The 72,089-nt window shown below is 44.3% G+C and overlaps 1 protein-coding gene across 1 annotated transcript; it reads left to right on the forward strand.

Moving 5' to 3' along the window:
- The first annotated feature begins 5,390 nt into the window (after positions 1-5,390).
- LOC130112065 (synaptotagmin-4) lies at positions 5,391-38,019 on the forward strand. The gene is made up of 5 exons (XM_056279367.1): positions 5,391-5,550; positions 15,090-16,075; positions 33,616-33,787; positions 36,854-37,020; positions 37,864-38,019. Exons 1-5 carry the CDS (start codon positions 5,391-5,393, stop codon positions 38,017-38,019), a joined length of 1,641 nt encoding a protein of 546 aa, XP_056135342.1.
- The last annotated feature ends 34,070 nt before the right edge of the window (positions 38,020-72,089 follow it).

Here is a 72,089-nt window from a genome sequence, read left to right on the forward strand (position 1 = left end):
CCTATACAGGCCCGATCCCAACGTCCACCCTACCTCACGATGTCACCCGGTAAGTGGCTGAGTACGAGAGGTAACAAGGGGTCGAAATGGTATAAATAGGAATGTGACAGCACTTTGCAACATATCACGCTCCCTTGACGATGCAAAAACATGTTTCGCACTATTGTAGGTTTTGGACTTTTTGTCTTGATGTTTTTTTTTGTTTTTGTTTTTTCTTCACGGCTGAGGTTAACGTTTCCTGGCTTCCCTTGATAACCCTGCGTTTAACGTCACAGCGCAATGACCTGTAGGTAATTTCCTCAGGCAAAGTTACGGAGTGTGCACATAAATCTGTTAATAGTATTGGCAAACAATTTTATTCACAAAAGCAAATTCACAAAAAAAAATTTTTTTGTTGTTTTCTTGAAAGAAATTGAACAATATGTAAAACTAATTTCTTCTTCTGCGAACAAAAAGGCTGTCAAAACTTTTAATTGATGTATGTCTTTTAATATCTTTGTGTAATGTACCCCTGGTTCCTTTGTTATGTATGTTCGTTTTGTATACCGTCCTCTGTATACTAAATCCGTTGCTTTAACAAAGATTTGTTAAAAAAAGAAGTGTAACCGGTTAATTTTTCACCCGGTGCGGGATTCAATACGGGAGTATTGCACCACCACCAAGGCAACATCAGTAACCGCTCGGCTAAAGGGTCGGGGCCGTTAGCTAGGGGCTAACGTGTCTCATTAGTAGTTTACAAAAGTGTGCTCAAAATGTATGCGGGAGAGTCCTCATGCACGTGACGATTTGACAGTGGGACAGAGTAACCGGTGTGTGGACATTGGGATAGGGCCATTGACTCTCTTGTTTCAGCTTCTCTTCTACCATTTCCTCTTCCTCAGCTTTCCCCATACTTATCAGCAGATGGGAGTAGAGGTTTAAGTATGGCCAGCCGCGGTACAGACCAGTGTAAGACGACAACTAACGTTCATTCCCACCTTAAAGACCTAACGAGGTCTAGTATATAGATCTATTCTTTCTTGGTTGTTGATCTGATGTACGTGAACACGTGAGTGCAATTTGTGGAGATCAATTAATATATCAAGGAATCGTGTAGAAAGAACCAAATCTTCTTTTTTTTTTACTGAAATACAGAATCAAGAATTGCAAAGGTTCTTGCAAACTGGTGTTCAAACCACCTCATTTGGAGCATGAATATGACACTTCGCCTGAACATAACCTCCACGGTCTTCAAATACAAATGCATAGAACACAATACATCCACACACAAACATGGTCTTTGGATGGAGATATTTGAAAAGAACACTTGTCTTCTTAAAGTTTATTTAATGAGGGTTTTTTTGTATATCAGGTATACCTTCTCTATGGGAGAATGCAAAATTAATCAACCAAATAAATGTATATCGTCAGCAAAATTAAAACACACCCATTATAATTCATGCTTTCATATATAAAATACATAAAGGCTGGGTGGCCTAGTATTTAAGTCAGAATCTCCGGTAACCCTGATGGTTAGGGGTTGAATAACCACAATATTCAAAATTTCCCTTGTAAAAGAATCAAAGTCAAGACACCAAGCCTTTCTTGATGGTGTAGCATTTTGGATTTGAGTGGTGGCTAAATTCTTTAAAAAATATATACCATAAAAAGCATTCAGATAATAGAGAACCACAATCTTTAAATACAGCCCAAAACTCTACATCGAGTATCGCAGAGTGGAGACAGAAGGGTTCGTTTTGTAAACCTGCAGGGGAAGAGGTTACTAATGAAAGTGACAGCTTGCAGGTCCCACAGAGTAAAGAACAGAGTGGATTCTGCTGATAGAAGGCTAGCGATAGTGTGTGTGTGTGTGTGTGTGTGTGTGTGTGTGTGTGTGTGTGTGTGTGTGTGTGTGTGTGTGTTTATGCACGTACGTCTGTTTGTATGCACATGCTCACCTACAGTTGTATGTACATGTGTGCCTCTGTGCATGTGTTTGTGTGCGCATATGATTGCATGTACCTGTGTGTGTGTGTGTGTGTGCGTGTGTGTATGCGGCTAGAAGCTGGAACCATACTGCAGTTGCGAGTGGAACGTTGCCAACTATACAGTAAAAGCTGCAGCAGACCAGATGATAAAGCCCCATTTCAGTTAACACTCAGTGTAGGCTGGAAGTAGCCACCTGTGTTCTTCAAACACGTCCACCGCACATGATGAAGGATGGCAACACAGCGGACAACAGATGTAGCATACTCTAAAAGGAGACGTGTTATTCACCCTGATGGGATCACTCTGGAGCAACCAGCGATATCCCAGCACACAAAAACCGTCCCCAGCACGTCCCCTAAAGGTCCTCTCCGAACGTCCGGTAAATGGCATTATGTAGGGTTTTCATTACGTCACGGGGACCTTATTGCGGGACATCCCTATAACGTCCCGAGGACATTACAGGGACGTTAGGGGGAAGTCCTCTAGACATCACCGTGACGTTAGGACATTACAGGGACATTACGGGAAAGTCCTGTAGATGTCCCCATGACGTCCCCGGGACGTTATTGCGGAACGGACGTTAGGAGGAAGTCCTGTAGACGTCACTGTGACGTTATTGCGGGACTCAAAGAACGTTCGAAGAATGTCCCGAGGATATTACAGGGACGTTAGAGGAAAGTCTTCTAGACGTCCCCGGGACATCACGGGGATGTTGTGGGACGTCTCACAATAACGTTCCCGTGACGTAACGAAAACCCTACGCATTGACATTTACCAGATGTTCGGAGAGGACCTTTAGGGGACATGCTGGCAGGGGCGGATCTACAGGGTGGCAGCTGCCACCTCTGGGACACAGTCTTGCCACCCCTGTTGCCACCCCATTTATAAATCAGATAATATGTTTTTAAAGTATATTTTATGTACATGCATGGTGAAGGTCAATGAGACCCGCACCAAACTCATCTCAAACAGAAGTCGCCGATTTAGAATCCCCCTCCCCCTCACAGGCGCGGATCTACAGGGTGGCAAGGGGTGGCAGCTGCCACCTCTGGGACACAGTCTTGCCACCCCTTTGCCACCTCAGGAAAAAATCTCTAGATCCACCACTGTATGCTGGGGACGTTTTTTTTTTGTTTTCTAAGATGCTGCCAGGGACGCCAAATGTGAGGATGGTATCAAATCAGCACAAGCACATGAACTAGCTTCGGGCATTCCCTGCTCCAAAAATGGTGTGTACAGACCTAGGGACGGGCTCTAGCATAGGTTTTGCAGACCAAGGACCTCATCGGAGAAGTTAAGACAAGGTATCTTTGCTGTTTCACGAAATCTACGAGCTTTCCTGGTGTATAATGAATCTACTAAAGCCCCTGGCTGAACTATCTGGTTTCTTGTCTCTTCTGGCTTTGCCTCTACCTGACCTTGGCTCAAGGATAAGACCCCCAGGGGGAGTTACTTCCCTCTCCCCACGCTGGACTGTCTGGGTTCTTTCCAAAGGCACTTTCTCCACACTGGAGATTGGAGGCCCTGCAGTGCTACCATTTCTTCCTCTCTAAGTGGAAGCCATGAGTGGAGTGTGGACCAATGGGACATATGGTGCGTCAGGTTGGGGGCAGTCCATATCACTGACATTCTGACATTCTTGACAGATTTCACCAAGTTTTTCCAGTATCCTCATAAGTTGAAATTCTGATTTCCAACAGAAGAACCCTTTTTTTCTATTGTCTCTTCTTTTTCTTCTTTTCTTGTTTCCTATTTTCCTTTTCTTTTCTTTTTTCTTTTTTATCGCATTGACCTAATTGCATCCTGTGCAGATCAGTTGTGCTGGATGGATGGCAGCATCCATCTCTTGTCTGCCATCCAGCAAAATATGTGAGGAGTGCAGAAGATTTATTGTTCATCGTTTACAACGAACACAAGGGAACACTGAAATCGTCAGACCTTTTGGATTAGAAACACAGCATCTAAGAATATTATATGGACATGTTTTGTGTTGTTGTTTTGGAGGGGCAGGTCAGTTAACCATGGGGCTGAGAGATCACTGTGTATGTCGTTGCTGTCAGTTGGCTGAAAGGCAGTGGCTGGAGAGGAACAGAATTTCGGACAAAGGATGCTGACGTGTCAGCTCTCAGTAAAAACAGAGAATCTAAAATTAAAATTCCGACCACCACAAAGGTCTTGTTGGTCCATTGATGGAGTCCAGAGAATGACAAGGAGTTTCTTCTTAATGGTATTATTGATAAATCCCATAAAGTTGAATCAGTTCATCTGGACACAACGTTTAGTGGGAGAAACATTTCATCACTCATCAGTCTCAACTGACTGCAGGTATCCCCAACCTTATAAACAATACAGTGGCATGATGACCGAAACCAGCGATTGGTTTCATATGCAAATTGCCATGACCATTAACTAGAGTTACAATGGTCATGTGTACAATTCAAAGAGGACTGAGGAATAGCTGCAATCACAGCATTGTAAGATGGCAACATATGTTATCTTAGATGGTCATTCCCTCTTCACAGAGATGGCTTCTTTGATGCCCCGTTCAAACTAGCATTCCTCCCTACCAAGGATGTGCACATCCTCATCCCTAAAAGAGTGGCCACTGGCCTGTAGGTGTAGACCGCGGAGTCCTGGCCTGACGAGGTAGCTCTTCTCAACTACCTTGTCAGGCCACGATCACAATGCTGTGATTGCAACTATTCCCCAATCCTCTGTGAATAGTACAAATGGCCATTGTAACTCTAGTTAATGGTCATGGCAGTTCGGATATGAAACCGATCGTTGGTTTCTGTCATTATGCCACTGTTCTGTTTATAAGGTTGGGGAATACCTGCAGTCACTTGAGACTGATGAAGTCACTTAGATGAGTGTTGAAACACTTCTCCCATTAAACGTGTCCAGATGAGCTGATTCAACTTTCTGGGATTTCCTTACCTGGATTATTGAGCAAGCATGAAGAATAATCATCGGTAAACTTTCTTTGGTTTTCATGATTTAATACAAAAAATATTCACAAAATACAATTATATGAAAGAAAAACAATAACAAAAGATTTAAGGCACTATCTCCGGTCAGTTTTTGTATCTCACAGCTGACCACCTACATCATGTTGACCCTCGGTTCTCTGTGTAAATAACATTTAACATTACAAACATTAAGTTGATGTTACTATCCAGAGCAACTTATAATAAAGGCAACCATTGAACAAGCTGAATCCTTGGTCATGAAAAACAGCAGCTAACTGTAAATGGAGTCAACAGTATGCAGAGGCAACAAATACTTTTGTGTCTAAAAGAATGACCAAAAAAAATGCAAGTTGAAAAAACAAGATACAGTTTTAGGAATATGTTTTTGAAACTTCATCTCAAATGTTTGGCTGCTCTTTGACAAATTCACTAGTTTGACTTCAGTCTGTCACGATGCCTTACCTGGAGGAGGGAAAGGAGGAGAAGGAGGAATCCAGTCAGCCTGTGTGGCAGTCTGTCATCTCCTTCTTCTGCAAGGGCGTGATTGAGGGTGTCATACTGCTGCTCTTCCTTTGGCCCCTCATCCAGATTATACTCACCAAAAACCTAGAAGGTACCGAATAAGTCCCAGTCTCTCTCTCTCACTCGCGCACTCGGTCTCTCGCTCTGTCTCTCTCTCCCTCTTTTGTATCACCACTCACTCATTGACCAAGAACCCATAAAGTGTGTTTTTATAATGCGTGTTTGTGTTGAGTGTGTGTTTTTGTGTTAATGGATGTGAGCTGGTTTATTTCCCAAGGCAGATTTCTTTAGAGAACATACATAGACAAAGCTCCCGGCAACAGACAGCCTGGTGAGCCACTGTTGAAACAATCAGTGTCTATGCAAGAATGTAGTCGAACATTTGATTTAGGCAATGATACGCTGAAACCTCTCCATAAGTACTGCTGCTAAAAGGGAATTCTCAAAACTTGGCCTATGTTGTCTTATAACTGAATCCTTTAATATGCCCCACTAATATAGCCTACTTTTAACCTTATAAAACCAATTCCATAGCAACTATGCCATACTACCTGCCATACTACCTCATCTCATTATTCACTGCACCTGAAAATGGTGTGAATTTATTCATACTCGTGGTTATGTAGCCGGGTGGGGATTGATTTCTAAAGTAAAAAACCACCAGAGAGCGCTGTGCCTTGTGGAGCCCCCCCCAGCGCGAGCTAGAACAGCGGAGATTAAACCGGAAGTTCCGATTTTTCGTTCCCTTCCTCAAGTACGCTGGAGTGATCGGCTGTGTTTCTTAGAGCTTGTAAAAGAGTTAACGTTCTATGTTAAAATGGTATCTAATGCAGAAAGTATTGAAAGATGAATGTTAATAATGCTGTGTTAGATGTAATATGTGAGATCTGTTGCCGATTGTAATGTTATACTGTGTGATGTTCGCAGATTTATTGTTGGAGCGTTTCCATGTGTAAAGGATAGCCAAGCAGAGTTAGGCATCCATCACACCATGTGGGGGAGGACCATGTAAAACTCTATACTTGTGAGTGTTGGCTAGGCTAATCACATTTATTAGCTAAAGATGTTGTGTTTGGTGGCAACTAATTTTGTGCTTTTCATTTAAAAAAAATTTTTTCGTGTAACAGGGAGGACCCTGCAGTTGTTTATTGTGCAGTTATTTTATTTGGTTATTTTCTTTCATTTGATTAGGCACTTGTATGCTAGGTAGTTTCCACCTGCTAGCTGCACAAGAGATTAGGCATTTTATAGGCTAAGAGCCTGAGATTTATGTTGAGCAGTATCACTGTTGAAACTCTAAATTTATTAATGTCATTTTTCTAAATCATAAAATTAATCGGAATAAAGAACCCTGTTTTTTATGTTGTCTTGGGATATTTAATTTTACCAGGCTGCAGTTATTTCAGCCACCAGAAACTTGGTCATGCATTTTTGTATTCTATTCAAGTATTGTGTTTCACCATTAAGCCTCTAGTCATTGCTTACAATATATAATGTTAATTGTGATGTTGTCTTGGTCATGTTCGGATCATAGGGTCAACTTGTTAATCATGACTACATTTATTTTGAATACATAATACACACCTCCCTAACTTCTAAAGACAAATGTACTTGAGGATTAGTACAAAAACTTCAAAGCCGTCTTCATGTCATAAATGTTGAGACAAATGGTAAGCAGAGTTTTTGGTTGTTATTGCATAAAATCACACTTTGCTGGTTTCTCGAGTAGAAAGATTTACTGCCCGTCTCTCAATTCCAATAACAGACCATCACTATGATGAACCTGCATCACAATTGCCAAGATAAATGTAATTTTTCTCCAACTCGAGAGTGAGCTGGTGAACATAAATAATAGATGAAAATTGATGAGGTCAGATGAATGCTGGCTATATAAGGTGTGCTTGCTTGTTCACTTCCTTTGGTTCATGGACATTATTAGAAAATGAATCATTCATAACAATTCAGTCTATACATGGTCCTATACTTACAATACAATGCTGCAAATGAGCCTACAAATAGGGGTGGGCCTTTTTTTTCCCCCAAACGTTGGACCTTTTTCTTTTTTTTTCTGAGCACAGGATACAATATGTAAGCTGGCCTTATTTGACCTATGTGTGGATCAGAATCAGAATACTTTATTCACCCTGAGGGGAAATTGTATTCTAATACTCATGCTCTCGTAAGAACAAACGAAAAACTAACAAGATACAAGATAACAAGAAAACAGAAACAAATAGAAATAAAGGATAAAATAACAACTAGAAATAAGAACAAAATTTATCAACAAACATGGTGCACATAACACCCTATCTATACTGCACTAACGCAGCACACAACAAGCAGCTCAAACAAAACCCTCCAGGGTAAAACAAGTCGAAGGGCCAGTCCAATGACCATTAACTCTGAGTGTCTGACACTTTGGGGGAGGAGTTGTAAAGTTTGATGGCCACAGGCAGGAATGACCTCCTGTGGTGCTCTGTAGTGCATTTTGGCAGAATGAGTCTATTACTAAAAGTACTCCTGTGCCCAACCAGCACGTCATGAAGTGGGTGGGAGACATTGTCCATGATGGTACATAATTTCAACAGCGTCCTCTTCTTAGAAACCACCACCAGAGAATCCATTTCCACCCCCACAATGTCGCTGGCCTTGCGGATCAGTTTATTGAGCCTGTTTGCATCCGCTACTCTCAATCTGCTGCCCCAACACACAACAGCAAATAGGAGAGCAATGGCCACCACAGACTTGTACCACATCCTGAGCACTGGCAGATTTTGAAAGACCTCAGCCTCCTCAAAAAGTAGAGATAGCTCTGTCCCTTCTTGCAGAGGGCATCGGTGTTCTTAGCCCAGTCCAGTTTATTGTCTATATACACCCCCATGTACTTGGAGTATTCCAAAGTGTCCACACTGACCCCCTGGATGGAGACAGGGGTCACTGGTGTCATGTCCCTCCTCAGATCAACAACCAGCTCCTTTGTCTTAGTCACGTTCAGCTGCAGATGGTTCTGCTTACACCATGTGACAAAGTTCCCCACCACAGCCCTGTACTCAGCCTCCTCGCCTTACTGATGCATCCAGCTATAGCAGGGTCATCAGAGAACTTCTAAGATGGCAGGACTCTGTGTGGTAGTTGAAGCCTGTGATGTAAAGGGTGAAAAGGAAGGGAGACAGGACTGTCCCCTGCGGTGCCCCAGTGTTGCTGACCACTCTGTCTGATGCAGTGTTGCAAGTGCACATACTGTGGTCTACCAGTATGGTATTAAACAATCCAGGACACAAGGGGGGCATCTACCTGCATTGCTGTCAGCTTCTCACCCAGTAGAGCTGGCCGGATGGTGTTGAGGGCACTAGAAAAGTCAAAGAACATGACCCTCACAATGCTTGCTGGCTTATCCAGGTGGGCGTAGGCACGGTTAAGCAGGAAAATGATGGCATCCTCAACTCCCAGTTGCGGTTGGTAGATGAACTGCAGGGGGTCTAAGTGTGGCTTGATCGTGGGCTGAAGCTGCTCCAGGATGAGTCTTTCCAGAGTCTTCATAATGTGTGAGGTCAATGCTACCGGTATGTAGTCCTTGGAGCCCCTGGGATCCATCATTTTAGGCACAGGAACGAGGCAGGATGTCTTCCACAGCACGGGGACCCTTTGAAGTCTAAGGCTCATGTTGAAGACATGGTGAAGCACTCCACATAACTGGCGGGCACAGGCTTTGAGCACCCTGGGCCTAACACCATCCGGGCCTGCTGCCTTGCTTGCGTGAAGTCTTATCAAGTATAGTGTACACATACACTATACTTTGTAACATACTATTTGAAGGATCACCAAATAATGGATTTTTTTTGTAGATCCCCCTCCTCTTTTACTCCCAATGGTACTTGGCCAATTACCCTACTCTTCCGAGCCATCCCCCCCGCCCCCCCCCCCCCGCCTATGCGGGGAGGGCTGTAGACATGCCTTGTCCGATACATGTGGAGTCACCAGCCACTTCTTTTCACCTGACAGTGAGGAGTTTCACCAGAGCGATGCAGCGTGTGGAAGGATCATGCTATTCCCCCCAGTTCCCCCTCCCCCCCAAACAGGTGCCCTGACTGACCAGAGGAGGCGCTAGTGCAGTGACCAGAACATACCCACATCCGGCTTCCCACCCGCAGACACGGCCAATTGACCTTTCGCAAAGTCCCGCACCCCTTAGTTACTGTTGCTATGCCCTTCGAGCATTTCAGAACCATCCAGGAAGTAGCCGGAAAACACCAAAACATGAAGGAAGAAATCAGCGCGTTCATCCTTAATATCATCCCGTGAAAGGCAGAAGGGGCTATAGTATGCGGTGGCGGGATACATTCAGAATATTAAAAGTAAAACTGACTTGCGTGGACTCCGGGCTGCGGGGTGCGACTGTAATTGAGAGTAAAGCTTACCGGTCACAATCAAAGAATGAGAAACCCCATCAACTAATTCTGAAACACATTGTGGACCAATTGTGCTCTTGCACTGTAGGGTAAGTTGCATATTTAGCTATTATTGGTATAGTTTTGATAATCCATTGTCAACAACACCATATTGTCGTGTTGATTTTGGCCAAGGTTCCCCATAGCGTTCTTTTATCCAGGCTTTTTCGGGGGTACTGTATGGGCTCCTGGGGGTCGCAGGGCGGCCAGGGACATGCCCCGGGGCCGGGGGAACCGCCCCATGATTTTTTTTTAACCTTCGGGCCAGAACCGGTATTTTCAACAAAATAGGGCAAACGAGATGCCCCCGCGGGCGGGATTACTTTTCCGAACGGCCGGTCCCCACCTGGAGCTCACAGAGGGGGAGAAAAGTTTAAAATAGGCCGGATATGAGGAGGTCAGACTGGCCAGAGACCATCCCAGCCGACCCTCCCCGCGGGTCTTTATGCTCTGAAATGAAAGGTGGAACCTGGCTAACCTGTGACTAGCATAACAAAGTTATGTTAGTGGGCTAGCTATTATTAGCTATCATTAAATTAGGTATCTCTGGACACAGACTAAGCTGGTTACGTTCATCAGGTATATTAATAATGTTATTTTGTTAATCAGTAATACGCTGATATGTTGATAATGGTAATAATAATTGTGTGGGTAAAAGTAACAGTAATAATACGTTAGCTGTATTAGCTATCAATAATAGCTAGTAGCCAGCTTAGCTTGGAGCAGGCAGGTATTTTTGTTGATTTTGGATGGATTAAGCTGGCCATGGGGTCTGCTATACTGCGAAATCTATTGCCGACATTTCGCTTCTTGCATTCTGGGTTCCGGGAAGGGAAAGAAAATTACACCCCCTCCAAACTTTTCAGATAGCTAGTATCCGATTTGCAGATCCCATAGGCACACCGTTTCAGCATTTTGCTGTGTGTGAAAGCTTGACGGACCTCCCTCACATAGAAACCGTTGCTAAGGTAGGATTGGACAAGCACCGTTCTGGGGCGGTACTTTGCGAAAGGTCAATTGTGTTTTTAGGAACGCCCAACCAAGCCGGACGTAACACGGGGGATTCGAAGCGGTGATCCCTGTGTTCGTAGGCAATGGAATAGACCGCTACACCACCCAGACGCCCGAAATAATGGATATTTGAGGCTACAAAACATCATATTGTAGTGACTAGTTCATTTTGTTCTTAAGGTAACTGCTCCTTGGTTTCACTGAGTACACTTTAGTTGGGACTTTTTTTTTGGACCTTTTTCGTTTGTTTGTTTTTGGCTCCTCCTTGGCTACACCCATGCAATATGATTAAATGGCTTTTTTGTCACAAAAAATGAGCATGCATGATGACATTTCCTTTGGCTCGCCCGCTGGCCCCGTGAGTTTCAAATCCAAAGTCCACAGTGCATCTTTTCTTAGACTGTTTTTTCATCAGACTGTTAAACTCATGGGCAGGCAGTAAACACATATCTAACATTCATTCAGATGGCAACCTATTCTTCTGTACGAGTCCCCCCGTGCTTTTGGAGAAGGAAAAATAAAATCCGTCATGTGTTTTGATGTGGAGCGATGTAGCGCCTCCTCTACAAGCCCCTTTCACCCACAGGGGGTCCTATTTATGGCACAACAATGCACATGCCTCATATTGATGAGTCAGTGTGATGTATTTTCCCCTACAGGCGTGTGAATCCAGCCCAGCTCTAGCTAAATTAACGATTTTTTTAATGCCTTGTTGAGCGTTAAAGAGCAAAAATAGGGTGTGTAATTAAAAAGCCATCCTCTAATTAAATCAGACCCCACATATGCAATTAGCTAGTTCAGTTTAGCCTATTTTGGCTTGGCCTTAGACCAAGGGTTAAGAAGTCCAATTTGCACTTGTTTGCATGTTTCTCACAGGAACTGCTGGTGGAAGCACACTTGCACAGACGTATTAGGCCATTTAGACTGTCTATCTGTTTAGCGTGTCTATTTGTTCATCCTCCTATCAATCATCGGGTTTATGTGTAGCCAAAATAATCTACTCGCCTTATCTTTAGTCACCAATTTTCGCGGTAATTCTTATCAAAATTTTCATAATTTAACCAGGTAGACATCCTGTAATTATAGCATAAAATATAAGTTAAGATAAACTTTAAAGAAAAAAAGTTCATCTTGATTTGTTATGTGCGCGGATGGCAGAACCAGCTTTGTTCTCTCATGGGTTTGATCACAGTCCTCTGGGCTATTGTGTGGGGTTTGCACCTCCATGTGTTTCCCCTCCAGTCCCAACCGAGTCTGAGACTCGGTTGCCAGTCCATGTATATCAAAGTGAATGGGAGACCTTAGGTATGAAACGTTGTGTATGTGTCCTGTGATTTACCCACGAACACCTATCGGAATAGGTGCAGGATGGATCTGGAGTCTGGACTACCAATTTCAAGAATGAATGAGTCTGAGGAATAGGCTGCAAGAGGTGATGTAAAAAAAATTCGTAAAATGTAACGTGTCAATTAAGGTAAGAGACAAAATGAAGATACGAGGTAAGGAAACAAATACTTTCAGGATGGATCTCACCTTTGTTGTCAGTTCTCGATAACAAAAAAAAACTGAAACATATCGCTCCAGTTATTTCTGCTGGTTTTTTGCACAGTGTGTGTATATATATGTGTATATATATATGTATAGTGTTTTCTCTCAACTAATGAGGAGCGGAATATCAACACTGCAATGCATTAAAACTTTTTTTCCTGTATGTGTTAATAAATATATATATATATATATATATATATATATATATATATATATATATATATATATATATATATATATATATATATATATATATATATAATCAATAAGATGACAAACGGCTGTTGGTAGAACTGGCCCCTGTGGTTGTAAAGAGGGGGGCAACAGATACTTTTGCCTCCCACGCACAATTAGTGCGATTGAGATAAAAGCTTAGTCACCCCAAGTTGTGATTGGCTGGAAGGCAGCAGGTCTCTGCAGGCGCCGCAGTCTCCAGCGACGCACTCTGCCGCGCTGGCTTAATGGGAATGGACCTCTCTCCACAGCGACAGCGAACGGCACAGAAACATGTCGCAGTACATTATAGGAGGTAAGAGCCCCTACTTTTTTTTTTTTTTAGTTTCAATCTTATGCATGTATAAAGTTGTTGTAACGGGCCGTCTGAAGCACGATTGTTCTATTGATTAAATTTACGGATTTTGTTATTGTTATTTTAAATCAAGTATGAGATAGTCTACTTATTTTTGAGACAAAAAAATAAAACACAGATACCAAAAGGCTGCAGACAGGAAAAAAAAGAAGCTTGTCGTCCCCAGCATACATTTCATTTGTTGAAGTGTGAAAAGAAATAGGTGCCAGGGTCTTTCCCTCAAAGTAAGGATAGGCGCACGTGCGTTATATCCATGTGTCATAGAGGGTAACCGTTAACAGACAGCCTACTAAGAAAGACAAATACACCACTTTCGATATAAACTAGACAACAATTTAAAAAAAATCACCGTTGTGTGTGGTAGACTGCAGTATTTGGCTGGCCAGTCGAATAGCATAGGATTTACATTTCGACCGTCGCTGTCGCTTATCCCATCAAACCCTCTTTAATGAAACCAGTCGTCTCCAGAGTCCGCACCGGAAACCTCCCGCAGCCCTCTTCCTGTTTCGGTGCAGCGAGGCTAGGTTGATGCTGTGGAAACGGAGTAACATGACCTTGGATCACCGTCAGAAAGTTGCTGGACTCCAGTTTGAAGTTCGAGTCGTTGTTTTTGCATTTATTTGTGTTTCGGGGGAGCAAGACGAAGCAACAGCACATTTGAATACTGGGACATGTGCGATTCGACTTTAGATACTTTATTTGCTGAACAAACGAACACTTCGTGTGAGGTGGGCTCCGATGGTCTAAATGAGGTTGCACTATCCGGTTTCTCTTATTTAGATCATAAAAACAATAGCGCTAGACACGAGGATTTCACATTGCACGTGTGTAGATTTGGAGTGACAAGGTCGTTTTTGTGTAAAGTCTGAGACCACGTGATCCTGTAAGACTGCAATTGGTAGCAACAGCTTGCTAACTTGCCCACCGGAAGTCCACCGCCAACACACACTTTCTGGGGGGGGGGGGTGATCAAACAGTTATTGAATTGCTGTTACTTTGTAGATCATCCACAATTGCCCTTAATACGTTTTAACTTTCTAATTGTTCAGTGTTCACTTGCCAAGGGTGCTGGTAGTGGTGTTGAGTCTTGTACGTTTCAAAGTTGCAGAGTTTTAAAGTTTTATCGAAATGTTTTTGAGTGCAGGTTAGAATGTCGATAAATATAATCACTTCTACATCATAACAACCTCTGGTTTTGTCCATAAATGCAGATATAGCCTCAGATAGGAGGGACCTCTGCACACTCCACACAGGGCGGAGCGCTTTTGATGGTCCCTTAAGAGCCATATTCTTTAATGTTCATCCCTCCTGGTAATCAGCAATCATCATTTTTCCAATGCCTGAGTCATCTCAACATACAAATGATGGCTGTCGATGTGAAATGAGCGAAAGGGTTTCAGGGTTAAAATCACACTGCTCTTGAAATTGCAGTCAGAGGCACTCCCACATGGAGCACATGCACGATTTAGTGGGCAGGAAATTGGTGTGTGGTATTGCCCTGCTTTGGTTCAAAGCAGCTACCATGCCAATGCCAGTTATTGGAGGGAATAATAAAAATAAACCCCCCAAGACATTTCCTGTTTAATTGCATTAAGGATGAAGAGCACAGACACAACAAGATTAGTGTTGTTATTGTTACAGATATCATCGTTGTTTTTGCAATGAATTGGCCCTCTCTTAAACTTTAGTCTGATTTATTTATCTTTTTGTGCATCTGTTTCTCTCTCTCCTGATCAGTTTTATCTAATCTGATCATTTTAACACACTACCAATGACCTGGATTGCTGAGAAACAACAAATACATTATGAAGTCTAGCTCCAAAGCAAAAAAGAGGCTCTGAGAGATTAGTCTCGTTTTCTCTCTTCCCCATCACCTCTCCCCTTTCATCTCTCTCTCTCTCTCTCTCTCTCTCTCTCTCTCTCTCTCTCTCTCTCTCTCTCTCTCTCATTTTCTCATATTCACAATTAGTGCTGCTTTTATTAACACCATTCATTGACCACTGGTTTGGTGTCCGTCCGTCTTTTTCTTTCTAGTTCACCTGCAGATCTTGCTGGCAGTGGGTCTGGCTGTGTTCTGTTACTGTCTGGTGCTGGGCTGCATCCTGTGCTGGCGCAGAAGGAAGAGCGTTTCATCTGAGGACAAAGAGGCTGTGCTGCTGTCCCCCTGCAGTGGTCCTGCTGAGCAAGTAACTGTGACTCTGAAGCCTGCCCCTTGCACCCTACCTGTCAAGCAGCAGTATGAGGAGCTGGAGGGAGATGTGCTGGAGTTTCCCTCCCCTAAAAGCAGTCCCTCTCCCTCTGAGGATGACCTCACTGCCCTGCCCTTTGATCCCACTTTTCCGAGGTCGGCTGAGCCAAAGGAGTCCCCGAGGTCTCGTTTTCCCATGCGGCGCCTCAGTACTTCAGCTGTACCCTGCTGTCCCAGCAAACCTGCCAATCATGGCCGCGCCTCTCTGCCCTCCATCCCTAAGATGAGCCTGGCATCCAAAACCCGGCGAGCCCTAGACCGCCGCAGCACTGTGACAGGGGACACCTTCCTGCTCAGTGAGAGTAGTCATCTGACAGCTGCTCCGTCTCAGCTTCAGTATGGCTCCAGCTCCAGTGCCCTGTCCATCCCTTCCAAGCCAGCGCCTCTCCTCCACTTCTCCCTGCTCTTCTCTTCCACCTGTGGTAGCCTGGCTGTCAGCATCTTACGGCTGTCAGGAGCCACGCGGAGGCGCAATGGATTGTTTGTCAAAGCGAGCCTTCCTCCGCTCTGCCCTTCTCCTCAGCAGGTAGCAACGCGACGCCGAAGCCTCAGCCCCGACCTCCAAGACCAGAATTTTGTGCTGCAGGTGGGCTCTGTAGAGGAGCTCCGCGTCTGCACTTTGAGACTGGCCGTCTACAGCAGGGACTTCTCTGGCCTGAGAGAGGCTGCTCTGGGGGTGGTGGAGATGCCCTGTGGGGAAATGGAGTGGGAACCTGATGCCATCACTACCTACACTAGGGAGCTAAGGCCCACTAAGAATAAGCTAAAAAAGGTACTCATTGATTTAAGGTTTGATAAGTCATTTATTTCAGCGTTGTTTAAGCCACAGTTCTGATGATTGTCATTTGATAGCCATGGTTTGCAGTGGTTCCTAAGTTTAAGGAATCCCTGGACCCCCCCCCCACACACACACAGATATGTAGCAAGACCTATAGCACCAAGTTGAGCTTTCTCATGGTAGCATCATCAAATTATGATGGAATATTGTGTGTGTGTGCGTGTGTGTGTGAATGACACACGGGGGGGGGGGTATCAATATTTGTGACTAAACACTCACCTGATACATTGTAAGCCCTTATAGAACTAAGACTTAACCTTATACACAGACTTTCAGAAAGATTGACATTATGAAGCAACACTGTACTTTCGTTAGCTGTTATGCTTATAGATTTAGCTTATGCTGCCACTGATTCCATTATTTTCCAGTCTTCCCACTGGCCAATGGTTACTGTAAGCTATGGAGAAAAAACTCTCTTCATTAGAAGAAAAAATAGTTGTGCTTTTAATGAAGTTTCTGTTTTCACCTGATTTAACAGATAGCTCAGCTATGCATGCAGGAGCTATGAATAGCCCATATCATATTTTATCCATGAAGGAGTGTAGCGTCTAATCAGCACCCCCCCCCACCCCCACCATTAGTTGTTTTTCCACTGTTGTTAGACTTGGTGACACTGTTGTTAATGACTGCAGAGCAAACACGTGGAGTGCAGTGAGCTGGCAGTGCGCCCACGCCTTGCCCTCTGCTGTGTGGCAGCCCTGCCAGAGGGCATTAATAACAGGTTGCTGAAGGGAGGTAGGGGGTCTGCACACAGCGGCTGCTGGACGCGATGTCTGAATGGACATTGCTCTCATCACCCTGGCCCTCAAAGAGGAGATGTGCTGTATAATTGAAGTGGAAGCAAGCCTCATTGCTCCCAGCTTTAGTTTACAAGCATGCACCAGACCAAGCATGACAGCATCAGACTCAGAATCAAATTTAAGCATCAGGTCTCTCTCTCTCTCTCTCTCTCTCTCTCTCTCTCTCTCTCTATATATATATATATATATACTATATTTAAATCCCTCTGTCTGTCTGTCTGTCTGTCTGTCTGTCTGTCTGTCTATCTATCTATCTATCTATCTATCTATCTATCTATCTCAAGTACAGTACAGTATGTACAGTATGTAGTAAAGACTTAAACATGTATATCACAAAGGATGTGACAAGAAACAAGTTGAATTACAATAATTTACACAATATTCACAAAATAAATCATGCACAATATCCACATTTAACCAGTTCATTATGGCACAGGTCTCCTTGCCCTGTGCAAATGTTAAATTGTTTTGACAAGTGGCCTTTTTAACTGGAAAGTTGTTGGATCGAACCGGAAGTTCGGGGAAGTGGAAGTAGACTAAGGAGTCCCCACTTCCCTCATGAATGGCATGTGTGAATGTATGTAACCTTTGTGCGTACGTGTGTGTGTGTGTTCTCCCCAAATGTATTATGTAGCATTGAGTTTTAAGTTAATAATGTAAGCTTGCATTCTTCCCTGATGCTATTTGTCAGATCGACAGGCCTATTCTCACATTGTTTGGGAATGTGAGGTTTGACATGGTGGCAGTTAGATGATTAAATCATACTGGCATGTTTTAACACCGATGGAGCAGGTAGACAGGTATCGGCAAAGGTAAGAAAAGTATTTGAGTTTCAAAGTTAGTTATCCTCCACTCACACTGATAAAGAGCACATTGCTGAATGGTTATGTATTTCCCTTTATCTTCCCAGAGGTTTTTTGCTGAGTATGCATGTACACACATTTATCAGTTTTACATTCATGTTCAGTAACTATACACGTTCATACCTGGGAACTGCTCAGTGCAACCGCAGTTTTCTACCTTTGGCAGCTGAGCAGAATAATAATTGTAATTACCATGTTTATCACGTGTAGCTCATTTCATAACAAAAATTATAAACTGCTACTTTGTAGAGTTAAGGATTATGCAAGCGCTCTGCTATGGGGCATTATCACAAAGCTGAGGCATTGGGACTCTCAGACCTTTATGTATGATACTGCAACATATGGACACTTAATATGCTGCATAGGCTTCACAGGTCTGCATTAACAATCCTTTGGTCAAAATAGTAAAGTGCATACTTTTGCTCCAAAACAATGTGATGAATCAATTTCAAGATGAAATTCAGACATTTCAGAAGGCAAATTTTGAAAACATTTTGTGATCTGTCCTCGGTAATACTGAAGTGCATGGGGCGCCCGGGTGGCATGGCGGTCTATTCTGTTGCCTACCAAGACAGGGATCGCCGGTTTGAATGCCTGTGTTACCTCCAGTTTGGTCGGGCATCCCTACACACACAATTGGCTGTGTCTGCGGGTAGGAAGCCGGATGTGGGTATGTGCCCTGGTCGCTGCACTAGCGCCTCCTTTGGTCAGTCGGGGAGCCTGTTCGGTGGTGGGGAAACTTGGGGGAATGGCGTGATCCTCCTACGCGCTACGTCCCCCCGGTGAAACTCCTCACTGTCAGGTGAAAAGAAGCGGCTGGCGATCCCACATGTATCGGAGGAGGCATGTGATATTCTGCAGCCCTACCCAGATTGACAGAGGGGGTACAGCAGAGATCGAGACGGTTCGGAAGAGTGGGATGATTGGCTGGATACAATTGGGGAGAAAATACAGAAATGCATGCAATATTATATTGGCGTCAGCATATATTAAGATTTTCCATGTTCTTCACATTTATTTCAAAATAAGAAATAGGGAAACATAACAAGTGGCAATAAAACTGAAATACGTTGTTGGCATGAAAATCAACCTTTTCTTACAAAATAAGGAGACTTTTGAGACTATAATTATGGTGAGTTTATAGGGAGCAATCACTTTTTCAAAATGGATGTATGATATTTTGGAGTTCGAACTCTTCATAATGTTTTGTGATTTGGTGGCATCGACCATGAGGCCAGAGGAGACAAGTTGGGAAAATCTGAGTGTAAGATGAATGAGGAATGCCATTCCCCCTTTCAACAGCCATTGCTGCCTTACCCTGCAGAAATCACTTGTTTGCCAATCAGACAGTCATGCAGCTTCCGCTCTGACTTACTGTAGTTGTAAAGGCACACTCCCACTTTTTGTGTGGGAAGTGATGCAGACCGACGGTGAAAAAAGCTCTAAGTGCCCAATCTATCATGCCTGAATGAATGAGGGTTGAAAAAATAAGTGGAGAATACAAATCACATAGGCAAGTGTGTCATTACTATATTATTGATTTTTTTCTACCTACCTAGTTTACCATGCCAGGGTCCATGGATTGGTGGCTTTTGTCTTGGCTGATTACTTCACTCTGAGCCAAGTTCAGTTATATAACCTTTAAAATCCACATTGAATTCAATCACTTAATAACAAGCTATTATGTAGGCATCCCAAAACTAATAGCTTAAAGCCTTTTGCATGCTGACATAACAGCACTGAGCCATACAGACGTGCTGGCTCTGATCCATGCCTTTATCTGTTAGCCTCCAATTTGCCTCGACTTCTATCCCTTCAGCATAGCTAAACCCAAATATCATGTTGGTAGTTAATGAGTTTGTCTCTTGTAGGAAGAAAAAGACTGCAGTGACAATAGACTCCTATGCAATTCATTTAATGACATTATGAGGACCAGGCAGGACAGCCGAGTGCATCTCATCCCAACCGGTGGAATCACTGCAACAACATAACAGTTTCATAGATCTTACAGACCAGGACATGGATGATGGGAATAACACAACACATGAGCAGTCTTGAAACCTAATTGGAGAGTACTCTCCACAAGGAAATCATACTGCATATGTGCATATTGAAATGCTATATTTTGCTGTCTTAATGTGCTGTGAAATCAGAAAAGTTTGAATATTGCAACTTTAGAGAAGTTCTTTGAGTTCATTAATTTTCAAAGCAAAGTCTTTGGAATGCATGCTTTTCATTGGCTTCAATGTAAGAAAACTCCTTGAGGCCCTGACTAATGCATGACCCTAATCCACCACAGTAGGTTAGTAGTAAATTCTATTATAAATTGTAGAATCTGATTTTATTTACTGCTGTTGAGATAAATAAATCAAAACTGAACAAAATTATATTCAAAATTGAAAGCATGCCATGACCTCCCTTCTTTTCTGGCAGAAACATCCACATTTCTATTTTCCCCAGTAAAGCAATATCTGGCAAGAATTAAATACTAGCTTTGAAATGTATCTATTCTGTTTGGCTGTTTGTGAAGAGGAATATTTTTTCCCTGAAAAGGCTGTGTTGGTATGAGTGATGGTCTCTGGAGCGAACAGCTAGTGACAGACAGAGGCAGTGAACCAGAACTAACTTGATGAATGAAATTGCCTCTGCACTCCACTGTCCTGGCCTCAGGAAGACACTGGTGGGTTCACATTCAGTCAGCTGTCAGCACGCTCTGCATCACTGGGACCCAAAAACAGCAGCTAATGAGATTTGTTATGTGTCCCCTGAGCTGAATCTTGTGGAAATTATCATCATAGTATCATATCTGTGGTTGGTTGACATCTTTATTTGAAAGTAGCACCGGTGGGATTCATACTATGCTTCCTTCTGGTTACAGATCCCTTAACCTTTGCACTGCTAGTGCCATGCTCTACCCATCAGCAACACAGGCTCATTGGAAATCTAAGTGAGAGCTATAAAAAGGAATGACTGAGAGGGATGAGTTTCCAGTTTTTTTTCCAGATTTTTTCTCTTCACTTTTTGCTCCTAGCTTTGAGTCTCTTCTTATTCCCACCCTAACAAGGGAACATCTGTAACTTGTCTCCATTAACTAAATCGTTATTTTATCTGTCCGGACCATGGAGTCAAGTTATATAATGCTAACTGGAATCTTTACCATGGCTGTAGATACTCTCCAGTCTCTGACATACTGCTGTTGATTTTTTTTTTGATCAGGTCATAACCGCTGGTTCAGCAACAAGTGTGTCTATGTTCCCTCAACCCTATTTCACTGAATTTACCTAAACTTTGCCTAACTTACCTTAACCTGACATAACCTCACCCTCTACCTAACCCAACACTTACCTTAACCGATAGCTAAGCTATTCGATAGCTAACCCACAGGGCTGAGGGAGCATAGGGCTAACCCTGTTGGACACAACTCCAGCGGGGGGAACACTGAAATGTGATGCCTTAGTGACCATGCTTCTGTTGCACAGACGATGAACAGAACTGTAGAACAATGTGTGGGGGCGTGCCAAGATGGCGGAGTGAACGGTCGAACTTTATGCATGCTGTGAGACCTAATTCCTATAAACACCTTTACATCGTCTAAAACCTACTGTCACTCCCTCCAGGAATTAGACCAGACCACGAGTTCTCTGCCACAGATGGATTTATTTGTCTACACCGCTTTTCGTCCTTAAATCCACCATCAAACTTTAAACATACAAAATGCACAGAACAACAGCATATTACTATCGCATAGTACAAGCGTAAAACATAAATATAAATATGCACAATGACGAAAAAAATACAAATAAACATACCTCGCTGGCTGCACCAACCTCAAGGGAATGAGTCCACTTAAGTATAAATAAATAAAATCTTCGAAGAAATGAACACTTAAATAAAAACTCGCGACTTTAAACGGAGTACAAAACCTCTTACACCTGCCGACTTCTTAGAGGAGCGCTGTGCCACGTGGAAAACATCACGTGCAACAACAAAATATGTCCCCTGTGCAACACAAACTGCACACCCAGTCTCGTGCAACTCCAATACAAACAAAATCAAAATTCACGAAAATAAATCATATAAATAATGTGAGTAAACAAAATATATCCAATACTGACATAAATAATATTTATGGCAGTTAAACCTACAGTAAAACGATAAAAAAACAAATACAGTTGCCATCGTGCACTAAATCCTTGCATCAAGTTGGACCATTTCAACTTATCTTAAATTACTAAAATGAACGATGTGGCTAGAGCCAGCAAAGGTCACGGCTACTCGTTAGCCGTTCTTCAGCAAGCGTGTGACGATGAGGAGATCGCTCTGACGGAAAAAGAAGAGACACAACTTGATCATCGACGACATACCCCGGTGAAAAGCCCGAAACCGAAACTGAAACCGAAGAAAACGAGGAAATCTTCTGTTCAGGAGGAAGAAATCTCAAAGTCTCATTTTCAACGCCATTCAGAGCCTCACTCGTAAATTCCACAACCACTCGTAAATTGGACAAGTGACCATATCCAAACCTTTGAGCGGCAGTTGAAGGAGAATACTGTAACGTGCATTAATAAGTAGACACGTTCGTCGCTGGCTGACGGGTCTGACTCTTTAGTCGAGCGGTCAGCGATGTCTCCAGCGGTGCGGGATACGGGTTCGCGTCCCGGCCGCGGCAGTTCATGTGGTCCCCCCCCCCCCCCCCCGAATTCGCTACAATACTGAAGCAGTCATCAAAATCAAAGAATCTGTTGACGCGAATACGACAACTCTGAAAGTTATAATTGAAGACGTGGACAAGCTGGAGACACAGGTGGTTACCCTTCAGAAAGACAATGCAGCACTACGAATCGTGTGTGGAGCATGCAAGGTACAAGCGGAGATGGTCGTTACGGCTGAACGGCGTCCCGCGAGAGAGAGGGGGCGGGGCATCAGAGAAGTGATTAGGATCCTGACCCAGGTCGCCCCCCTCTGAGCCGAGCAACTGCATAACACGGTGGATACTGTGCACAGACTGGGACAGAAGATGAAAACCGACAGGCTCAGGCAGATCATCATTCAGTTTTCCACGAGGACTGTCCACGATCAAGTTTGGAAAATGTGTGATCGGAGGACCGAAGTTCATCCTGTTTTTCTCTCCTTGTCACCCACTGTTGAAGGTATGCTGTGACTTGAATAAATAGTGTAGCTTATGTTGCTAAGCTTACATGACAAGACGATATTTCTTTTTTGCAAGGAGCAACCATGGGTTAATTGTTTTTTTCCTACAAGAAACGCACTCTACTGGTACTGATATCAATTTTTGGAAATCCCAATGGGGCTGTGGTGTCATATTTCTCTCCCACTGTATTTCACATTCAGCAGGTGGGGCAATTTTGCTGAATCGTCGGGATGGCAATGTTGTTCATAAGAGTGTGTGTGCGTGTGTGTGTGTGTGTGCGTGTGTGTGTGTGTGTGTGTGTGTGTGTGTGTGTGTGTGTGTGTGTGTGTGTGTGTGTGTGTGTGTGTGTGTGTGTGTGTAAAATCTACTACTACTTTCGGCTGCTCCCGTTAGGGGTCGCCACGGCGGATCATCCGTTTCCATTTCTTCCTGTCTTCTGCATCTTCCTCTGTCACACCAGCCACCTGGCATTTCTTCGCTCACTACATCCATAAACCTCCTCTTTGGCTTTCCTCTTCTCCTCTTCCCTGGCAGCTCCATATTCAGCATCCTTCTCCCAATATACCCAGCATCTCTCCTCCACACATGTCCAAGCCATCTCAATCTTGTCTCTCTTGTTTTGTCTCCAAACCATCCAACTTGAGCAGCCCTTCTAATATAACCGTTCCTAATCCTGTCCTTGGTCACTTCCATTGAAAATCTTAGCATCTTCAACAACTCTGCCACCTCCAGCTCCGCCTCCTGTCTTTTCATCAGTACAACTGTCAGTGCCACACACACACACACCTATATATATATATATATATATATATATATATATATATATATATATATATATATATAGGTGTGTGTGTATATATATATGGTTTTAATAGTCGGGCCAAAAATAAGAGGTTGATTTATAATTTAGGTACCATGATTGATGATTGGAAGAATGTATGCTCAACAGACAAAGCTATTTTCACAGGTGACTTTTTTTTTCTTTTAAATTTATTTCTGATTTTTCCCCTTTTTCTCCCAATTTAGTGGCCAATCGATCCCTATTTTAATTCAAACACCCACCCTCGTACAGCATGCGTTCGCCAACTGCATCTCTCCGGCCGGCAGTCTCGAAGGAGACCGCCTCCCCACTTTCGTGACAAGGCGACTCCAGGCCGAACCACTGTTTTTTCCGACACACACAGAGACGCATTCACGTGACGAACACAAGCCGACTCCGCCCCCCTCCCGAAGACAGCGTTGCCAATGATTGCTGCTTCATCGAGTCCGGCCATAGTAGGATCTGACGAGACCGGGGCGCGAACCCCAGTCGGCAACTGCATCGACACAAAGCCGATGCTTAGACCGCTACACCACCGCGGACCCCAGTCCCAGGTGACTTTAATGTGGTCCCAGGCGAATGGCAAGAGTGCCTACTCAATTCAGCACTCACTCTTTTAATCCCTTGATATCTGATTTTTCCAAATCACTTGATCTTGTTGATATATGGCACAAATTTGATTCAGAAAAAAGCAATACACATGGAGTAACAATACAGGACGGACTCAACGCTCTAGATTAGATTTTTGGTAAATAACAAGCAAGTTAGTCAAACTCTCCTCTGACTGTGATATCTGTCCTTCTCCCCTTACTGACAATTGTGTTGTCAGTCTCTCTATTTCAACCAATGACATTTCACCACAACCTAGGATGTTCCACTGGAAATTCAACAGCAATTCATTGAAAAACAATTCTTTTTGTATCAAGAGCTTATCCTTGATCAGTGAGGTCAGATTACAGGGTGACATCCCCCATGAATAAATGGGAGTGGTTCAAATACAATGTTCAGAGAGCTGGTATTCAAGAAGGTAAAAAATTGGCCTATTTAAAAGAAAACACCTGTGTAGCGTAACTTGTCTGAATGATGAGAATAATCTCGAACTCCTTCAATTTCAGTCGAAATTAGATTACCTTTACACAGAAAAGGCAAACGGTGTATTCATCTGCTCAAGAGCAAGATGGATCGAGGATGGCAAAAATAATTCATCATATTTTTTTAATAAGGAAAAAAATAGACGGGCCAAAAAAAGTTATAAACAAACTCTATGTTAATATTTATTTGAGTGAAGATCAGGATATGATTCATGATCACATATTTAAATTTTATAAGAATCTTAAAAGTTCTAAGTAGTCTAAACGAGAGGCTCTTCTTTTTTCCCCCCTGGGTTTGCTAAAAGACTGGATTCCAAAAATAGATGAGGATTTTAAAGCTCTAACAGAAGCTGAAACTTCTATAACAGAGTTGGACACTGCCAATTCACAGATGACTATTTGAAAGTCTCCGGGCCCAGATAGCCTCACAACAGAACTTTACCAACACTTTTGGTCTGAAATTAGAGACCTGATTTATGAAGTTTTCAAAGAGTATAGAAAATTGTGTTTTGTCACCAACTATGAAACAAGGTATAATCATGCTTATACCAAAACCAAACAAAGACAGGTTATCTTTGGACAATTGGAGGCCTATTACACTTTTTTGTGGAGATTACAAGTTTTTAGCCCATGTTTACGCCAACAGACTTAAGAAAGGTCTAAGTAAGCTAATTGATGAAATACCGCATTTATCAAATGTAGACATATTAGATTCGTTTTAGATTTGCTTGATCACAAGTCATTGATCCCATATGATAGTTTAATTTTAGTCTTGGATTTTTTTTTAAAGCTTTTAATACTGTGGAACACCCCTTCTTGTTTAAAGCATTGGAAACGTTTGGTTTTGGTACTAACTTTTGTAATGCTATTCAGATACTTAAAAATGACATAAACAGTAGTGTATCTATCTCTCAGCCATGGTTTTTCAATGAGGTTCCCTGTTAAATGGGGAATTGGACAGGGGTGTCCGATTAGTCCCTTATTATTTATTTTAGCTGCAGAATTGATTGTGATACACTTTACAAAAAAACCCTCAGACATGCAAGGTATTGAAATACTGGGGAAATAATTCATAATTAGTCAATTTGCGGATGATACAGCACTGTTTCTAAAAACAAAGCTATGGTTTCAAAAGCAGTTGATAAGTCTTCTCTCTAAAGCATCTGTTCTGACCTTAAACCTTAAGAAATTTGAACTTTTGGCTGTTCACAGCTGTGATCTAAGTGCTATAGCCAATATCCCAGTTAAAGATGAGGTTATAATACCTTGGTTTAGTAACAACAAAAAACTTGCAGAACAGATAAGTGTTGAATGTTATTCCCAGAGTGAAAGCCATTCTAAAATATTTAAATCATTGGCTCACATGAGACTTATCTATATTGGGTCGAATCATTCTGTCCAAAACAGAAGGTTTTTAAGGCTTATCTACCCATGCCACTCTTTTTACACTTCTTCAAAATTAATTACATCACCTAACTGCATAATATTTAAGTTCATATGGTAGAGCAACACTCATTATTTGCGTAAATCACAATTAGTCAGGTTAATGGTGGTTTAAGAGCCGTTGATCTGGAATCTGTTATTGTGGCTTTTAGAGTCAAGTGGTTAAAATAATATATTTCTCGATCTCATTCTATGTGGTACCATATTCCTAACAAATTATTTAACAAGGTCGCAGGGATTGACTTCTTAATGAAATGTGATTTTGAGGTGTCTAAAATTTCTGTAAAGCTGTCCAACTTCCACAAACAAGCACTACTTTTTGGGAAAATTTTATTTACCTGCAATTTTTCACCACACAGTTCTCTTTTGTTGAACAACAGTGTTATTACCATAAATATAAAATCAATTTTTAAGGCTGATTAGTATGACAATGGTTTATTATTTGTTTATGATTTATTGAATTCACCTGTCATCTGGTATCTTTTGAAGAATTTACCAGAAAGTATAAAATTACTATTACAAGTAAAGGTTACGATAAAACCTGCAAAGCAATTCCCATTCCCTTACTTCAGTTGATACACAGCAGTATGCAGTTTTCTTTGATTTCACTTCCTTGCCTTCTGTAAGAGTTGGTGATATAAATTTGATGGATAAAAAATGTAATAACAAAACAGTTAATCTGGTTTTTAAACAGAAACATTTGGGGACTTAAACTCTTGCTCTGTACATGATAATGTAGAGGTTGTGGCAGGATGAGGAAAAACACGGGAGACGAAGGCGAGTTTGAACTTTATTTCTCAGCTCCAAAACCAAATTGAAACAGGAACAACCTTGCACCAGAGAGCCCGGGAACATAAACCACGCCCCCAGCTCACAGCCCTGCTGGGTGAGAGGCATAGCCCCTAGTGTCCGCCACCCAGCCTCCCCCCGAACACCCAGAAGGGACTCCTGGAAAGAAAATCAGTTTCTCACTGGAGGCTTAAGCAGCCTGCCATAACGGCTGCGCCATCCCTCAGCCGAAAGAGTAGGTGAAACACAGTCCAATGCCGGCTGAGAAGCAGAACGCTGAACCTGTGAAGACACTGCCGGTGTCCTGGAAAGAGGATGACCCCGACTGGGAACCTGGGTCCGGAAACACAACTTCGTCTGCCACGCTGTGCGCCGGTTTAAGCCTATCAAGCGTGACACGCTCCCTACGCCCACCCATATCTAGCACAAAACCCTTAGGACCCGTCTCAATAACCCAAAATGGGCCATCGTATGGGGGTTGGAGGGGCGAGCGGTGAGCATCATGCCGTACAAAAACAAAACGAGCCGACACGAGCTCCGCAGGCACGAACGACCGAGGAAAACAGTGGTGAACGGGGCCTGGAACCCGAGTGCTGTCGGACAAAAAAGGATAAACGGCCGGACGGGGTCGAGAATCGGAACTCCCAGGCAAAAATTCCCCTGGGACGCGGAGCGGCTGACCGAGCACCAGTTCAGCGAGCGAAGCGTCGAGGTTCTCCTTAGGAGCCGAACGCAATCCGAGCATAACCAAAGGTAAACGATCCACCCAGTTACCATCCGAGAGCGCAGCGGGGCCTTGAGCGACCGGTGAAAACGTTAACACAAGCTGTTAGCCTGAGAGTGGTAAGTGGTAGTGCGGTGTACCTGCACACCTAAGGATCGCGCAAGTGCCGACCAGAGCTCTGACACGAACTGGGGGCCCCTGTCTGAGGTGATATCTGACGGAGTGCCGAAACGGGTGACCCAGGAGAAAAGAAACGCGCGTGCAACGTCCGAGGATGTTATGGAGGACAGAGGGACAGCCTCTGGCCACCTGGTGGTCCCATCTACCATTGTGAGCAGGTGCGTAAAACCCTGTGAAGAAGGTAGAGGGCCCACCAGGTCCACATGCACATGGTCGAAACGTCTGGCCGGGATCGGAAACGGTTCGAGGGGCGACTTAGTGTGCTGGTGGAACTTAGCGCGCTGGCACGCCACACATGCAGCCGCCCACCCCTTGACGTCCTTGCGGAGGCCAGGCCAGATGAACTTGGAACCGACCAACTTCACCGACGCCCGAACTCCAGGGTGCGAGAGGGAGTGAATCGATTTGAAAACTCGACGACACCAGGCCACTGGAACAACGGGGCGGGGACGGCTGGTGGAGACATCGCAGAAGAGGGCAGGACTGCCTTCCTGCATCACAGCATCCTCTAGCTTGAGGCCGGTACGCGTTGACCTAAGGGCAAGGACGTCCGGGTCGTTGGGCTGGTGGGCAGCCATAGCGGAGAAATCCACACCGAGGTGCACAGGACACACAAGCACACGCGACAGACAATCAGCAACAGGGTGGGCAGCCATAGCGGAGAAATCCACACCGAGGTGCACAGGACACACAAGCACACGCGACAGACAATCAGCAACAGGGTTGGACTTCCCAGTCACATGCTGAATGTCCGTTGTGAACTCGGAGATGGCCGCCAGGTGGCGCTGCTGACGATCAGACCACGGCTCAGTCACCTTGGACATGGTGAAAGTCAGCGGTTTATGACCCACATAAGCCGTGAATGAGCAACCCTCCAGCAGGAAGCGGGAATTACGCGTTGCAAGGTGCAGTGCCAGCAACTCCCGGTCAAAAACGCTGTGCTTGCGCTCGCTATCTCGCAGTTTGCGGCTAAAAAATGCGAGTGGCTGCCACGCATTCGCCACACGCTGTTCAACCACAGCCCCCACGGCTATGTCAGACGCATCGGTTGTTAAAGCTATGGACGCCGTGGGTGTGGGATGGGCGAGGAGGGCAGCGTTAGCCAGGGCGCACTTAGCTCCGTCAAAGGCCCGGACCCGTTCGGGAGTCCAGTCGACAGGGTCGTTAGCCTTCTTAAGCAGCAGGGCTTCGTAAAGTGGCTGAAGGAGGTGGGCAGCGCGAGGGAGGAAACGGTTATAGAAATTCACCATGCCCAAGAATTCCTGCAATGCCCTAACAGAGACTGGGTGGGGAAATTCCGCCACCGCTTGCACCTTAGAAGGCAACGGGACCGCGCCTTGCGGCGAAATGCGGTGACCCAAGAAGTCAATCACCGGCAGTCCAAGCTGACTATCAGGCCTTGTTCGTCCAGACGACGGAAAACCTGTTTCAGGTGCGCCAGGTGCTCTTCAGCTGACGGACTGGCCACTAATATGTCGTCGAGATAAACGAACACGAAAGCAAGGTCACGCAACACCGAGTCCATCAGCCTCTGAAAGGTTTGCGCTGCCCCCTTCAAGCCAAAAGGCATGCGCATGAACTCAAAAAGCCCAAACGGGGTGATCACTGCGGTCTTGGGCACGTTCTCTGCGTGCACGGGAACCTGATGATAGCCGCGCACCAGGTCCACCTTAGAGAAAATAGTGGTACCTGCAAGGCGTATGGAAAAGTCCTGTATGTGTGGGATGGGATAGCGGTCATTGGCGGTGACATTGTTCAGGAATTTGAAAGTCGCCGCAAGGCCGCCACGACCCATCCGCCTTGGGCACCATGTGAAGCGGCGAGGCCCACGGGCTGTTGGAACGCCTCACTATACCCAGACGCTCCATGATGGCGAACTCCTCCTTGGCTGTAGCCAATTTTACCGCGTCGAGGCGCCGCGCGCGCGCAAAAACTGGCGGTCCCAGAGTGGGAATGAAATGTTGTACCCCGTGTTTAGTAACCGCGGTGGAAAAGGCAGGCGTAGTCACCGATGGAAAATCCGCCAGCAAACGCTGAAAAACATCCCCTAATGCTAAAAAGTTAGCGTGTGTTAACGGCCCGGCTCCCCCTGTCTCGCACGGAACAGTGGCGAAAGACACAGCATCAATTAAACGGAGGTTTGCAACATCAACCAGCAGACCATTAGCACACAGAAAATCCGCGCCGATAATAGGAACAGTAATGGCGGCGACTACTAAGTCCCACTCAAAATGGCGCCCGTGGAAACAAACAGTCACCAACCTTGTGCCAAACGTCGCAATGGCCGAACCGTTAGCTGCACTCAACTGTGGGCCGCCGCCTTCGGCCCTCCTGTCTGTCTTAGCAGGAGGTAGTAGGCTCTTTTGCGAGTCTGAGTCCACCAGAAACCGTCTTCCTGACATCGTGTCCTTAATGAAGAGCAGCTCACTACGTCCGCCAGCGCCCACAGCTGCTACTGAGCGCTGGCCCTGGAGTTTCCCGCCGCCTCAAACGTGCACGGAGGGACGCAGCGCCTCGCCTTGCCGCCGAACCGCTGGTGGAAGAAACAGAGGCCTCTCCCGCGCCGCCTCCCGGCAGTCACTCCAGCCACCACTTCCGGGTCCGCGTCCTCCGACGCCGGCTGCAGAGGCTCCGACGCCGGCTGCAGAGGCTCCGATGCCGCACTCTGCACAGAGAACCGTCTGGTAGCCAGCAGGACCCGATCGGCCTCCTCAGCCAAACCTCGGCAGTCACCAGCGGCCAGACACGGGGAGTTAGCCAAAGCCGCGCGCACAGGAGACGGGAGCTGGCGCAGGAAAACGTGCGGGAAAAGGAACCCACCGTCGTCCGAGCCTAGCAGCGACAGCATATTGTCCATGAGATCCACAGCCGTCCCGTCGCCCAAACCGGATAGTGAAAGGATTCTATCTGCCCTCTCTGCGGCAGATAGGCTGTACCTCCGGAGCAGAAGATGTTTGAGGGCGACGTATTTATCGTGTTGCGGAGGGGCGCGCAACAGCTGCATGGCACGGGGTGTGGACTGCTGGTCCAGCGCAGCGACGACCAGATAGGTGGAACAGCGCCTCGACATGCTGGAACCACGAGGCCGGGTCGCTCTGCCAGAACTCTGGGAGTTTCACAGCCGCGGCGAGAACGGCCGGCTGTGAGAGTTGGGGCGGCGTGGCCGAAGTGGATTCACACTCCTCTTCTGCTCCAAACATGTTCAATTCGGGGTCACCAATGTGGCAGGATGAGGAAAAACACAGGAGACGAAGGGGAGTTTGAACTTTATTCCTCAGCCCCAAAACCAAACTGAAACAGGAACACCCTTGCACCAGAGAGCCCGGGGACGTAAACCACGCCCCCAGCTCACAGTCCTGCTGGGTGAGAGGCATAGCTCCTAGTGTCCGCCAAGTCCTTTTCTTTTTATCTGTCATGTCCTGTTGTTCCTAAAGTCAAAGAAACCCATTTCAAAATTGTCTCAGCGATATACCCTGTTAATGATTTTGTACATAAGAAATTCAAATTTGAAGTGGATCCTTGCATCTTCTGTTCTTTTGAGGCTGAAACCGTTGACCATTTTATTTTTTAATTGTTCTTATGCTAATTTGTTTTGGTCTGAGATCCATAATTGGTTGTCTTTAAAACGAGTAAACATACCTTTATTTACATACATTGACATAATCTACTTCAGTCAATCAATCAATTAAGTTGAATTTTATATAGCGCTTTTCTAGCTGCAACAGCCACACAAAGCGCTTTACATTTCTGGTCAAATCTGAATTTCAGACACCTGTTACAAGCTTCATGGATAATCTAGAAGTAAAAATTTCGGATTCTATTAATCTTGTGGTTCGTTTGGGTAAATGTCATTTACATACTTATAAGTGGAAAGGCAGCCCTCGCTCTTTTGCCATGTTTTCATATACATTTATAAATTACTTCAAGCCATTGAAATATTAAAAAAAAAAAACGAATGGAAAAAAACAAAAACTTCTGTATCTCGGTCCTTGCTTTTTTAATTTCTCTTAAACTGCTCCTTGTGCTCTCCATCTGTTTACCCAATTATTCTTTGTGTGTGTGTGTGTGTGTGTGTGTGTGTGTGTGTGTGTGTGTGTGTGTGTGTATGTGTGTGTGTGTGTGTGTGTGTGTGTGTGTGTGTTTGAATTTGATGTAACATCATTACCACCATTCCACCATTGCCTGAACTTTCTTTCTTTTTTGTACATTTAGCCCCTATCTTGTTTTGTATATTTCCTTGCATTTATGGAAAAAAAAGCATAGAACAAGTGGCGATGTAGTTTGAAGAAGTTTAGACTGCCTGCATTAGCTCTGGTCCATGGTTCATATTTTAAAAGAGTGCCGACTATTTACTGGTGAGCTGACGGCACACAAACCACAATGGCTGCTACATCTTGTTTGTCATCTTAAGAAAATAAGTTGCAATAATTCTATTTCCAGCTATGTTGGAAGGCTGTTCTACTGTAATGTTGACTGATTAGCTGCCAGGAAAATACTCTGTGGACAACCAGATGGAAATATAGAGCAATAGTAGCATGTATTTCAGTAACTAATGATTACACCATTACAAGCCTAATTTTATAATATAATGTAGCAAGTTCAGGTTCACCAACGGGGTATAAGTGTTAGTTGTACATAGTTGCAGGAGATGTTTTGCATTTCCAGGACTAATGACTATTGCAAACTGTTCTCTTCTCTCACATGTCTTTTCTCTCTCTCTGAATGATGTCTTCTCCTTTCTCTTTTTCTGTGTTTGAATGGTGTCATGTGAGTCCCCCTTTTGTGCACGTGCAGTCAGTTCTCCAGGTCTCCGTAGTGATGGTGGTCGCCACTTGGACGTTGCCTGCCCTTCCTCTCCTCACATATTTTTTTCTTTTTACATGATGATGCTGGTCGCGTGGCTTGGGTCCTGGACTGTTCCGATGGCGTCTGGACACTGCTTGGCATCCTGTGCATCATATTCTTCATAAATTTTATAAGTCCATTATAATTCTGTTATTTTATTTCAATGTTGTATTATGTAAATTGCGTGAATTCAACATCCATTGCACGCTGTCCGTCTTGGGAGAGAGATCCCTCCTCTGTTGCTCTCCCTGAGGTTTCTTCCTATTTTTCCTCCCTGTTAAAGGGTTTTATTAGGGAGTTGTTCCTTATCCGTTAAGAAGGTCTAAGGACAGGATGTTGTGTTGCTGTTAAGCCCACTGAGGCAAATTTGTAATTTGTGATATCGGGCTATACAAATAAAATTGATTTGATTTGATTTGATTTGAAGGGGGAGGGGGTACACTGTTGCCAGGTCAAGGGTTAGCGGGTCGGATTTTTGGAGAGAGAGACAACCTGTGAGTCGGGCTTAATGGCGGTGTGTACGGCTGTGGCCTACAACAGCCGTAAATAAGGCAATGGTCAGCTGTAAGTTTCAAAGTGTGTTTTCTAATAGCGGTGAATGCTACAATATTCATTTCAAACTCATGTTTAGATTACCTCTTGCCACCAGGAGATGTCAACAACGTGCCAATTTACGTATCGCGGAATTAATGAAACACACTTTGGTTCCTATAGCTTCACTCCATCTCACTCAACTAATCCTCTATTGTGTTTTCCCCATCTCTCAGAGCCTGAGTTCTCAGGAGTCGCTGGGCCACAGGAAGAGTTTTGTCTGTGCCCCCCGCGCTTTGGGTCAGCTCTTCATCCTGCTCCAGTATCAGACACTAGCCCAGCGAATTAAGGTGATGGTCCGAAAGGCTGAGAACCTGGCCAAACTCACACGGATGCCAGGGGCGCCAGGTAAGGCAGAAAACATGGAATACCACACACAATAAGGAGGATTGTCAGTCAAAAGCCCCAAAATTAATTGTGAAAAAGGCAAAAACCTTTGCGTCTGCACTGCAGATCAAGCCAAGATTAGACACTAAGGCATGTAAACTTGAGCAACAATTTTGGGACATTAATGAACAGGGATGCGAAGATGCATAAAATTACTTAGCTCAAAGTAGATTTTATGAGCTAGCTACCTGGACACTGCAGGTAAACGCGTTCATTTTCAGTCAACAACCAACAACTAATTGGTGATTACAGGCATTATTATCTTTTTACTTGTTGATTGTCCTTTCAGACCAGCTTCTCCTTAAGTAAAGAAAACCTGAATAACTTTCTTTCAATTAAAATGACGCAACCTTGCATATAATCCTTCCCCTGCTCAACTATATCTCCTTCCCCATACATTTCTCTTCTGTTTCATCTAATTTTGGCTTTATCTCCCCCAAATTTCCCTCTTTAGCACTTATTCCTTTGTTTGTTCCTGGTACCTCTCTCATTCACAGTCATTTCAGATTCACTGGAAAATTGTCAGGCCTCTGACCCTTGCACGCTTTAGAAATGGATATTAGGAATTATTAGGAATTAGAAATGGATATTAGGAATTTGAGCTTTTTTTTCTGCAGCTGTCATTGCAAATGGCTCTGGATTACACCATCAACTAGATTCCCAAAATAGAAATGTGGAAAGATTGCCTATTGCAGACATGGGGATTGGCAACACAAAGGCAGTGGGGCTTAAAGTCAGCTTGAAGGTATAGCAGTATAACTGAAAATAAGTAAACAAACCTCAGGGAATTGCTTCAAAATGCTGCACTGTGTATCACATATGAGGCTCAGCTTTGTCTCCGCTTTCATTCAGTCGGACAAAGAGACCGGCTCCCAGATGGGATTGTGGTATAATGAGATTAGGTACTGATCAGCCTGGTGTAATTTCCTCTCCTCTCCTTATCATGTCTCACCACATCTGAAATAAAGCTCTGCTCTAATGATGCTGAGCAGGGGTCAGGAAACAACAAATTAAAATAAATTTGTCTAATTGCTGTTGACGGGGTAAAAACAAGTGCTACTTGATAGTTTTTCATTAATTTGTTGTGAATTGGCCATTTTAAATGGTCATTAATGTGTGTGTAGTGTCCCACCCCTTGGGCCCCTGAAACCTTACTGAAATGTTACTGTGTGATGTTAACGGGTAAGATAAACAGGTGCATATGAGAAAATAAACATTCTTTTCTTCATTCCCGAAAATGACCCAATGTCAGAGTAGCTGTTTGATTTTACATACTAGCAATTCATACAAAATTGTGGCTCTTAGATACGTAGGGTCTCCTTTTCATAGCCAGTCAACAGTCTCGCAGCTTCATTTGGATAAACTGGAAAACAATAAATAGCTCTGTGTCAACTGGTTTTACTCACACACGGTCATAATGACAAACCCTATGTGTCTACTGACCTTTCTCCCCGCTTGCTAAAACATACACATGCAACAGCGCTAACCACTGGGCTGTTAGCACTGTTGCCTCACAGCAACAAGGTGCTGGGTTCGAACCGTAGGCCGTCCCAGGTCCTTTGTGTGTGGAGTTTGCATGTTCTCCCCGTGTCTGCATGGGTTTCCTCTGTGCTCTGGTTTCCCCACCACAATCAAAAAGACATGCATATTAGAATGATCAGAATGATTTGTTTTTTGCAAGTGTACAGAAAAGTAATCTGATAGGGAGCCATCCAAAGGAATTGAGTCGAGTGCAACTGGACTTGGTATATATCAGTGAAGACATTTCGCCTCTCATCCAAGAGGCTTCATCAGTTCGTGCCTTTCTGACTAGACCAAGCTAGTCACGAACTGGTGAAGCCTCTTGGATGAGAGGCGAAATGTCTTCACGGATATATACCAAGTCCAGTTGCACTCGATTCAATTCCTTTGGATAACCATGACCTGGATGAATGAGAACATTCACAGACCTGATAGGGAGCCACGTTGTTCTTTAGAAGGGATTGAGTGTTAGAGTGTTAAGCAAGGTTTCACCTCAACAGAGAGTCAATGAGCATGTTTACATGACCGCAATAAACCGACAACTGGGAATAATCAGGTAATAATCAAATTTGACGTGTTTACAGGCACTTTAGTAATGCGATAACCGAAGAAAATGGGTTTACATGATTCAGTCAATAGTTGGATTTCTTTCCAAGTACATGACGTAAAACTTTTATTTTCAAAACTTCCTGTTAACATGGCGTCGCTTGCCATGGCATCTCCGTCGGTCACGGCTGTCCTTACATGCAAAACATGCAAAATACTGCTCTCCTTCTTCGCGTTCTGCATGTGAGCAGAAAACGATGAGAAACATTTATACAGCAAGCATCTGCCATTGGTCTAAGCAGCATAGGTCTTCCTCCACTCCTACCTACAACTGGTGCTTGCTGGATGCGTGTTAGGAGTAAGGACTGGGGGGAGAGAGTGGTGCTCAAGGAATTCTCAGATCAGGAGGGGAGAGAGAATTTCAGAATGTCTCGGAGAGCATTTGTGAAACTGTGTGATCTGATGAAGGATATCATGTTTGATTAACTGCATCCGCTCGTGTTTTGACATCCGGGGTTTTTTATTTTTTCTTACATTTTTACACATACGCAGATGTAAAAGAATGAAATAAACCATATTAACGGTATACATGCACCGAATAAAACAGAATATTGGTCAGAAAGCTAGGTATGTTTATCGGATTTTTCATAATTCGATAACGGCCTTTATCCGATAAAGTATATCGTATTACGCTGTTTACATGACCACTTGAATAATCTGGTAACTCCATAAATCCGATAATGATCGGTTTATTAGTGTGCATGTAAACATGCTCACTGTCATACTGCCATGCGTATTACAACCATCTCCTACCACTCCTGATCCCAACAATGAATATCTTGTTATGCCTAGGGTCTTTTATCACTTTTCATGTTCATCTGCTTCTGTCATTTTTCATGATGATGGACAAATTAGATTGATTGATTGATGATATGATCACTGATTTAATTTTCCCCATAGACCATTATGTCCTCATCAATCTGCGTCAAGATGGTAAAGTGATTGGCAGCAAGGAGACCAAAGGAGCTAGCGGCCCTAACCCTGTCTGGAATGCCCCCTTCCTCTTTGACCTGCCAACTGGTGACATCACACAGCTGCATTTGGTCTTAGAGTTCATTGTAATGCAGGTAAGCAGCTTCACACAAGGTTGAACAGCAGTGTATTACAAGTGACAATTCCTACTCAAAACCAATGTGCATCGACCATAAGTCTGATGTTTTAAATCCTAAGGCAGCACGGCATTGTCATAGGCATCTGTGTGTGTGTGTGTGTGTGTGTGTGTGTGTGTGTGTGTGTGTGTGTGTGTGTGTGTGTGTGTGTGTGTGTGTGTGTGTGTGTGTGTGTGTGTGTGTGTGTGTGTGTGTGTGTGTGTGTATACCAGGTTTTGCTCTCCCAATGGGGGCAAAACCTGAAACCATCGATCTTGTGAGGACATTACATGGGTCCCCATGAGGAAAAGGGTCTATTTTGGGGTTAGGACTTGGGTTTAGGGTTAAGGTTAGAATTAGGATTAGGTTAGGCATGTAGTTATGATGGTTAAGGTTAGGACTAGGGAATGAATGTAGTCAGTGAAGGGTCGCCACAGTTACAGGAAGATGTGTGTGCGTGCATGTGTGTGTGTGCAAATGTGTGTGTGGTGGGCCTGGATAGGATCCTTTTGCAGCTTGCTGCAAAATATCAGCACCTCAGATTGTATGCACTTAGAAATAGCACATATGAGCTGAGAGAGCTGAGGCTGTCCTTCAACTAGAAGACCCACAGTCAAGCCCCCCCCACCCACACACACACACCCACACACACACATTCAAGATTTTTTTTCAGACAATGTCAACGGGCAGTAGCCTCATGAAAAAATAAAAGTGAAATGCAATGTAACATTTATATTTAAATGTATCCTAGAGAATAGGAGAATATCTTTTTCTTCCTGTTGTTGATTCAAATATAACCTCTGACCTTTTGATCAACAACAGGGCCGCCTTTACACAAAGAACAGTGTACTGGGACGTGTGTTGATTGGCAGCAGTGCACCAGAGGAAGGGCAGGGACACTGGAAAGACATGTGCAGTCGAGGCCAGACGGAGACAGCACGCTGGCACACTATCCAATCAGAAGTCCTAGAAAACTGATTGACAAACACCCGGACTGATTCCATGTCCCTCCTCCCATTGAGTGTCCAGATCAGTGAATAAAGCTCCACACAGAGAAACGGGGCTATAGGTGGGAAAGCAATCTAGTGGGATTCACATGCTTCACACAAACATGCACATGAGTTGTCTGTGAAGTATAGTCATTATCAGCTGTGGTTTACTGTTAGCCTGCCGTGATCATGGTTGAATCAGTTTTTAGAAATTTATATTCCTCTGCTGTTAGGAAACTGTAAAATGTTAAGTTAATAATGTTGTGATGTTATCAGGCACACTGACTGGGAACACTGATAGTCATTTGTTCTTTGCAAACATCCAGATGGTTAAAGTTTATCTAAAAAGTTGAGGAGAAAGGCAAGAGCAATGGAAACTTTGTTCACATCACTAGAGCTGAAGATACACAGACGAACTAGATTGCTGGCGTACCTTTCTAAATATCAAGAGTTTTGCATTACCGCAAAACCTCATAGATAATTTCCAGTCACCCTATCAAATTACAGACTTTAAAACTGTATCATTGTGGTTGCATGACCTTGTGTTATGATGCTGTGATGGTGTTTGTGCCCAAAGTCTAGATTTGTTCTGATTTTAATGTTGACAAAGACTGTGATTTATTATTTATCTGCATAACTGTCCTAATATTTTAGAAATGTGGCCACTGCGGTAGCAATTTTTCTTCTTTTTTTTTTGCAGCATGCTTGCTAAGCTACTGCTGCACTTGTGAGTTATGCTCTCTTTTCAGCTGCCAGAAATCATAGGGAATTGTGCAGGTGTTAGTTGGTTGACAAACACTTTACTTCTGTTTTACATTATATTGAACATGTTTCTGCTGTGACGAGTGCAAGGAAAATAATTTGCCAAACCAAGGAAGGACTGATGCAAAGTAAATAAATGCATGAGGAGCTACTTTTACAATGGCTACCAACATATACAGTACCAGTGCAGGATTAAAAAATAAAATAAAATATATATATCTATATATATGAAGGGTTATTACAATTGCAGGACTGTACATTTTGGCTGTGGCGTTCGTGTTGTGCTGTTATGGAACTTACAATATGGACTGTTCCAGCCGCTTGACTGTGATATTTGGCAAGAATTTGTGTTATCGGATAGTGTTGTTGATCAGTATGCAAGATGTTACGTCTTACACTACCTAACCACAGTGTATTTTAGTATTGAATAGAGACAGTTCAAGGTTTGATGACTTTATTGGCCATCGGTATTAAAAATACATTCATTTTTGGTCACCAGCCGCTTGTCATTCAGATACATTTCAAACATTTAGCATACTTTTAAAAGAGACTTAGACGGCACAGACAACATGCATGATGGATAAAATGCTGCCATGGTGTCACGCAGTTTGCTGCAGCATCGGTACACACTGACTCACGATACCTCTCAATGTGATGTAGTACCGATGAAGAACCTAGTGTTTATGAATAAGACTCATGACTTTTTGACTTTGGAGGGAGTAAGTGAGCTGAATTAGCATACTGATGGCATAAGTGGTCCTCAGACCAGACAAGACCAAACACATGGTGTCATGGTTGTGTTGTCTGGGTTTCCTGTTTCCATTATCAAGCTGCTTTTATCCGCTGTTTAAACAGTAACATTACACATGATAAAAATTTGCACTTACTTTGCTTGGAAAATAGTTGCAACTGATCTGGATAGTTAAAATAAAACATAAGAGAGTCCGCGGTGGTGTAGCGGTCTAAGCATCGGCTCTGTGTCGATGCAGTTGCCCACTGGGGACTGGGGTTCGCGCCCCGGTCTCGTCAGATCCTACTATGGCCGGACTCGACGAAGCAGCGATCATTGGCAACGCTGTCTTCGGGAGGGGGGCGGAGTCGGCTTGTGTTCGTCACGTGAATGCGTCTCTGTGTGTGTCGGAAAAACAGTGGTTCGGCTTGGAGTCGCCTTGTCACGAAAGTGGCGAGGCGGTCTCCTTCGAGACTGCCGGCCGGAGAGATGCAGTTGGCGAACGCATACAGTGCGAGGGTGGGTGTTTGAATTAAAATAGGGATCGATTGGCCACTAAATTGGGAGAAAAAGGGAAAAATCAGAAATAAATTTATAAAAAAAATAAAACATAAGGAGTAATGTGGGAACATCTGAGGCTAAGGCTATTATTGACATAAAGAAGCCTAATAATAACTTGTCCATAGGTGCATCCCCAGGCATTGCAGCAATCAACATCCTCAACCACACCCAAAACTACACAGAGTCATGCCGGGAGCAGGAACTGAGGACTCAAATGCAGACAGCGGAGACAGGCTGGGACAGAGCAATGATTTAATGGTGCAGGGGTTCAAAAGTCCACACAAACAGGCAAGGTACAAATGACTAGGAAGGCTCGAAGACAAGCCATGAAGCACCAGGCTAACATAACAATCCGACAAGGAGAACAGGGCAACCAGGGGGACTCTACCTGCTGGGGAGCCAGTCAGGGAAATGGGGAACAGGTGAGCAAAGCAGGGGCAGGAACAGAGACCAGTGAGACTTCAAAATAAAATAGGAAACCCAGACAACACAACCATGAAACATAGGAGTCTGGAGGATATATATTTTTAGTATCTTGTTTTTGTTTTTTTTGCATAAATTAAGTGCTCTAACAGCAAGTCAATCATTTAGAAATGAATGACTTAAGATACTGATGCATGTACACTACCGTTCAAAAGTTTGGGATCACCCAAACAATTTCGTGTTTTCCATGAAAAGTCACACTTATTCACCACCATATGTTGTGAAATGAATAGAAAATAGAGTCAAGACATTGACAAGGTTAGAAATAATGATTTGTATTTGAAATAAGATTTTTTTTACATCAAACTTTGCTTTCGTCAAAGAATCCTCCATTTGCAGCAATTACAGCATTGCAGACCTTTGGCATTCTAGCTGTTAATTTGTTGAGGTAATCTGGAGAAATTGCACCCCACGCTTCCAGAAGCAGCTCCCACAAGTTGGATTGGTTGGATGGGCACTTCTTTGAGCAGATTGAGTTTCTGGAGCATCACATTTGTGGGGTCAATTAAACGCTCAAAATGGCCAGAAAAAGAGAACTTTCATCTGAAACTCGACAGTCTATTCTTGTTCTTAGAAATGAAGGCTATTCCATGCGAGAAATTGCTAAGAAATTGAAGATTTCCTACACCGGTGTGTACTACTCCCTTCAGAGGACAGCACAAACAGGCTCTAACAGGTACTATTTAATGAAGATGCCAGTTGGGGACCTGTGAGGCGTCTGTTTCTCAAACTAGAGACTCTAATGTACTTATCTTCTTGCTCAGTTGTGCAACGCGGCCTCCCACTTCTTTTTCTACTCTGGTTAGAGCCTGTTTGTGCTGTCCTCTGAAGGGAGTAGTACACACCGGTGTAGGAAATCTTCAATTTCTTAGCAATTTCTCGCATGGAATAGCCTTCATTTCTAAGAACAAGAATAGACTGTCGAGTTTCAGATGAAAGTTCTCTTTTTCTGGCCATTTTGAGCGTTTAATTGACCCCACAAATGTGATGCTCCAGAAACTCAATCTGCTCAAAGAAGTGCCCATCCAACCAATCCAACTTGTGGGAGCTGCTTCTGGAAGCGTGGGGTGCAATTTCTCCAGATTACCTCAACAAATTAACAGCTAGAATGCCAAAGGTCTGCAATGCTGTAATTGCTGCAAATGGAGGATTCTTTGACGAAAGCAAAGTTTGATGTAAAAAAAATCTTATTTCAAATACAAATCATTATTTCTAACCTTGTCAATGTCTTGACTCTATTTTCTATTCATTTTACAACATATGGTGGTGAATAAGTGTGACTTTTCATGGAAAACACAAAATTGTTTGGGTGATCCCAAACTTTTGAACGGTAGTGTATATTTTAAAAAAAACTTTTTGTAGCTTCCGTACGGGAGTGACCCCCCCCCCCCCGTCATCTTTTTAGCGCAACAAAAATAGTTTCAATCTGGTCATTTTCAAAGCCGTGAATGTTTTATTTTGATCAGCGTTAACATTATTTAGACACTTTAATCCAAATTTAACAGACAGTGCAACGGTAAAACATGCTTGAATTCCCAGTTCACCCGTTTTATAAGGAATCAACTGTAAACCATGAAAGTCACTTCAGACAACACACGAGACAGATATCTTTTCAGCTATTCTGTATAACTTCAGAAAAAAAAATCCAGTTTGGGACAACCATTGCAGCACTTTGCAGGAGATGTGCAACGAGGGATGTTTACAATGCACAACACTGTTGCAACCTTTGCGGTAACCAAGCAAAGGCATTCACTAAGTAAAATGTTATGTTACCAGTTTACATTATGCCCGGCGTTGCTCACTGTGTCAACACATTTTAAAACACAAGACACATTCATAACAAGCAAGCGTACTCCATGTATAAAAGCGTCATTCTAAAGTCGAATATTTGCAATTTTAACATTGTTACCAACCCTGTCAGTTTGTTAGCTGCCATGAAAGTACAGCAAAACATCCTAAAACTATTAGTGGTAAAGAATTTTAATTATTATTGGCTGTATTGAGACCATTAGAATACTCGCAGAATAAAAACATTTGATTAAACAGTAAACATTATTTATATTCCTACTTAGTCACATATTGGTTTTCATGTATCCAAAACAGAAAGGTAATATTTGGGAAGAAAACATGTGTGCTATCCTCCTCCAGACGACCACATCTCTACAGCTGTGTTTCGGGTCATGGGACTCAGTCCACTTACTTGATGTTGACCAATTTATTTCCTGATGCTGTTAAGTATTGTCTCCATGGTATTTGTATGCCTTGGCATTTTAAAGTGAACAACTTCACAAATGTGATCAGGATTTAAAATAAAGGCATTTGAAATATGTTGACGATAGTGCTGTTTATTTCTTTTTCATTGCACTGTGGAATTCACCTGTTTTTTTCCCTCAAGTTATGATAAGAAGTGGTAGCAATGAGAATAAACAAAAATGACATCAGAACAGGTATGGAATGGACAGCCCCGTCTCAATGACAAGAGTGTTTGTATATTCGAATCCCCCGTGTTACCTCCGGCTTGGTCGGGCGTCCCTACAGACACAATTGGCCGGGTCTGCGGGTGGGAAGCCGGATGTGGGTATGTATCCTGGTCGCTGCACTAGCGCCTCCTCTGGTCAGTTGAGTCACCTGTTCAGGGGGGGAGGAAGAACTGGGGGGAATAGCGTGATCCTCCCACACGCTACATCCCCCTGGTGAAACTCCTCACTGTCAGGTGGAAAGAAGCGGCTGGCGACTCCACATGTATCGGAGGAGGCATGTGGTAGTCTGCAACCCTCCCCGGATTGGCGGGGGGGGAGGGTCAACAACCACGATGACTCGGAAGAGTGGGGTAATTGGCCAGGTGTAATTGGGGAGAAAAAGGGGGGTAAAAAAAAAGTTGATCTGTGGATATCCTCAACTAAAACCTCATTCATCGATACGTTTGGAAATCAACGTACTTCGTGAACTGCAAATATGTTGCGTATGAACAATTTGTCTTTGAAACTGGGCTGTGAGCACACTGAGGAAGGTGACAGGCTATTTAAGCAGACCAGTGGGGCAGTTGAGGCCTGTTATGTCCATTTCCCATGCAGGCCAGCATACTGACACCCCACCCACTCTTGTCACCCACGGTACAGCACACTGTCTACTTAAACCCCAAACCCAAAAGTGATGATAGGGTGGCTAAGTGCACTTTTGTCCCCCCTTCCTGCCCCAGAATGTTTATCAAGATGGTGGATAACATCCCAACCTCCACAGAAAATAAAGGTATGTAATGTACACATACCCTCCCCTGGCACCGACATGCAGTTTTGGTGGATGGTTGACCTTCCACCGTTGAATTTAAATGGTCTTGAAAGAATTATTTGGGCAAATGTGTGCATCATGACGCCATCTTTCCACCCTTTTCAACCCACTTGTCTTACACACTGTGGGTGACTTCCCCCATGATGGTTATAAATATCTGCAGGATGTAGAACTGATAGATGATGTAATTTGACACTGGGTGATCTTTCATTACTCCAGTTCACTGACTTATATGAACGCCTGGCATACTGCACACACACACACACACACACACACACACACACACACCGAAAGCAATCCCTGTTTCCATGCTTTGTGTGACACAGAAAGCAGTCTCAGTTTATAAATGTGGATCTTTGTATCTCACAAGCCCATTTGGATGGAAAACAGATTCTCACACTTAATTACCCACATCATGATTAAGTCAGTGCTTCTCATTGAGCTTTTGTCCTTTTTTATGATGATGCTAAGCTAAAATCAGTGTTTCCGTTCTCAAAATGGGGCCTTGAACTCTGGGTGTCTGGGAGAATTACTAAACTGATACAAAATCCATGAAGACTTTAAACTGCTTTTTTTTTTGTGCTGTAGATGCTCCCACAAAATAATGAGTCAGGACTACTGAGTCACAAGCAGTCAGCACCATTAACAAATTGTGTCCCCCCCTCCCCCCATGGTCCTGCCACAGACACCAGCTGTCAACACTGAACTGAAATTGTACTTTAATGGACTGTGTTGTTAACTGTTTGTGCTTTTTTTGTTTGTTCTCTCTGTTTTTATTTGGTGTTAGTGGTATCGTCTTTAGGGAAATTTTACATGTTTGTATCTTTTCTGTTGCACTGCTGTGGGCTGGGAGAAACAGCATTTAGTTTTGTTTTGTTTTTTTAATGTACGTAGGTACATAATGAAATGACAATAAATCAAATCTTGAATCTTAAAGTTGAATTCCTCTTCAAATGACAAATTTCTGTATTTTAGTCTTTGAAAATCTGCTAAACTTTCAAAACCATATTCTTACTTGAACTTTCTGGGTTTGTTATACATAGATAAGAAAAACATTACATTTAGTTAAAAATGCAACAAATGTGAACTTTCTGTATGCACTGTATGAAATCTTGTTAAGATGATTATGGCACCAGTTACAGCTCAAAAAGGTAAATCAGTACAAAAATCTCGGCCACAAAAAAAAAATCGTACATCTTTGCCGAGCCATGGAATAATGTCTCATGGATTTATTTATTATCATAATAATGTCTCATCATTTATTTATTATCATGGAATAATGTCTTATCATTTACCATTTATCAAATGTCTATTTGGGGTCACTTATGATTCAATTTGATAATAATTTGTTTTGTGATAGCTTAAAATTTGTCTTTTGTCCTATGCAGCACAATTTCATATAGATGACATGAAAGTCTATGAGAATCTCTAGTTTATGCTGGGATGTTGAGAAGAAGAAAAAAAGACAATGCCTTATAAATTAATGCTGGCATGAACGTAAATGACAAGTTACAGTTTTAGGGCCAACAAAGTTCTGTCTTCATGGACATACTTTAGGTTGCACATTTTCCAAGAATAGTATGGTTAGGATTGAAACCCTTAACCTCAAAATGCTAATTGCTCTTGTATGGATTGAAAAATAAAGTTCATGATGCAAGCTGTAAAGAATTTCAGTATGGCTGTGGCAATCTTTCCTCAGTCCTCTAATCTTCCAACTGCACCACGGGGGGCTGTTTTAATGACCTTTGCCAGTCTGTCCACATTCTCCTATCGCTGTGTGGGCCTGGGGGGAGCATGCATCCAAATAGCTAGGATAGCATGGGACTCACTAGATTTGTTGCCTTGCCACGATAACAAGTGTGGGGTGTTAGAAGTTGTATTCTTTCCTAAAACCAAACATCAAAGTCTGTGCGTTGGGTGGTGTCCGTGTGGTGTGGTTTGTGTGTCGTTTTCTGTTGTGCATCTGCAGGGGATTAGCAGCCGTGCACAGCTGAGTTGTGTTAGGGGCTGACCCTCTATGTACGTTTCTCTCTGCAGTGAGACTGGGACCTGACGCACAGCACACTGAAAGAACCCCAGCCAAGAGCAACGCAGCCTTTAGCCTTTGACGTTAGGCCCTCACAATGATTTAACTATCCATTTGGAGTCAATTGTTAAAATGAAATGGTACAGTTTTCAAATTTTTGTGTCTGTATGTGTGCCTGTATGCATATGCTTAAGTAGTCAACACCGGCCTTTATCAGGTACAACTTGTACTGTGGTCAATTTTAGCAGCACTGATTATTTCACATTAGGTCAAACCAGATGCCAGAGAAAGACTTCACAATCTGCAGAGCACTTGAAACCCGATTACAAATTGCACCGTGGTGTCATCTGAGAAACTGAATTTTACCTCTGACAATACAGATACCCTTAAGATACAGATAGTTTAAATAAGATAAGATAGCGATAGATAAGATACAGATAGTTTTGGCCGGCAGCCAAACCAACATGTACCCTGGCCCTGCCAAATGACAGAAGCTAAGCAGGTATGGGCTTGGCTAGTACTTAGATGGGAGACCTCCCGGGAAAATGAGCTGCTGCCAAAAGTGGTGTTGGTGGGCTAGCAGGGGGCCGTCTTCCCTCTGGTCCTAATAAAAACAACAAATATGAAATCCCAATGCCCTAGTGCAGTGATGGGGACTCTGTGCTGTAGGAGATGTTGTCCTTCAGAAACCAAGGTCCTGATTCACTGTGGTCATTAAAGATCCCATGGCACTTATCACAAAGAGTAGGGGGTACCCCAGTGTCCTGGCAAAATTCCCAACATGGCTATCTCCATCTGGCCACCTAATCATCCCCCCATGTAATTGACTCAATGATTCCTCCCCCTCCACCTCAAGCTGATGTGTGGTGAGTGTTCTGGTGCAAAATGGCTGCTGTGCATCACCCAAGTGGGTGGGTTGAAGTGAGTTACCCCCTTCAATGTGAAGTACTTTGGGTGTCTAGAAAAGTACTATATAAATGTAATGACGATGATGACGATGATGATGATGATTATTATAATCTATAGATAAAGGTTTTGATGCAATAAGTAAAAAAAAAGGAAAACTGCTCAACCCTGTTAAACTTTATCTATATTGCAACTTTGAAAGTATTCCCACTCCGTGTAATTGCTAGCTTTAAATGACAGTGCTACAGGATTCAATATGTCAAGGTTCAATACTGTACTGTCACATCACCTCGAGCACTTGTCAGGAATTTGTTGCAGTGTGCTTATGAGAGAAAAAACAACATATAAAAACCATAAGGCAAGCTAGAATTACATGACCTTGCACAAAACTGAAAAAAGAGGGGTATTTAAATATTTGCATTCTGAGGTATCTACTCATATATTTTCGTACTGTGTGTGTGTGTGGTGTTAGTGTGTGTGTTTTAGTTGGTGTAGATAGCGGGACCGAAAACTAAAGCATTTATTATCCTAATTATTTTTGGATGTGGTAGGTATTGTCTCAGAGAGTACGGGAAAAATCCCAGAAAATTAAAATTATGCATAAATATGCAAAATATGCATTTTTCTAAAAATGGCTAAAAACCACTTTTCTCGGCATTTCAGATTATTCTGAGCATCTTTGATTTTTTCACCTATATACATTTTTTTTCTGGGACTTAGAAATGTTTTGGCATTATTCAAAATATATGCATTTTTGCAAAAATGCACTTATGATCCTAATTTTTTTTGGAGGTGGTAGGTATTGTTCCAGAGAGGACCAGAAAAATAGCAGAACATTAAAACATAATTACAACAATTATGCATAATTATGCAAAATATGCATTTTCTAAAATGGCTAAAAACCACTTTTCTCGGCATTTGAGATGATTCTGAGCATTTGGGGGGAGGGAGTTGGAGTGGGGGGGTTTAGGGGCAGGGGGAAGGCGGTTAGCTGGCAGGATGAAGAGGAGGGAGATTTAGACGGGTGGATAACCAAACCGCTACATTGTAGCGGGGTTCTTCTAGTTTGAATATATAGTGGAGAAAGACTAAACATCAGGTTAATCATAACACCTACAAGGATAGACCGAATGACTACAACAAAGAAATGAAAAAGACCAGTCTTTCTTCTCTAAAATCATTAATGAAAATATTAACAATAGTAAAATGCTCTTTTCTACTGTTGATTGACTTATTAATCCACCATCTGCAACCCCATCAGAGATGTTTCCCACTGAAAAATGTGTGCAATTCACTACATTCTTCAATTACAAAATTAAGACTGCTTTTTATTTGTCATTGCCTTATATGAATGTCTCATACATACAAGGGAATGAAATTACATTTCACAAGGACCTCAGTGCCACATAAAAACAAATAACACACAATAAATATTAAAAACAAAAAGTGCATTAAAAACAAGAATTACTTCACAGACCTAAACATCACAAGCACACCTGACACGGACAGTGAGTAGGATGGTCAAAAAGTCATTTTATGGAAGCTCTAAGTGTTCAGGCTGCTGAGGAACCTCACAGCCTAAGGAATGAAACTGTTGCATTGTCTGGTGGAGGCAGTATGGATGCTCTGGTATGTTCTGCCAGACAGTAGACAGGAAGTGGATGTGGGAAGGGTGGGTGGGGTCCTTCACAATGATAAGAGCCTTCCGGGTGCACTGTGCGTCAAAGATGGCCTGGATGGATGGTAAAGCTGTTCCTATGATCTTTCCAGCTGTCTTCACTATCCGCTGTAGGAATTTGCAGTCGGGAGGCCTTGCGGTTCCTATGCCAGACAGTGATAGAGCTGTTCAGAATGCTCTCTGTGGTGCCTCTATAGAATGTAATGAGGATGGGCGGGGGGGGGGGGACTCACCTTCTTCAGATGTCGCAGGAAGTGAAGACACTGCTGGGCTTTCTTGGAGAGTGCAGTGACATGTGAGGACCAGGAGAGGCCCTCTGGGATGTGAACTCCCAGGAACTTAACACTGCTGACTCTCTCCACATCCATACATTGATGGTCAGAGGACTATGGTGGGCACTGGTCTTTCTAAAGTCAATAATGACCTCCTAAGTTTTTCCTATATTTAGGGAGAGGTTGTTGTTTTTGCACCTTGCCGCCAGTTGATCCACCTCCGCTCTGTATGATGATTCATCATCATTGATGATGAGACCTACCACAGTGGTATCATCAGCAAACTTAATAATGAGGTTGGAGGTAGATGATGCTGTGCAGTCGTGAGTCAGCAGGGTGAACAAGAGCAGACTGAGCACACATCCTTGTGGCGCACCGGTGCTCAGTGTGATAGTCCTGGAGGTGATCTTGCCAATTTACACTGACTGTGGCCTCCTCGTGAGGAAGTCCAGCACCCAGTTGTCCAATCATTGCCATTAGACAGAACATTAGTTCCTCAAGATCCAGCAATGAACCTACCCTCCCATTCTCCAGAAAAATCACTGATGTCATGTCTCACTTTGACCCTCTAGACCAGGAGTGGGCAATCTTATCCAGAAAGGGCCGGTGTGGGTGCAGGTCTTTGTTCCAACCAAGTAATTACACACCTGTGTCTCCTAATCAAGTTCCTCAGCAAAGGCTCAACTGGTTGATTAGTGGGATCAGGTGTGTAACTGCTTGGTTGGAACAAAAACCTGCACCCACACTGGCCCTTTCTGGATAAGATTGCCCACTCCTGCTCTAGACCTTAAAGAAACTAGACAATATTGTTGAGCAGCTCAGGTTCTCCACCTGCTGCTTGAAACCTCTCTCCACCACATTTTTTAAAAGCTGTTTTTAATTGCTTAGCACCTGAGGTATTAGAAATTATTAACTGCTCTCTTCAGTCAGGTATGTTTCCTGCAGCATTTATAACAGCTGTCATTAAAGCACTTATGAAGAAGAGCAACTTTGATGTGACAGTTATTGCCAACTATAGGCCCATCTCCAATTTACTATTCCTCAGGAAAATACTTGAAAAAAACAGTTTATTCTCAGCTAAATAACTATTTAACATCAAACAACCTTCTAGCCATTTATCATTCAGGTTTTTGAGCTCACCATAGCACAGAAACAGCCCTTATCAAAGTTGTGAACGATCTGCACATGAAGACAGATTCTAATAAATTATCTGTTCTTGTGCTCCTGGACCCCAGTGCTGCCTTCGACACTGTTGATCATAATATTTTACTGGAGAGATTAAAAAAATGGGTCAGCCTATCTGGTTCGATCCTGAACTGGTTTAGAACCTACCTACATGACAGTTCTTTGTGTCTATTGGAGACTTTGCCTTGGACAAAGGGGGTATTATGTGTGGGGTATTCCAAGTTCGATTCTTGGACCATTACTATTTAATCTCTATATGCTCCCCCTCACATGTGATACAGAAACACAAAATAAGTTACCATAATTATACAGATGATTCACAACTGTAAATATCCCTATCTCCTGATGACCCATCCGTTCCCTAACTCAGTGTATTGATGATATTAATCTGTCAGATGAACTTTTTACAATCGAAGACGAAACAGAAATACGAATTTTTGGTGACCCAGAGACAGAGAATTGCAGCTCATCTCAGTTCTCTGTCTTTGGAGTGCAAAAGAGAAGCTAGAAATCACGGTGTAATCATAGACGGTGATCTAAACTTTAAGAGCCATATCAATAATCTACCATCTACCATCATAAAAGCATTTCAAAACTAAGGGGCTTTCTATCCAAATCAGACTCTATGAAATTTGATAAACAGACTAGACTACTGTAATGGTCTAGTCACTGGCTTCCCAAAATCAGTTGTGTGGCAATTACAGTTAATTCAAAATGTGGCAGCACGTGTTCTCACTGGAACTAAAAAGTATGAACACATTACACCTCTTCTTAGATCTCTGCATTGGCTTCCTGTCAAAACTAGAATCGATTTTAAAATTCTGGTACTTGTATACAAAGCTCTAAATGACCCTGCACCTCAGTATTTAAAAGACATGCTAATTAAATACTAATCAGAAAGAACTCTCAGGTCCTAAGGCAGTGGTCTTTTAACCCATCCCTCTTACTAACAATAAACCAGGGGAAGGTGGCCTTTGTATTTACGCCCCAAGTAGATGGAACGCCCTGCCTGAGGACCTGAGGCCCCCACAACAAACACTTTTAAAAGAAAGTTAAAAACCTTACTTTTCTCAACAGCCTACAGCCAAGTTCTTTGTGTGAGAGTGTGTGTGTGTTTTATGTATTTTGATATTTGTATATTCTGCTCTGATTCCTATATAACTGCACTAACACCTGTTGATATGTATATGTATTTTCCAGTTTTGCACTTTTATGATTGTATTTTGATTGTATTGTCACTTTATGTAAAGCACACTGTGTTGCCTTGTATATGAAATATGCTATATAAATAAAGTTTGACTTGACCTGACTTGACATACAGCACGGTTGACAATACGTTGCCAGAGGTCGGAATCATGTTTCCGCTCAATACTTTGGTACTCGCAGCACCAAAGCCATGGAGAACTGGAGACGCTACAAAAATGTGATCTGTGATGCCGCAGCTGTCACACAAAAAAAGAAGAAGCAAAAAACAAAAAAACCCCGGCTTTTTTAGCTGATAGTTTCACCCAAAGTACATATATGACCGACCTTGTGTTACAACTTATGCCTATTATTTATAATATGATCGGGACTACTTGGTAAATGTTCTGGCATGAACCAAAGTAGTCCCTTTATAATCAATGGGCACAGTGGCCCAGTGGTTAGTGCTGCAAGAAGGTCCTGGGTTTGAACCTTGGGGTTGTCCAACCTTGAGGGGTCATCCCAGGTCGTCCTCTGTCTGGAGTTTGCATGTTCTCCGCGTGTCTGGGGTGGGTTTTCTCCGGATGCTCCATGCACTATCAAAAGAAACATGCATGTTAGGGTTTATACTCCTGTCTGTGCCCCTGACCAAGGCAATGGGAAAAGAACTGGAGTTGGTCCCCTGGTGCAGCATGAAGGCAACAGCCCACTGCTCCTAGCTACACAGATCACAGCTGGGATGGCTTACTTTGCAGTAACTGGATTTCCCCCAAAGGGCATAATATCATTAATGTGATAGGTTTCTCATCACTGCTGAATCCAAACAATCTGCCAAGTTTTTACTTGAGCAAATTACCAAATTAGACTCACAAAACAATGAATATCCAATATAATGTTTTACCTCATAAGTGATTAATTATCCATACCCTTGTATGGATTAGTTACTTAATAACTCACGACTTAATAACTATTGACCAGTCTCTAATCTTCCATTCTTTTCTTTTAATCTTCCACTCTTTTGTAAAGTACTAGAGAGAGTTGTGTATTAACAACTTTCGACCCATTTAGAAGAAAATCATCTAAATGAACCTTTGTAATCGGCTTTCAGGGCCTGTCACTCCACTGAAACTGCTCTGACCAGAGTGGTGAACAATCTTTTACTAATTATGGACTCAAGTTCCACTTTTGTGCTTCTACTACTGGACCTCAGTGCAGCCTTTGACATCACTGATCACTGTATACTATTAGACAGATTAAAGTGTAATTTTGGTGTCTCTGGCTTAGCTCTCTCCCTCTTATAGCATATAGATTATTGACTATTGCAAACTGTTCTCTTCTCTCATGTCTTTTCTCTCTCTCTGAATGATGTCTTCTCCTTCCTCTTCTTCTGTGTGTGTGAATGGTGTGACGAGAGTCTCCCTTGTGTGCACGTGCAGTCTGTCCTCCTCCCAGGTCTCCATGGTGATGGCGGTCACCACCTGGACAGTGCTTGGCATCCCTCTCTTCACATTTTATTTTTATATATCTTATAAATCCATACAATTTTGTTATCTTGTTTCAATGTTATATCCTTCTCTCACTCAGATGTGTGACTTTTTTTTTTTAATCTACATGGTGATGCTGGTTGCGTGGCTCGGGTATCCTGGGCTGTTTTGGTGGTGTCTGGACACTGTTTGGCATCCTCCTCATCATAGTATTCATATATGTTATAATTCCATTATAATTCTGTTATCCTCTTTAAACATTGTATTCTGTAAATTGTGTAAACACAACATCCATTGCACGCCGTCTTGAGAGAGAGATCCCTCCTCTGTTGCTCTCCGAGGTTTCTTCCTATTTTTCCTCCCTGTTAAAGGGCTTTTTTTTAGAGAGAGTTTTTCCTTATCTGATGCAAAGGTCTAAGGACAGGATGTTGTGTTGCTGTAAAGCCCCCTGAGGCAAATTTGTAATTTGTGATATTAGGCAATACAAATAAAACTGCCTTGACTTGACTTGACTTGACTTAAGATAACTGTGTGGTCCCAAGGCCACAATTACCTTATAATATACTGCTCATGGTTGTCAAAAAAATCCTGAATTCACCTCCTCTGTTTCTTACGAAATGAATGTTATCTGACAAATATGTACAAGAATTAGATAAAACTTTCTACAGTGAATCAGTTTCCGTTTCCTTTACAACTTCACATGATAAAATTACATTGAATTTTAAAGTGTTATGAGATCCCACCAATTTAGGCCGATATGTAAAAATGATTTATGTCACACCGAACTTCCTAGAACAGAACTCTAACCCGCTGGAAATAGCTAGCTGAAAGGCGGCACAAACAATTATATATCTGACCTGCTGGGTAAAGGATTAATTTTTTTGCAGAATATCTGCTAAACATTGTAATGTAAATAATTTCTCTCTTTTCCCCTCTCTCTTTCTTTCACTCTCTCTGTATTCGTGGTGTGTGTGTGTGTGTGTGTGTGTGTGTGTGTGTGTGTGTGTGTGTTTTCATCTGCATGTGAGTGTGCTCAATTTATCTTTTGCATTTGTGGCAAGTAGTGTTTATTTTTCTCATTGGTAAGGGCAGCAGCGACATCCATTCATCTTTGTTTTACTTCCCCTGGCGTTGCACTTCAGCCCCCCACCTTCTCAATTTGGCTGAGGCTGAGGGGTCGGGCAAGGTGCTGACATCTTCAGTGTTTCACTTCCCAGACCACTCCGATGCTCCTTCAGCGAGAGTCACCTCCTGTAAAAGTTTTCTTCCACAGCAGTCCATCCAGGGTTCATTTAAGGCCACACTGCTGTGGCCTTGTACGCGAAGACATCCAAGATAATGCGAAAGATGGCTAGCAGCCACTGGGACGTCATCATTTTGCATGTGTGTGTAACAGTGACCTTGTCCAGATTGTCAACAAACCCATTTGTTCTTGTTGTAATCCAGGATAACAGCTGCCCCCCCCCCCACCACCACCACCACCCCACCCCCCAACCCTCCCTTCTGCTCAAAGCAGCATTCCTGCAGAGTGTGTTCATCATGATGACATTTTTGTTTTTCTAAGGACAGTATGAGGGACTGTCGGTGGTTGGAATGAAGACAAACTTTGTCCTGAGCTGTGTAGGAAGCTTATCGGTTTAAACTTCCTGCCCATCCCCATTACCGTCAGCCTCCTCTACAGCAGCTACTTTTAGGGGGAATATGATGCAAAAAAAATGTGCAGTGACCCCCATTTTTTTTTTGATTTTGATATAATTTACTAGTCCCTGTGGGGAAATTCTGCTTTGCATGTACAGACAGGAGTATGAACCCTAACATGCATGCCTTTTTTGATGGTGGGAGGAAACTGCAGCACCTGGAGAAAACCCACCACAGACACTGGGAGAACACGCAAACCCCACACAGAGGACGACCTGGGATGACCCCCAAGGCTGGACAACCCCTGGGTTCAAACCCAGGACCTTCTTGCTGTGAGGCGACAGCGCTACTCACTGGGCTACTGTGCCACCCTAAAATTTTAAATTTTCCTAAATTTTCAGATTCTCTCTAAAGGGAGAAAAACATTGACTCTCTCACAAGAGAAAAGTTCTTGTTTTACAATTGATAAAATACCTCCTGAGAAGAGGCATGAATGGTTTGCAGTAAAAGTAGTACAAATTGACATCACAAAATCTGGCAGCACTCTGATTTGTGGATCTGTACACCCCAACAAGAAGCAGCGCCCCCATGTACCATACGTAGGCTTGCAAGTTTGTTTTGCCTATGGCCGCTTCTAGTAATTGAAAAATACCCGTCTCTCTTCCACGTTAATTATCTGAAAACGGCTCTGATACCATGCAGAACTGTGAGCCAAACTGTTAGGCAACACTTGTGAATTTGGCACACATACGATCGACTTAGCATCATGTAGTTCAATGAAGATTACATTTTTGAAAATTTTCTCTCACATTTTCCCCACCTGAAAGGATATGAAATGAATAAGAAAATGGTTCAAACAACAAAGGAAGCTGTTGTGGCGGACACTAGGGGCTATGCCTCTCACCCAGCAGGACTGTGAGCTGGGGGCGTGGTTTACGTTCCCGGGCTCGCCGGTGCAGGGTTGTTCCGGCTGCAGTTGGTTTTTGGAGTTGAGGAATAAATATCAAACTCGCCTTGGTCTCCTGTGATTTTCCTCATTCCTGCCACATTGGTGACCCCGAATTGAACATGTTTGGAGCAGAAGAGGAGTGTGAATCCACTTCGGCCACGCCGCCCCAACTCTCACAGCCGGCCGTTCTCGCCGCGGCTGTGAAACTCCCAGAGTTCTGGCAGAGCGACCCGGCCTCGTGGTTCCAGCATGTCGAGGCGCTGTTCCACCTGCGTGGAATCTCCTCGGACGACTCCAGATACTATCTGGTCGTCGCTGCGCTGGACCAGCAGTCCACACGCCGGGCCATGCAGCTGTTGCGCGCCCCTCCGCAACACGATAAATACGTCGCCCTCAAACATCTTCTGCTCCGGAGGTACAGCCTATCTGCCGCAGAGAGGGCAGATAGAATCCTTTCCCTATCCGGTTTGGGCGACGGGACGGCTGTGGATCTCATGGACAATATGCTGTCGCTGCTAGGCTCAGACGACGGTGGGTTCCTTTTCCCGCACGTTTTCCTGCGCCAGCTCCCGTCTCCTGTGCGCGCGGCTTTGGCTAACTCCCCGTGTCTGGCCGCTGGTGACTGCCGAGGTTTGGCTGAGGAGGCCGATCGGGTCCTGCTGGCTACCAGACGGTTCTCTGTGCAGAGTGTGGCATCGGAGCCTCTGCAGCCGGCGTCGGAGGACGCGGACCCGGAAGTGGTGGCTGGAGTGACTGCCCGGAGGCGGCGCGGGAGCGGCCTCTGTTTCTTCCACCAGCGGTTCGGCGGCAAGGCGAGGTGCTGCGTCCCTCCGTGCACGTTTGAGGCGGCGGGAAACTCCCGGGCCAGCGCTCAGTAGCAGCTGTGGGCGCTGGCGGACGTAGTGAGCTGCTCTTCATTAAGGACACGATGCCAGGAAGACGGTTTCTGGTGGACTCAGGCTCGCAAAAGAGCCTACTACCTCCTGCTAAGACAGACAGGTCGGCCGAAGGCGGCGGCCCACAGTTAAGTGCAGCTAACGGTTCGTCCATTGCGACGTTTGGCACAAGGTTGGTAACTGTTTGCTTCCACGGGCGCCATTTTGAGTGGGACTTTGTAGTGGCCGCCATTACTGTTCCTATTATCTGCGAGGATTTTCTGTGTGCTAATGGTCTGCTGGTTGATGTTGCAAACCGCCGTTTAATTGATGCTGTGTCTTTCGCCACTGTTCCGTGCGAGACAGGGGGAGCCGGGCCGTTAACACACGCTAACTTTTTAGCATTAGGGGATGTTTTTCAGCGTTTTGCTGGTGGATTTTCCATCGGTGACTACGCCTGCCTTTTCCACCGCGGTTACTAAACACGGGGTAAAACATTTCATTCCCACTCTGGGACCGCCAGTTTTTGCGCGCGCGCGGCGCCTCGACGCGGTAAAACTGGCTATAGCTAAGGAGGAGTTCGCCATCATGGAGCGTCTGGGTATAGTGAGGCGTTCCAACAGCCCGTGGGCCTCGCCGCTTCACATGGTGCCCAAGGTGGATGGGTCGTGGCGGCCTTGCGGCGATTTTCGCCGCCTGAACAACGTCACCGCCAATGACCGCTATCCCATCCCACACATACAGGACTTTTCCATACGCCTGGCGGGTGCCACTATTTTCTCTAAGGTGGACCTGGTGCGCGGCTATCATCAGGTTCCCGTGCGCGCAGAGGACGTGCCCAAGACCGCAGTGATCACCCCGTTTGGGCTTTTTGAGTTCATGCGCATGCCTTTTGGCTTGAATGGGGCAGCGCAAACCTTTCAGAGAGGCTGATGGACTCGGTGTTGCGTGACCTTGCTTTCGTGTTCGTTTATCTCGACGACATATTAGTGGCCAGTCCGTCAGCTGAAGAGCACCTGGCGCACCTGAAACAGGTTTTCCGTCGTCTGGACGAACACGGCCTGATAGTCAACCCGGCCAAGTGTCAGTTTGGACTGCCGGTGATGGACTTCTTGGGTCACCGCATTTCGCCGTAAGGCGCGGTCCCGTTGCCTTCTAAGGTGCAAGCGGTGGCGGAATTTCCCCGCCCAGTCTCTGTTAGGGCATTGCAGGAATTCTTGGGAATGGTGAATTTCTATAACCGTTTCCTCCCTCGCGCTGCCCACCTCCTTCAGCCACTTTACGAAGCCCTGCGGCTTAAGAAGGCTAACGACCCTGTCGACTGGACTCCCGAACAGGTCCAGGCCTTTGACGGAGCTAAGTGCGCCCTGGCTAACGCTGCCCTCCTCGCCCATCCCACACCCACGGCGTCCATAGCTTTAACAACCGACGCGTCTGACATAGCCGTGGGGGCTGTGGTTGAACAGCGTGTGGCGAATGCGTGGCAGCCACTCGCATTTTTTAGCCGCAAACTGCGGGATAGCGAGCGCAAGTACAGCGTTTTTGACCGGGAGTTGCTGGCACTGCACCTTGCAACCCGGCGTTTCCGCTTCCTGCTGGAGGGTCGCCCATTCACGGCTTATGTGGATCATAAGCCGCTGACTTTTGCCATGTCCAAGGTGACTGAGCCGTGGTCTGCTCGTCAACACCACCACCTAGCGGCGATCTCCGAGTACACAACGGACATTCAGCATGTGGCCGGGAAGTCCAACCCTGTTGCTGATTGTCTGTCGCGTGTGCTTGTGTGTCCTGTGCACCTCGGTGTGGATTTCTCCGCTATGGCTGCCGACCAGCCCAGCGACCCGGACGTCCTTGCCCTTAGGTCAACGCGTACCGGTCTCAAGCTAGAGGACGCTGTGATGCAGGAAGGCAGTCCTGCCCTCCTCTGCGATGTCTCCACCGGCCGTCCCTGCCCCGTTGTTCCAGTGGCCTGGCGCCGTCGAGTTTTCGATTCGATTCACTCCCTCTCGCTCCCTGGAGTTCGGGCGTGGGTGAAGTTGGTCGGTTCCAAGTTCGTCTGGCCTGGCCTCCGCAAGGACGTCAAGGGGTGGGCAGCTGCATGTGTAGCGTGCCAGCGCGCTAAGGTCCACCAGCACACTAAATCGCCCCTCGAACCGTTTCCGATCCCGGCCAGACGTTTCGACCACGTGCATGTGGACCTGGTGGGCCCTCTACCTTCTTCACAGGGTTTTACGCACCTGCTCACAATGGTAGATCGGACCACCAGGTGGCCAGAGGCTGTCCCTCTATCCTCCACAACATCCTCGGATGTTGCACGCGCTTTTCTTTCCTCCTGGGTCGCCCGTTTCGGCACTCCGTCAGATATCACCTCAGACAGGGGCCCCCAGTTCGTGTCAGAGCTCTGGTCGGCACTTGAGCGATCCTTGGGTGTGCAGGTACACCGCACTACCGCGTATCACCGTCAGGCTAACGGGTTGTGTGAACGCTTTCACCGGTTGCTCAAGGCAGCGCTGCGCTCTCGAATGGTAACTGGGTGGATCGTTTACCTTGGGTTATGCTCGAGTTGCGTTCGGCTCCTAAGGAGGACCTCGACGCGTCATCCGCTGAGCTGGTGCTCGGTCAGCCACTCCGCGTTCCTGGGGAATTTTTGCCTGGGAGTTCCGCTCCTCGACCCCGTCCGGCCGTTTATCCTTTTTTGTCCGACAGCACTCGGGTTCCAGGCCCCGTTCACCACTGTTTTCCGCGGTCGTTCGTGCCTGCGGAGCTCATGTCGGCCTGTTTTGTTTTTGTACGGCATGATGCTCACCGCTCGCCCCTCCAACCCCCATACAATGGCCCATTTTGGGTTCTTGAGACGGGTCCTAAGGGTTTTGTGCTAGATATGGGTGGGCGTAGGGAGCGTGTCACGCTTGATAGGCTTAAACCGGCGCACAGGGTGGCAGGCGAAGTTGTGTTTCCGGCCCAGGTTCCCCGTCGGGGTCGTCCTCCTTCCAGGACCCCGGCAGTGTCTTCACGGGTTCAGCGTTCTGCTTCTCAGCCGGCTTTGGACTGTGTTTCACCTACTGTTTCGGCTGAGGGACGGCGCAGCCGTTATGGCAGGCTGCTTAAGCCTCCAGTGAGACACTAATTTTCTTTCCAGGAGTCCCTTCTGGGTGTTCGGGGGGGGGGGCTGTGTGGCGGACACTAGGGGCTATGCCTCTCACCCAGCAGGACTGTGAGCTGGGGGCGTGGTTTACATTCCCGGGCTCACCGGTGCAGGGTTGTTCCTGCTGCAGTTGGTTTTTGGAGTTGAGGAATAAACATCAAACTCGCCTTGGTCTCCTGTGTTTTTCCTCATTCCTGCCACACTGTAATAAATATACAAACAGAAATGGTTCGATGACAACAGTGATTATTGATGCAACACATTACAAATTAATTTACAGGTCGATCCTAAATACTCAGAAATGGCCTCGTGTCATTTTGGATGATATATTTACGTTTGCAGCTAAATACGACCAAATCAAAGTCTTTCTTATTGCAGCACGGCGTTTGACCAGCTGGTTCCTCTCATACAAGGAGAGGAGCTTGTGCAGGGTCTCGTTCCCACCGGTCCTACAGAGCAACTTGTTTGCTCGTAGACTCTGAGCAACTCTCTATCGATCTGACTTTCCACTGCGAGTTTGTGTTATGGATCCACATGGCATGCACATGTGTAACTGTCTGTTCACCTCTCCCGCTGACCTCCAGGTTGAATGCCAGGCTGGGGTTAGTCAAAACCTTCTCAAGATGGAGCACATAACGTATCAACAAACGTTTTTGAGTCCGTGTGTCGTGCAAATGCACGGCCATCACTGATGACTAATACCTACAACTCAGAAATTGTTTTCTGCAGTCTACCTTAACAATAATCATCCAATCTAATGAGTTGAACTGAACAAATGCAATGGGAAATGAATGTTTCTGACAGCTTTTATGAGTACTGCAAATATCTGTGTCACGACTCAAACCGATCTTCACTTTCTTCTGTTCTGCCTTCTACAGCGATCAGTCATGAAAAGTAATGAGACAACAGCATCCTGCGTTGGTGTGTGTGCAGCAGCTTCGCAGGCACAGGGGGCGACTAATGATCTCCAAAAAAGCCTAGTAGGGCATTATCTCCCACACTACATGGGGGGTGCATCTATCATGACTCACTCAGTATGATGTGTGCTGTAGTCTGACGCTGCCTCCAACACCTCCACAAGACCCAGTCTCTGACATTTATTGTCTGTCACTGTGATCGTACTTTCATCTAAGGAGACAGCATGGCCCCTCTGCCCCCAGGGACAAGCACAGTATCTCATACCCTCTGGGCTGAGTCACCTCTCCCTGCATCAAAACTCGCCTTGTCCAGGGCCATCGATATTTGTCCGCTGTCCACTTCCACTCGTCGCATAGATTGAAGAGCGTGTTGGGTACCATGTGTGTGTGTGTGTATGGGGGAAGGAGGGGTTGGTAACCTGTCCCGTCCCATCATCTTGGCGAGTGTACTGTGGTTTTGGCTGCCATTGAGGGCTCGTGCTGTGCTTCACTGAGCAGGAGTTGATCAGGACTGTTCTGACCTCAGGAAGAGAGACAAGGGCAATGACAAGATGTTTGGGCTGTACACACAATCACTGCAACATGACAAGGGTGTTTTCTCTTTTTTTCCCTCTTTGGTCAAGAAAAATGGGGCGTTCGAGTGGCGTGGCGGTCTATTCCATTGCCTACCAACACCGGGATCGCCGGATCGAGTCCCCGTGTTTTCCCCTGGCTTGGTCGGGCATCCGTACAGACACAATTGCCAGTGTCTACAGATGGGAAGCCAGATGTGGGTATGTGTCCTGGTCGCTGCACTAGCACCTCCTCTGGTCGGTCGGGGCACCTGTTTGGGGGGGGGGGGCTGGGGGGGAATAGTGTGATTCCCCCCACACGCTACATCCCCCTGGCAAAACTCCTCACTGTCAGGTGACTCCACATGTATCGGAGGAGGCATGTGGTAGTCTGCAGCCCTCCCCGGCTCGGTAGAGGGGGTGGAGCAGTGACTGGGATAGCTCAGAGGAGTGGGGTAATTGGCCAACTACAATTGGGGAAAAAAAGGGGGAAAAAGCCACAAAAAAATGTCCTAAAATTAAACCATCTACCTATCCGGTATGACCAAATCTCAGAGCTGGATGAGTCTAGCTTATCAACGAGCCACATACATAGAGTTGTATAGCACCTTTAAGAAAAAAAAAATTGAGCTGTTGTCTGGCATTGGACACATCTGGCATTAAACACAAAACATCTAAAATGCTGATATTTTGATGTGCTCCTTAAATATTATGTGTTATTACTGAGTCTACAGTGGTTTTATAGCAGCTGTCATGCTAAAAGAGGGTGCTCTGTCATGTTGATGGTTCAGAGATGAAAATGTCTTCACTTAGTGCCCATCAACAAGACTCTCATATCCATCAGCACGTTATTGTACAAAACATATTGTATTCTGCATGAGAATATTAACCTCAACACTGCAGTGACTGCATCTGTTCATATGGATAGAGGCAGAAAGGAGGAGCGGGCCTGTGGTGGACGGCCTGCTGTGGGAGTAATGGCACGTTAATGAATCATTAGCGTACCACAGCTGTGCAACGCAACACACATTCATAACATATTTGAAAGGCTCTATGCCCATAAATTTGTTTAATGTGAGTGAAGCTATTGTTTCGACAGAATACGAGGTGGGAGCAAGAATATAGAAGGTTGTAGTTGCTCATATGGTAACATAACGTCATTTCCAAAATACTATATGTCACTATCGCTTCAAGTTTACCGGGCAGTATTGGATCCAGTCTGGTTTAACACAATCCTGGAAAGTGAGAGGATGCCTGAGGAGTGGAGAAGAAGCATACTGGTACCGATTGTCAAGAACAAGGGCGATGTGCAGAACTGTAACAACTACAGAGGTATAAAGTTGATCAGCCACAGCATGAAGATTTGGGAAAGAGTAATAGAAGCTAGGTTAAGAGGAGAGGTGACGATCAGCGAGCAGCAGTATGGTTTCATGCCACGAAAGAGCACCACAGATGCGATGTTTGCTTTGAGAATGTTGATTGAGAAGTATAGAGAAGGCCAGAAAGAGTTGCACTGTGTCTTTGTAGATTTAGAGAAAGCTTATGACAGAGTACCGAGAGAGGAGGTGTGGTATTGTATGAGGAAGTCAGGAGTTGCAGAGAAGTATGTAGGAGTGGTGCAGGATACGTATGAGGGAAGTGTGACAATGGTGAGGTGTGCGGTTGGAATGACGGATGGGTTCAAGGTGGAGGTGGGATTACATCAAGGATCGGCTCTTAGCCCTTTCTTGTTTGCAATGGTGATGGACAGGTTGACGGACAAGATCAGGCAGGAGTCTCCATGGACGATGATGTTCGCGGATGACATTGTGATCTGTAGTGAGAGTAGGGTGCAGGTTGAGGAGAGCCTGGAGAGGTGGAGGTATGCACTGGAGAGAAGAGGAATGAAAGTCAGTAGGAGCAAGACGGAATACCTATGCGTGAATGAGAGAGAGGACAGTGGAATGGTCAGGATGCAAGGAGTGGAGGTGACAAAGACATCTGAGTTTAAATACTTGGGGTCAACTGTCCAAAGTAACGGGGAGTGCAGTAGAGAGGTGAAAAAGAGAGTGCAGGCAGGTTGGAGTGGGTGGAGAAGAGTGTCAGGAGTGATTTGCGACAGAAGGGTACCAGCAAGAGTTAAAGGGAAAGTTTACAAGATGGTTGTGAGACCAGCTATGTTATATGGTTTGGAGACATTGGCACTGACGAAAAGACAGGAGGCGGAGCTGGAGGTGGCAGAGTTGAAGATGCTAAGATTTTCACTGGGAGTAACGAAGAAGGACAGGATTAGGAGCGATTATATTAGAGGGACCGCTCAGGTTGGACGGTTTGGAGACAAAGCAAGAGAGGCAAGATTGAGATGGCTTGGACATGTGTGGAGGAGAGATGCTGAGTATATTGGGAGAAGGATGCTGAATATGGAGCTGCCAGGGAAGAGGAGAAGAGGAAGGCCAAAGAGGAGGTTTATGGATGTGGTGAGGGAAGACATGCAGGTGGCTGGTGTGACAGAGGAAGACGCAGAAGACAGGAAGAAATGGAAACGGATGATCCGCTGTGGCGACCCCTAACGGGAGCAGCCGAAAGTAGTAGTAGATTGGATCCAGTCTGGAAAAAGAAAACGGACCTTTGGGCAACTACAGTGTTGGGTTACCTACTACCCCTTAACATAATAAAAAGAAACGAAATGAAAAACATAATTTGTGTCAGTGTTATGCTACCAAACAGTTTGCAGAGGTAGGTGCTATTGCTTTCAAATGGGGGACATCACATCTTGGAACAACTCTTTTTTTATATATATTTTATACACCTTTCATTTTAATCTTACCATTTGGGATGTAATTTCCTGGCTAGACTGTGGGAATTGTGAAACCTCGACTATGAGTCATATTAAAATTACTTGACCAATGCCCTCTTGTGGTTCCGTGAGTTAAAGCATCTGTAGGCCTGCCAGTAATTCACTGTAATTGCAGACGGTGATTTTTGCTATTAAGGCACCTTTAACTCCAGGAGGCCAGTTCCACTTTACATCCTCATATTTTGCGAGGGGAGTTAAGATCATCCAGAGGAGAGATTGCATGGAGGAGGGAGAGAGAGAGACAGAGAGTGAGAGAGTGAGTGAAATCAGACAAGTGGCTTTGTGTTTGAATTCACATACATACATATATGTATGTGTTGAATGTGTGTGCATGCATACATGTGTGTCCATGCAGCACATACGTTTCAAGGCGTGTCTGCATTTGTATGCATGCATGCATGAGTTATATGCACACGCCCGCATATATGTGTGTGTCTCCGGTCACGCGCATGTCTGTCGGTGTGTGTGTGTGTGTATACTGAGTCGACTGGTGAATCTACACGCTCTGGGCATGCAGGCAGAAGTAATACCGGCCTCCAGTGTCTCTCCAGGGCCCAGAGTAATACTCAGCTCTAATCCATACACCAGGCGCCACGGATCACTCTGATGGATGTGATACAAGAGCTTCAAAGGCCTGGCTGTCGCTCTTGAGTCTCTCCCGGCCATGCTGCTGTCCAGGCATCTCCCAGGCAGAATGACCAAGTCTCCCCTTTCAGGTGAACAACTTTTCCCTGCCCTCTATTCATCACCCAATGGTTGCTGTTACAAATAAAGACATAGTTTGTACTATGTCAAAACAAATAGACACTGACTCTCTTGTTTTGTTATTTTTCTTGCTTTTTTTTCTTTTGAGAAGCCAAAATTCTGCTTTTGATTTTGCGGAGTCCCTTGTGCTTTTCAGTGTTATGCATAAAAAACGTGTGTGTGTGTGTGTGTGCGTGTGTGTGTGTGTCTCGGTGTATGTAAGGGTGTGTAGACCTCTGTGTCTTTGTGCCTGCACGCACACTTGCGTGCTCCATTGTCAGCCTTCACATCTGGAGTTGACTACGTACGTCTAAGAGGAGATCTGGTGGAGGAACACGGAGCAGTGAGCCTGAGCCAGCGAGGAGTAAGATCTGCCTCTCGGCTCCTTTTTCCTTTATGAGAGCTCGGCGTAAGCGTGATTAATGAATGCTCAGGCACGGGCAGGCCAGCTCTCACGTCCCCTCTCGTGCCCGTTGTTAGCTTTTGGTGCGGTCGGCTCGGGTTGCAGTGGGCTGTGACATCGCTGAACACCCCTGGGCAGAGTTCTCGACCCAGGTCCTCCGGATCAAACACCTGCTGTATCAAAGGAGACAGGAGAACCACCGTGCAGTCTGGGTGGAGCACTACGCATGTGCGAGAAGTGTAGGTACCTTGTATTCAGCAAATGCTCAAAAAGCTGAAGCCTTGACATCGTAAAATAATCATAATCCTACCAATAACTCCTTTCTTTAGGTAAGTTTAGAAAAAAATTCACATAAAAAAGAAGCTTCCAACAACAATATTGTAAATCTTTTGAGTGGGTTTGGAGGCAGCCATCAGAAGGTGGAAAGTGTTTGGCTTAAGCGGGGCTCTTTTCTGACTATAACAGTGAGCATGTAATGAAAGATGAAGAGTTGTTATGTTTGTATTGGAACTCGTCTCTTTCCATAAACTTGAACGTTGAATTTGAAATCCTGCCCCACAAAGGGGAAAAAAACAAAAACATTGGTGTGGTTTATTTGTCCGTAAAGGCTTATATAACCCTCAGTGACTTCAGCCATGACACAGTGAAGAAGTTCGTCTTTAAAGCAGCAAGAAAAAAAACAAACAACAAAAAAACAAAAACAAAAAAACATGCACTTGGGTGCAGAATCAGGGACAGTTTATCAAATGAAGTAAATGTACAATCCATAAGCACACACTGACACATGGCACGGACACAGCGGGCCCTCGTGTTCTCGGGTCAAGTGACACATTATACGTATCTCGCCGCGTGTCTACAGCCAAGCGTTTCGGACAGCTAGCCATGGATGCGTAGCACATGGACGGAGCTGCGGAGAGGGCTGGTAAGAAACGGGACAAAGATGCGTCGCAGACCCAACTTTTCCAGAGCAGCTGGTCTCAGTGGGCCTCTTTCGTCTCCATGTAAACAATGGGCCAGGCAGCTCTAAGCAAAAACACATGAGACTCGTCTCTCTATTCGTGACGTCTGTGTCGCTGCTGTTGCCGACACCTCCTCCGACACACAATGTGTTTTAACCTTCACCAGAATTTGGGGAGGGTCTGAGGACACCGTGACGGGGCGTGTTTAGCGGCCTTTCCAGAGGATTGTGCACGGAGAGCATCCCGAGGTCGAGTCACCACCTCACTTGAGGGGGGGGGGGTCTTATTCTCAAATAGTGTGGCTGTCATCATATGCAGTGACTTTTTACGAAGCAGAGGTCATTTCAATATGAAAATGTGGAGTTTCATCAATTTTCTTGAAAAAGAATGAATCAATAGCAACGTAAACTAAAAGGAAAAGCTAAATAAAACTACTTTTTCTATCGCCCTTTTTAGTGCTTTTCCAGCACTTTGCCTTTGTGTTTGTGCTTAGTGGTCAAATGAATGTTACTGTTAGTCGTTTTCTATGTGGGATGTATGTTTTTGGTGCACTGGTTATTTTGTATAATGACACAGGAATAAAAGGTTTTTCTAATGTAGGTCTGGATTTGAGCATCATGTACGTCTAAAATGTAAATGTGAATGTGAACATGAATATATCGTTTATATCATATTTAAGTATGATCACAACTGAAAATATTTCTATTTGCTTTGTTTACAGTGTCTTTTGAAATGTCCAGAGAATAAAATATTCAGTCAATTCAGAAAATAAAGAATACACACAAGCAGCAGCCCTCTAATAATAATAATAATAATAATAATAATAATAATAATCGCCCTCTCACCCTTTTTCGGGTGGTGTGTGTCTTCCTCAAGCTCAGGTCCTCTACCAGAGGCCTGGGAGTCTGAGGGTTCTGCTCAGTATCTTAGCTGTACCTAGGACTGCACCCTTCTGGACAGAGCCTGCAGATGTTGTTCCTGGAATCTGCCGGAGCTACTCTCCCAGTCTGGGGGTCACAGCTCCTAGTGCTCCTGTTACCACTGGGACTACTGTGGATTTCACCTTCCACATCTGATCTAGTTCTCCCTTCAGCCCTTGGCATTTCTTTAGCTTCTTGTGCTCTTTCTTTCTGATGTTGCCATCGCTCGGGATTGCTACTACGATCACTACTGTTGTCTTCTGTTCCTTGTCAACCACCACAACGTCTGGTTGGTTAGCCAGCACCTTCTTGTCAGTCTGGAACTTGAAGTGCCATAGGATCCTAGCTTTGCCTATTCTCAACCACCTTTGGTGGTGTCTCCCATTTGGACTTGGGGACATTCAGTCTGTATTGTTCCTGTACACTGCGCTGGGGGGGGGGGTGCAAGGACTCATGGGACTGTTAATGTTCTAGTTGGGATTGTTGTTGATTGTGTTATATTTTTGCGTGTCTGGGTGTTCTGTTCATGTTGGCATGTGTTATTGTTTGGGGGTTTGACTCAGAACAGGTAAAGGACTGTTTACTGGCTGACTGACCTTAGGACAGTGACTTAGACTAAGGTTGCCAGTTGTGACATCTGGGGGGAAACCATTTTGTTGTTTGTTCAATTGTAAATAAAAGAGCATTCCCAGGGCCGTGCGGTGTATGGGGCACGAGCGTTGCCATTAAAAAGGAGATATCTGCCTCTCGACTCGTTCTTCCACACACACACACACACACACACACACACACATATATATATATATATATATATATATATATATATATCCATCCATTATCTGAACCGCTTATCCTGCTCTCAGGGTCGCGGGGATGCTGGAGCCTATTCCAGCAGTCATTGGGCGGCAGGCGGGGAGACACCCTGGACAGGCCACCAGGCCATCACAGCGCTAAATAAAGATTATTGGAAATTTCATTCAAACCTCCTGAAAAGTGAACTCTTTTGCAGAGAAATTATTTCAACGATCAATGATATGACTACAGATTCAAACTTTACAACTTATGGGAGTATCTGAAATATAAAGGAAGTATCTGAAATAAATGGGAGTATCTGAAATATAAAGTATGCCATATTTCTATCTCAAATAGCAAAATTTTAAGCAGGGATAATAAGAAAAAAGAGTTGGAAATCATTAAAGAAATAAACTGTATCTGTAGTAAACCCTCTCTAAGTGAGAATAGCCAACAAAAAACTTATACTACTCTTGCAATCTTCATTAGATATGGAAAATAAGGTTAAGATATTTCCAGAACTGTCTACAGAAATTGCTCGTTACACCATCTGAACCCAGAGATTTGTCTAATGCTAAGGCTTTTTCCACTTCATCCATACTGATGTCTGCCTCGCATATGCTTTTAAAACATTCATCCACTTTTGGGATCCATTCCTTAACATGCTCAAAGAAAGCATCAGCATCTGCGGATGAATAAGAGGTGAGTACGGTTCCCTGTAAAATCTGAATATTTCCTTAGAAATTAAATCTGGGTCAGGACTCTCTTGATTATTTATCAGCATTCCGCTCTTGGCTCTTTTTTTCCCCCCAATCTACAAAAATATGCTGAGCTCCTCTCTCCCTCTTCTACTATCCACTTTGCCCTTGATCTAATATATGCTCCTTCAGCATTAGAAATATAAATGTTATCTAATGAAGATTGCAAGAGTATATGTGTGTGTGTGTGCGTGCGTGTGTGTGTGTGTGTGTGTGTGTGTGTGTGTGTGTGTGTGTGTGTAGTGACTTTGCACTTCTGTAGCGTCGTGGTCCCCTGGACCCTCTTTACGCCGATCCACAACAGAATCTGCCAGCGCTGAAACCACAATGTTCACAAATGCACCACTTCCTGTTTACAAGCAAGAGACCAGCGCCCCTCCCTCCTCCTCTCTCTCCTTATCTCCCCCTCCTCTCCTCAGCCACAAGAGGTCCAGCAGGTTTGCTTATGTTTACAGGACCTTTTCCCTTGCATTACCTCCCTAAAACGCACCATAGTGTGTTAGCATTTTGTTGTTTGTGTCATTTTCAAAACATTTATGGTTAACTACACAGTCAAAAGTCAGTTTTATTTAGGTGCATTACCAACAAAAAGTGTCAATACACGTCACATTCAACAAAAAGAAGATAATCTAAAGGTTAAAAGGGAACATGTGTTAAGATACACAAAATTATGTAATCGGAAAAAAGGAGTGATAATGATACTAACCCTGACAGCAGTAACGGCAGATAATGAAACCAAGCAACCAAAATTGCATCCATGCACTGTCTGAGGCCCTCACAAAGTCACAATCAACAGTGTCTATGTCACTTCTTTGTAAACAGATTCGACAATTTAGTTTTCCGCGTCTCAGCCAAGACCATTGACAACGCACGAGGTTATTGAGGTTATTGTGATGATTAAATCCACAACTCTTAAATCATCTTTAACTGCCAAGGAAGCGTGCAGCTGTTTTTTAGGATTAAGAGCAACAACGGAAACATGTCATGTAGCTCTGGGTTTTCATGTGTGCTATATTTAAATATATATGTTTTAGCCTGTCTTTAAAGTCCCCCTCCAATGTTTTAAGACATATAAAATGCTAGGTTAGATATAATAAATTGTCTGATGTGTTTCAATTGTGTTGTTAAAAGCCTGAAAATCACATCTACTCCTCCCTCATTAAAAAAAAAAATCCAGAATCTATGACTATGCAAATTATGCCCGCCCTCAACTGAAATCTCCCCACCCCTCCGCCGCTCGCCTCCAGTGCATTTACCCGCTCATCGTCCACTCTACTCATCAAACACATGTAACCCATATGACATACAGGGCTACTAATAGTCTTTGTATTAGAGGTGTAGTGGCATGCCGCTCCTTAGGGGGCGCACTATGCAACTCGCTAGGGTAGAGACTGCTACACGCAGTCGTCTTTTTTTTTTCCTGAACATCCTGGAAATTGTGCTCTTGAGCCGACGACTGAATTTTATTATACATAGCCTAAGAAAGTTAGAGTATTGACATGTTTTGATTCCGAAAAGTGTTATGTATAATCAGAATCTCATCTGTGAGCTTACGAGACGAAGGTCTGTCGAGTTTTAAGTATTTGTAACTCCGGTGAGTAAAGCAGTTTTTTGTGCTAGCTAGCTTATTGCTAACAACTGAAGGGAAAAGATAACGCTGGGTCATATAGCTGTTAAGATACTCTTCATAAAACCAGTCGGGGTTATAAGAATGTCTAATGTTTGAATAGCTCGTACTTTGGTATGTATAGTGTCATTGTGTCATGTTGAATGTTTTAGAAGATAGCTCACGCCAATAGTTAGCTAGCGCTAAGCGCTAGCTTAGTCGGTGAAGCATTGGGGAATTGTGTAGCATTAAAGATGAGTGGCACTTATACTGTTGACGTTAAAGCCATTCGGTTTAAGTGGTTAGCGCACTTAAATGGTTTGTATTGAGGCTACACTGGGATTGCACTGATTTCGTGTAACAGAATTCTATAGTGATTAAGTAATGATATTGCAATTCATATACATGTTAATGGAAAGCATATTGTAAGATGTTCTGAATGAAAAGAAATTAATGAGATCTCATGTTAGATACAGATATAGAATGAAATACTTACTATTCTGCACTATTTGTGTAGATTGTTTTTTTTAACTACCAGATAGAATTTGGAGGATTGTGATGGCGAGCCCAGCCCAGTGAGACTGTGGACGATCATAGAAGTGGTGGCCTACCGTAGGATCTGTCCCAGGAAACATCTGACAAGCCTGAACCATTCATCCAGACACCAGATAAGAACTCATACACACTAGCCTATTTCCTCTACCAGGGTAGAAATAGTCATCGTTGAAGTATATTCAATACACTCACGGATCAGGAACTGAACTCTTGGACCAACACATACACTCAAGGACAAGCGACTGAATTTTTCTTTCATCTCAAACTGCTAACACTCATTGAGGGTTGTGATTTGAACGAGGTTTTCTTTGGTTTATTATTTTATTTACTTTAAATAGATCTATTTTGTTTTATTTCAATTCTTTTATGTAAAAGTCAGCATTGTGTATATTTTGCTGTTGTGAGGCAATAAAATTGTCAACTGTTCAACTACACATCAACTCCTCTCGTGAGTTAGTCAAGGCAAACCCCTCACCGAACCTAGTTAGATATTAGCGCCTTTACTGCTACCCCTAGTTTGCACTGGAGGCACTACACACAGCTTGTTTTTTGTTTTGTTTTTTCCCTCCTTTTTTTCCCCCCAATTGTATCCGACCAATTACCCCACTCTTCCGAACCGTCCCGGTCACTGCTCCACCCCCTCTGCCGTTCCGGGGAGGGCTGTAGACTACCACATGCCTCCTCCGATACATGTGGAGTCGCCAGCCGCTTCTTTTCACCTGACAGTGAGGAGTTTCGCCGGGGGGACGTAGTGCATGGGAGGATCACGCTATTCCCCCCAGTCCCCCCCCCGAACAGGCGCCCCGACCAATCAGGAGGCGTTAGTGCAGCGACCAGGACACATACGTACCTACATCCGGCTTCCCACCTGCAAACACAGCCAATTGTGTCTGTAGGGACGGCCGACCAAGCCGGAGGTAATACGGGGATTCGAACCGGCGATCCCCGTGTTGGTAGGCAACGGAATCCTCATCTGCTTGTTTTTCTGGTTGGCTTGCTAGTGTACGCTACACAGTGGCAAGTGGTAATAGAGATGTAATTCAGCCATACATTTTCTCAACTCAACGAGACCATTTTTGTCCCTGCATTGAGTAAGAGTTGCACCAAATGGAACTGAAAATGCCATCAGTCTGCCCGGCTTAACCGTTTCTCTCCTTTAAAAGACCACAGACATGTTGACTGACAGCTGCTTCCAGATTGCTGTTTGATGTCTGGACTTTAATGACCTCTGCTGGTAACTACAGCTGAAGCCAAGCTGCCGTAATGCTGAGCAGGAGACATACAGGTGCATCAAGCACAGGGCTGAATGACTATAATTAAATTCATATGGGCAGAAACTTCAAAGAAACGATCGCCTGACTGTATGGCCCCCATTACTTCCCCCTCTTAACTTACACATAGAAAACCCAAGACCGAGATATGTTTTGCAGATTTTATCCAAACCTTTCGTCTTTATTCAATTATTTGACTTGAGTATAACATCTGTTATGAGTTCAGCTCTCCATATTTTGATGTACACATTTTGAAATATTTACCTGGCTACTGCAAACTGTGGGGTAACTTTAAATCTGAACGTTTCCGAGGTCTCTCCTCATCGCAGGCTTGTTTTAATTAGTCTTCTAAACTGACGAGGGCAAACTCCTGTGGAAACAAGGGGGGTCTGCTTAGCAAACTGTCCATCTCTCTATCGCTGTCATTTTTAACCTTATCCAGAAAAGAATGACTAGACAGAGTACCCATATTTTTTGTTGTTGTTTTTTTAACTGATTTTCTTTGCATATATATATATCTACATTTGCACCTTGCCCAGTCTAACCATGGTCTTCTTCCGTTTTCAGTGGACCATCCTCATCT

This window comes from Lampris incognitus, chromosome 4 (genome assembly GCF_029633865.1).
Source record: "Lampris incognitus isolate fLamInc1 chromosome 4, fLamInc1.hap2, whole genome shotgun sequence".
In the NCBI taxonomy this organism is placed as follows: domain Eukaryota; kingdom Metazoa; phylum Chordata; class Actinopteri; order Lampriformes; family Lampridae; genus Lampris; species Lampris incognitus.

Excerpts from the sequence above, each read along its gene's own strand:
- LOC130112065 (XM_056279367.1), top strand. The coding sequence starts at position 5,391 with ATGCCTTACCTGGAGGAGGGAAAGGAGGAGAAGGAGGAATCCAGTCAG. Across the intron at positions 33,788-36,853 it reads ACGGATGCCAGGGGCGCCAG|ACCATTATGTCCTCATCAAT; the intron begins GTAAGGCAGAAA and ends TTTTCCCCATAG. Across the intron at positions 37,021-37,863 it reads TAGAGTTCATTGTAATGCAG|GGCCGCCTTTACACAAAGAA; the intron begins GTAAGCAGCTTC and ends GATCAACAACAG.